General features: G+C 53.9%; 3 protein-coding genes across 7 annotated transcripts in view; all 3 read left to right on the plus strand.

Annotated features, from left to right (window-relative positions):
• The first annotated feature begins 6,604 nt into the window (after positions 1 to 6,604).
• MLN (motilin) lies at positions 6,605 to 15,735 on the plus strand. 3 transcript variants are annotated; one of them, XM_041770071.1, is made up of 6 exons: positions 6,650 to 6,680; positions 8,248 to 8,336; positions 9,255 to 9,378; positions 11,216 to 11,332; positions 14,697 to 14,805; positions 15,557 to 15,735. In XM_041770071.1, exons 3-6 carry the CDS (start codon positions 9,262 to 9,264, stop codon positions 15,565 to 15,567), a joined length of 354 nt encoding a protein of 117 aa, XP_041626005.1. In that variant the 5' UTR covers positions 6,650 to 6,680; positions 8,248 to 8,336; positions 9,255 to 9,261; the 3' UTR covers positions 15,568 to 15,735. The 3 variants fall into 3 exon arrangements, with proteins under 3 accessions (XP_041625999.1, XP_041626012.1, XP_041626005.1); XM_041770065.1 differs by lacking the exon at positions 8,248 to 8,336 and having other exon boundaries at positions 6,605 to 6,680; XM_041770078.1 differs by lacking the exon at positions 8,248 to 8,336 and having other exon boundaries at positions 6,605 to 6,680; positions 15,560 to 15,735.
• Positions 15,736 to 21,131: 5,396 nt separating this feature from the next.
• Positions 21,132 to 38,774, plus strand: LEMD2 (LEM domain nuclear envelope protein 2). 2 transcript variants are annotated; one of them, XM_041765025.1, is made up of 9 exons: positions 21,132 to 21,914; positions 23,514 to 23,554; positions 26,604 to 26,679; positions 29,933 to 30,009; positions 30,955 to 31,034; positions 32,631 to 32,794; positions 33,955 to 34,056; positions 34,139 to 34,241; positions 37,224 to 38,774. In XM_041765025.1, exons 1-9 carry the CDS (start codon positions 21,173 to 21,175, stop codon positions 37,372 to 37,374), a joined length of 1,536 nt encoding a protein of 511 aa, XP_041620959.1. In that variant the 5' UTR covers positions 21,132 to 21,172; the 3' UTR covers positions 37,375 to 38,774. The 2 variants fall into 2 exon arrangements, with proteins under 2 accessions (XP_041620959.1, XP_041620968.1); XM_041765034.1 differs by having other exon boundaries at positions 32,649 to 32,794.
• Positions 38,775 to 55,944: 17,170 nt separating this feature from the next.
• Positions 55,945 to 68,980, plus strand: part of IP6K3 (inositol hexakisphosphate kinase 3) — a 24,794-nt gene continuing 11,758 nt past the window's right edge. Inside the window, exons 1-2 of one of the 2 annotated variants that reach the window (XM_041735810.1) lie at positions 55,945 to 56,217; positions 65,490 to 65,822. In XM_041735810.1, the coding sequence (XP_041591744.1) occupies positions 65,740 to 65,822 (83 nt within the window). In that variant the 5' untranslated portion in view covers positions 55,945 to 56,217; positions 65,490 to 65,739. The remainder of the gene's footprint in view (positions 56,218 to 65,489; positions 65,823 to 68,980) is intronic. The other variant, XM_041735716.1, reaches the window with a different exon arrangement.

Consider the following 68,980-nt stretch of genomic DNA (forward strand, 5'->3'; position numbering starts at 1 on the left):
CCTGGGACCTGGGGGCATTCTCTCAAAGTCCCGCAGTGTTGTTTGGCTGCAGTTTCTCAGTAACTTGGTTGTTTTTCCAAGAGAAATATTATTCTAGGAAGCAGAAAATGAAAAAAGGAGGACCAGGTGCTGCCAAGGGGGTGAGGATGAGCTCTATCATCCCTGTCTTCAGAGCTGCCCAGGGATGTTATTGTGTAGGACCCTGGTCAGAGTAGCCAAGACTTGCCACTGTCTACATCACTCTCTCCAAGCCCATGTTGCCCTGGCTCCCATGGTGCCTCTGGCTCGCCCTACCAACCCATTCGAGAATGTAGGACCTGGTCATTTGGCCCATACCTCACTTAGAGGTGCCGCACAAGAGATCACAAGGGTTCAGGACCTCGGCAGCATGCTCACTGTGGTGACAGATCAGGTCTCTGCTCAGCCAGATATCTACGAAGGTGGCTGGAGCTGGGAATGGCTCCTGAGCACCAGACCTGAGCATCAAACAATTTCTGGGTAAACTCGCCCTCCTCTACTGTCTTCCACACTTACCCAGACCCTCCCTGGCCACCCGGCCCCAGCCATGGACCACAGAGGAAACAGAATCTTGTCTTTGCCCTGCCACTTGCCTCCAGAGTGGGCTGGTGGGAAGGAGGTCTGTGTGACTGCCACAGTTGTCAATGGCAGAAGCTGCGTGTGGCCCACTGTTCCCATTAGCAGCCACTGACAGCTTCCCAGTTCCAAAACCTGTCAGCCCAGTGGGCATGGGAAAGTCAACAGAGGCGGTTCATTGATGCAATGGAAGAGAAAAAGTTTGGACAGCTAGCTCCTTTTACCTGAATCTACCCTGGATTGGGCTGACATTCGAAATGATTTTGGCTTCCCATCCACATGGTGTAAAACCTCCACCAAGACTTCTTTCCTCCTTAAACATGAAAGCACAAACTTTTCCCAACCACAGACTCCCTTAATCATTTATGAAAATGTGTCAGCTGTCTCTGCCTCCTTGTTCTAATACCTCATGCCCTCGGATCAGGGCGCTGGGAGCCGCCAGCCCTGAAGCTGTTGAGGAGAAAGGAGAGGCTTTGGCTTTCCTCATAATTAATTCGTCACTTCCAAAGCCATCTGCTTTCTCTTCACACACATCCATCATCTCTATAAAACTATAAATACATATATTTAAAATTCAACTAAAAGGAGACTTGGTGTCACCAGCTCAATTAACAGTAAGAATAGAAAAAAACAGATCCCACCAGAGAGTCCAGCCCATAGTTTCAGCTCTTAGCACCTGCATCCTTGTCCCTGGAAAAAAAGTTATGTGACCTCTTTTTGAAGTTTTATAACAGCAGCTTTTGTGATAAACCCCCATAAATAGAAAGGGAACCCAGAAGCAAGTTAGTGACTGGGACATTTCTAGGAGTATATTAACCACCCAGGGAGGTATTGACTGGGAAGTCAGCAGGAATGCTATTGTAAAACTCAACCGAGTCCCCAAATTCTGTGCACACTGTCAATAGTCCACGACGCTGAGCTGAACAGGAAAGCATTTTATTGGATTGTTTGGGGTCCAGGGTTGTCAGTGCACATTGAATGGACTCAACAGGAAGTCAGAGATGTGGGAGCGTTAATTCGAGTATCAGATGCAACACACAGGAAGCTCAACAAATTGGAAATTAATTCTGGACAGACTCTCTCAGAGTTCGTGTTTTCCTTTCCACTCACACTATTTCCATACCAGGGGGCTCTTGGTGTATGGCATCTGCTGTGTATCATTTCTCCACAAATCATTTGTGGCTTCTGAAAAAAACCCTGAGCCATTGAAGGATAAGAATAAAAATACCCCACAGGTCACCAAAGCATGTGTCCCATGGTCCGGGGCATGTTGTTGCCTAAAATACATCTCTCAGTGCTTTGCTTGCTCTAGTTTTAAACGCCATCACCATCAACTAGTATTTCTGCTGGTAAGGGGTGGGGTCACGCACCTCTAGGTCCAGGAAGGCCGCCTGGAGGAGGAGCCACGGCTACCCCGCCCCTCTCCCGCTGCTACTCCTGGACTTGACACTGGGGGGGGCGGCGGGGCGGTGTTCTTTGCTTCTCCTTGGCCTCTGCTCAACATTAGCAATCGCACATTTAAACCTTACCAGCATTCTGGACAAGCCGGTCTTTTGAAACCTTTCATTTTTCATTTTTATTCCTCAAGTTTTGGCATTCCCAGCAACCTTGGGGCAATGTTGACTCATCTGAGCTCTGCCTTCGTCTAGCCACCGTCTTTGAGGGAACCATCTGGTAAACAGGGTGATGTGTGCACCACCATGTCCCCCATCCCACCCCAGGTCACCCCAGTTGCCGCTCTCCTTCTTTGCTGGCCTCTCCCCACGACCCACATCCTCATCTCGTGTCCTCGGGGCCTGGATGACATATGCCCAGCAGTTCATCTGGACTTTTCCAGCTTGTAGTTCTAACCTTCCGACGTCTTCTTGTATTAGGGCTCTGTCCTCCCTGATGTTTGCTACATCTCCCAATTTAGTATCATCTGCAAATTTAATTAACATGCCGTTGCCTCCCTGTTCTAGGCCATTAATGAAGATGTTATGGCAGTGCCCAGCAAACAATATTTTCAAGGTCATGAAGAGAGGAGAGCTAAACTGCTAATACTTCTGCCCAACATGGGGGAGAGAGGCAATCAAGTGGCCACATGTGGTTTGAGTCATTTCCTCTGAGTTTTGTGAACTTCCTTTCTCAGACTTGGGTTAGGTTTTTTGCCTCCCCTCTGCTTAAGCCATTGCACATCCATAGCGGTTCCCTTTTGGAGAATGGAGAACATCAGATTATGCCTTCCTTTTATTTTTGGCCAATTATTTATTCCTCGCAGGAGAAATAGCCACTAATTGAGCATTTGTAGGGCGAGACAGTGTACATGGTAAAGGCAAAGTAGCCGTTATTAGGCTTGTTATGCACCCATCTCTCCTTTTCTGAAGCACTATCTGTGACAGGAGAAAATGTACCTCGAGGATCAAGGCACCTGACAGAGAGGAGACAGGATATTCTTCTGGTGAGATGTTTCCTAAAGGGCTGGGCCTCAAGATCCACAGCCAAGAGGGGCACAAGGGAGAGGCCCCTTCATCCTTGCAGCTCGTGACTCCAGAGCAGAGGCCACAGCAGAGCACCCCTCTGCTCCACGTTTTCCTCTGAGTTACAAGGAGCAGCTCACTGTGAACCTGATTTGCCTTCCTTCTGGACCAAACTGCAGATATCAGACTGAAATATGGCACATTGCTTGGATCAAAAGTACTGAATCACAGGAAAGCTCCAGGATAATGCTATTCTTGCCCAGAAAATTGATCCTGGATTATTTACTGTTCCCAGCACCTCCCTTCTTCCCATCTCTCATCACAGGCCTGTCTCGGGTACCGAGGTTCTTATCATTTCTCAGACACAGTGTCTCTGGACGAGAGCCTGGACTGGCCCAACAGACAGGGTACTGGTCTCAGAACCTGGGATAGAGGGGTGACAGGGAGAGGATTCGACTTTCCCTTTGTGCTTGGCAGGCGGCCTGGTCCACCATCAGCAGTCCTCCTCTGAGAACAAGAACAACCTGTGTTGTCATCCAGTCGGTCAGCTCGAATGGGTCATGCTCAGATGCCTTGTGGGGGGCTGGCTTATGAGAAAGTGGCAGATTTGCAGAATTTCCATGGGGTACTATTAAAAGGGCCTTCCCCTGCCATAGACATCCATGTAGTCATGCAACAAACACCAAGTGGCAAAAAAAGCACAGGGGACTCTGAATCTGGATTCTTTGAATCCTGGCCCTGTCATTTTAATCACTGTGACCTTGGCTCATTGTTTCACCTCAGTCTTCCCACCTGTAGAATAGGATGATATCACACCAGCCTCAGTGGTGTTGTGAGATTTTAAAAAGCTGATCCGTAGGATGTCTGGCTGTTATTTTTTACATAACAAGCAACTTCCACAGTCCAGATACTGTTGAGGCCAGGGGTAAGCAAATTTTCTCTAGAAGACCCAAATAAGGGGTCTGTGGGTGGTTCAGCAGTTGAGCATCTGCCTTTGGCTCAGGCTGGGATCCCAAGTCTTGGGATCAAGTCCTATATCCGGCTCCCGCAGGGAGCCTACTTCTCTCTCTGCCTGTGTCTCTGCCTCTCTCATAAATGAATGAATGAATGAAAGAATGAATGAATGAATGAATAAATAAATAAATAAATAAATAAATAAATATGTATTTTTTTTAAGTCCCAAATAATAAGTATTTTCAGTTTTGTGGGTCTTAATGTTTTGGTCCAACTATTCAACTCCCTTGCTTGTAGCCCAGAAGCAGCTGCAGATAACAAACAAATGAATGAGAGTGGCCATATTCCAATGAACTTTGTTTATGGCCACAAGAATTTGAATGTCTTCTAAATTCACATGTCACCAAATATTCTTCTCTTTCTAATTTTTTAAATTATTAAAAAATGTATAAACAACTCTTAGCTCACAAGCTGGATTTGGTCCCTGGTCTATGTGTTAGAGGTACAGATATCGACCCTTTTCCCTCCCACGCCTGCCCCTAGAAATCCGTGGTGCAGATGGAGCCTCCTGGAGCCTGGGAAGGCAGTGGGCTCCTTCACAGCCCTCACACCACCTTGTCCCCACCGAGGTCTGTGACCACATCTTAAAAGCCACTCTTGCAACCTGGGGCGGAGTGGGGATGGCATCTCAGTTCCAAGTCCCGGCATTTCAGGCTCTAATTCCTCTGAGATAAATCTCAAAGACTGCAGAGACCCAGGGCACATGTCCAACAACAGTTGGCGGTCCAGCGTGCTGGGGGAGCTTTGACCTGGTGTTGGAGTGGAATGCAGAGACCCTGCTGGCAAGAAGCCTTGATGAGCAGGGTATTTAGAGGTTATGTGGGTTGGGTTTGAAGCACTGCAAACATTTGTTTTTTTCTGAGAGAAAAGCCACAGCCGACTGAAGGACTGACAGGGGAGGGGTTCCTGGACCAGAAGCAGTCCCCACCTGGATGTCTGGGGCAGCCTCTGTGAAAGGTGCTAACGGCCAGCAAGGTTCACCTAGGGAAATAGCCTCTGCTAGCCCAGACCCTCTGGACCTCGCAGTCTGTCTGAGACACCTCCCAGCCTCTACTCACCTTGCCCCCGTGACTGTACCCTAGTACAGTCACTGTGTGACCTTCCAGCATGACAACAGCCCCTTCCAGGCACCATGAGGGCCCCAATTTCTCCCCTCATTAAACCCCCCACATTCAGACCCTGGAACGACCCTCTCCCAACCCACACAGGGGACTTCCAGGGATGGCCCCACCCTGTGCCATCCTTTGCACATCTGTATGTGCCCTGCATCCCAGAAGCCCCCACTCCCACCCACTGCCACATTTGGCCATATCCAGCCTTGACTCTTGTGTAAAGAGACCTTGGGGGTGCCTGGTTGGCTCAGTTGGTAGAGCATGCAACTCTCAGGGTAGTGAATTTGAGACCCACATAGTGGTTGGAACTTACTTTAAAAAAAAAGAGAAAGAGTGATCTTGCAGTTGAGTCATAGAGGAGCTATCTAATTGTGCCTCAGTTTCCTTATCTGTAAAATGGGAGATACAGGAGCACCAGTGTCATGGCACTGTTGAGGCTTAATTAGAACATGCATGTCAAGCATTCCCTGAGTGGTGCCAGAGACGCAACCATGTTCCAGAAATGGCACTGGCCGGCTGCAGCTGCAAGCCCTGCCTGACTCCTGATTACATTCACCCCTTCCCTCTTTATTTTTTTTTTAATATTTTACTTATTTATTCATGAGAGACACGGAAAGAGAGGCAGAGACATAGGCAGAGGGAGAAGCAGGCTCCATGCAGGGAACCCAATGCAGGACTTGATCCCAGGACCTTGGGATTTCGACCTGAGCCAAAGGCAGATGCTCAACCACTGAGCCACCCAGGTGTCCCACCCCTTCCCTCTTTAAATTTTTCAATTGGTCATTTGAATTACGCAATACCATGAGATGTTCCCAGATTGGCAACTCCTCTTCCCCATTGGGCTACAAACCCATAAACCTTCTGTCTCACACACCTTACACTGTTCCTTGGCTCCCACAGAGCCTCTGGTGCTCCACAGCCTTGAGTCTGGGCTGCATTTTCTTTTCAGTAGTTGATTGAAACTGCCACACACCCCTCAGCCCTTTCTTTCTTTTGTGAGGGGCTTCGGGGTGGGGGGGAGGGTGAAGACAAGCTATCTTTCTAATGCAGCACTCTCCCTGACATGCTAACTGAGAATCTGATCACTAAAGAGCTGGTCCAGAGCCGCTCAACAACATCATATATTTAAGTAACAAAAAAGAAAGGGCTTTTGTTAAAATGACCCTCTGAGTGGCAGCTGAGTTCTAAGTGGCCCACAAAGTGCCATCTGGGTGGGAGTTGGCCTCCACCAAACCTGGACTGTTGTCCGAGGCAGAGGCCTTCCAGGAAAGCCCCAGAAGTCCACGGTGTGGCAGGTCCTGCCCCTTGTTTCCATGAGCTTCAAGAATCCAGGCTCTCCACCCAAAGCCCCCAAGGGGTGGCCAAAGGTTAACGGGCTCTTAAGGGAGGGCCCGAGGGCCCATCAGACCAGTCAGACACCAGATATAAAGACCGGTCAGATCTGCCAGAGAGCAGAGGACAGCAGAGACCGACTCCGCCAGCCCTGCTCCAACGTGCTGCTGTGAGTAGCCACAGAAGGGGGTGAGGGGGCGGTTAGCATAAGAACCAGGACAGAACAGTAATGTGACCAGAGCCAGCCCAGCCCAGTCCAGAGATCACATCTATGCCCCTCAGCCACCTTCAAATACTTAGCTAGGCTAAGGCTGAAAGTGCTGAGCTGATTTCCAGAGGAGCAGGTTAAAGCCACACAGAGTGTGAGCAAAAGCAGGACTTCCCTGGGCACAGAAGCTGGATGGAGGAGCGGTGGGTACAATTCTGGCAAAGGAGAGGCTGTCTGGGGTGCATGGTGTCATTGACTACAGGCCAGGAACCCAAGCCAGAGCCCAGCACGGACACAGGACCCTATTCGGCACAGAGGCTTCTCTCTGGAAAGTTAGCAGTTAAGCTGGTGCCTAGGGAGCCTGTGCTACTGTGGGAGAGGAGGGAGGGGGTAGGTGCCCCCCATCCAGAGCTGATGGTTTGAAGGCTGGAGCCCCATCCCTGGAGATAGAAAAGGAAGTCAGTATCTCATCGTACAGTGAAAAGCTCTCCCACTCCAAGCTCCCAGGCACACAAATGAATGTAGGTGACATGCCAACTGCCAGTTGGATCAAGAAAATGAGCAGCAATTGGATTTTGCCTTTTTTTTTATTTAAAGTTTTTATTGATTCTTATGAAGTGAATTAAATCTGAACATCAGAATGAAAAGGGCTCTATTGCATCTCCATGAAGGAAATGGGATGCCATAAATGTGACACATCCATCTCCACTGGGAGGGAAATCGGGGCCCCACAGACTCCACAAGGGAAGGACAGGAACAGGAGGGGGAGTCATGATCGGGAGCCCTCCACTCCGCTCATCCTCTGTTCTGTTCCAGATCCTCCTGGGCTCCTGGACAGGGTCTTAGCTTCCCAAGAGGTGGTCTTCAGAGGGAGGGCAGTCTTCTGACCTTACTAGGAAATCTTATGTAGCTGGCATGAGAAGCTTTGGCTGTCATGCTCTCATATGCTTTCTCATGGAGTATTAGCCAGATGGAGAGAAAAAGTAGGATGGGGACGGAAGGATCGAAAGAAGGCAAAGGGAGGTGACTTAGGGAGGTGCTTAGTAGAGGTGGCTTCAGATGACCCAGGAGAAGGGTCTCAGAGGAGAGGCTGATTGCAAGCCCACAGCCTTGGAAGATTCTCTCCACAGGGGTAACTGGGGTTGGACCTATGAGAAGCTTGGATGCTAGTCCAGGGCAGGAACCTCTCCTATTAACAGAATCCAGGCTGCCCCATGGCTGTGGGAGCCCCGAGCTGACTCCTCCAAAGCTCTTCCTCTGCAACCTTTTAGTCACCCCACTCCTGCCACGGGAGGGCTGCCCCTGGCCTCCCCTCCTTGCTCGGGTGCCTGGCCCTGTGCTCAGCAGCCCACTCGCCACAGGAATGTGGGTGCTCCAATAGTATTCAACAGGCTACCCCCGCCATGCCCTTCCCCACCTTCTGCGTGCAGAGGTAATGCAGAGTGGGGTGCAGGGCCGCGCAGCAGGCCTCAGAAGGCCAGACTTCCAGCCCCTACCACCTCTGAATGAGTCCCCTTCGACTGTCTAGGTCTCCTCCCCTCCCCAGATTGCACCTGCTCCCAGGTGAGGGCAAGGATGGTGTGGGACAGGGCTTGGAAGAGGACTCCGTGCACCAGGGTAAGGAATCAACTGAGACAGGCACCCAGTGGGCAGTACCCTCCTCCCCCAACCCCCGCCACAGGACCATCCTGACCGGCCCAAATTCGGCCCAACTGAGCCTATTTTTTAAGCTTTTGTACTCCTGGGGTCACCACCCCCTTCTGTTCCCCGGCAGGGGTCCATCCACAGCCCACCTTTCTATCCACATTCCAGACATTCCCACTTCCTGGGACACAGGAGGCCCCATGCATGCACACAGGCACCCCCAGCACTGGTGGCATTCTCAGCTGTGCAGGGAGTGGGCTCAGGGAAAGGATGCACTCCCTGTTTCTAGACCAATATGCAGCTAGCTGGAGCTCAGGAGAATCTTGTTCCAGACCCAGGGCTGGCCCCCATAGGGGTAGAGACCCTGCTTCCAGCTCTTGGGTGCTGTTTCCTCCTGGAACTTTCCATTTGACTCTGCCTCCATCTGGGGAGAAGTTTCCAGCCCCTTTCTCTCCAGACCCAGAGTCTTTATCTGGTGCTCTCGGGGACAGCCAGGGTCATCTGAGCCTGGGTCCATCTCTTTTGTCATCCCAATCAGCCCAGGGAGCAGAAGGGCTCAACTGGGGCACAATTCTGTGGATAATCTAGTCTTTCTTCTGAAACATGGAGTCCTTCCCACCTCAGGAGCCCTGCTGGCCTTGGAAGACCTGACCTATAACAAAGAGGGGCCCAACATGTAGAACACTTCTCACCCAGCCTGTGGCAGGGCCAGGCCGCCTCTCCCGGGTGCTCCCTCACCTCCCCTGGCTCTGGCACAGAAGGGGCTCTGAGCTCCAGTAAAGCCCCGCAGCCTATCCATATCAGGAGAGGCTCGGCGGCTCGCTCCAGGTCACAGCTGTAGGCAGGGTGTGCACCCTGAACCCAATGACAGAGCTTCTTGTCACTGTCCAGCCCTAGGATGGTGTCCCGAAAGGCCGTGGCTGCTCTGCTGGTGGTGCACGTGGCTGCCATGCTGGCCTCCCAGACAGAAGCCTTCGTTCCCATCTTCACCCACAGTGAGCTCCAGAAGATTCGGGTAGGAAATCCCCCAGGCTGCCTGGTTCCCCCGTGTAGCCCAGGTGACTCAGAACCTTATTTAGCACTGAGGTGGCCTCAGTCTAAGGGACAAGTGTCCCTTTGATAAGCCCACATTTAATCAGCTATGCCAGCCATGTAGAGGACAGCATGGAAGACCTGGACCCAAGCTCACCCCAAACTCCAGCTGCCGCTCTTCTACCTTCACTCCTCCCTAACACCACTCAAAAGTGACAGAGGCTCCCACAAGCGACACCTTTTCCCACCCCTGTCTGGCCTTCGGGAGAGATTTTCAATTAACAAGCCAATAAACATTTGCTGAGCATCTCTGCAGTACAAAGGGCCACCCTGGGTGAGAGGCCAGGCATACAAGGAGATCTGAGGAATCTCCGTCTTCAAGGAGCAGGCTTAGGAGCCAAGGTACAAACATTGAAAAATTCACTAACGATAGAAAACAAGGGAGATGGCACGAGACAGGACATGATTAATTGCCCAGCAAGCGCCGCTGATGGTGAGTGCTGAGCTCCACGGGGGGCGAGGTCTTCACGGGCTGGCACGGGTCAGAAGCCTACAGGGGAAGGGTGAGCCGAGCTGGGGGTCTTCAGAGAGAAGGAGGGGATGCTGTGGGAGCAAATGCCCAGAGTGGGAAAGAAGATGCTGCTCGTGGAAGGCTCACCCTAGCCGCTGCCACTTAAGAACCCAGAAGAAAACAGGGCAGGCTTAACAGAACCCAGGCGGTGGGGCCTCCGGAAAAGTGGGCCGCCAGACTTGGCTCCTCGTGCCCTTTACTTTAGATGTCAAGGGGTTCTGAGTATCTTGTGCAGTCATTCGTTTCTCTCTAACCCAAGGAGATGATGAAATGGGTCTTCCACATCTCTCCAGTCTGAGATCAAGGCTCTAACAGGGACAGAGACATGAATCGGTTCTCTGGTTGGTCACGTGGCCTCTGGACCCACAGGCTCTGTCTGGGGCAGGCTGCCACAGGCCCAGTGGCCCGGGTCCTTTGCAGAGCCAAGGCTGGCCCCAGCCCCCCTTCTTCAGGGGTACCCATGGAAATCCAGAAAAGATGCGGCAGGCTCCCTAAACACACTTTCTCCACCACTGGCTTCCTCCCCAGAAGAGACAGCTGATTGCTCTAGAATCACCATGTCTCAGGCAAGGCCTGGAGCTGAATCCCAAGGGTACCATTAAAGCAACCAAAGGACTGAGGTGCCTCTGATTTCAGTGCCTGGGACCTGGCAAGCAGGACGCCACATAAGATTTGGGCCTGGGCAGAAACAGTCAAACTCGATAGAACATAAACTAGCAAAATGGCAACCAAAGGACACTTTGCATTAATCCGCTCTCTGGTTTTGCGCCTCATAATTGCCAGGCACCAGGATTTTTATGAAGAAGCTGCAAACTCCTTCCACCATAATTCATCTCCCTGTCTCGCCTCTTATAAATCACCTCCCAGGGACTTCGGTTTCTGGGCCACCCCATGGTGCCCTCGCAGGCTAGGCTGTCTTGCCACTGCTTTTATAGGCTCTCTGCTAAGAAAAACATATTTCCACACTTAATATGTATGAAGGGCGACCATTATTTTCAACATTTTAACTTAATTAACAGTAACAATCTGGGTGCAGTGTTTGAGCGACAAAGGAATGGAATCTTCTGCGTGTTGATCTGTTGGTGGATGGTTCTGTGAGCCTTTGTTGGGCTTGGGGGACCCCTTGTGTAGAGGCACCTGGGGAGGAGGGATTCTTTTGGCCTGTGGGAAGCCAGGCTGCTTGGCACCCTGGGCACAGACAGGCAGTGGAGAGACCTTGGTTTTGTACGACTTTGTGCTCTGCCCTTAGGAAAAGGAGCGCAACAAAGGGCAAAAGAAGTCCTTGATTTTACAAAAGAAGTCTGAGGAATTGGGGCCTCTGGACCCTGTGGAGCCCACAGAAGAAGAAGAAAACCAAGTTATCAAGGTGAGCAGGTAGGGGGGTGATGCAGAGAAACCTCGCTGGGGAATGGCTCCCCCGGCCAGCCACAGATTATGCTAGGATTCTGGCAACAAGCTCCATCTTAGAAGAAAGGGAGACAGACACCAACAATGAGACAAGGAACCATTTCAGGCACCACATAAGGAGGTAGGATAGAGCATGATGGGGTGGGGCTCGGGGCCATTCCTTCAGCTGGGGGAGGGGTTGGGGAAGGCCTCTCAGAAGAGAGGATCCTCTCATACAAAGAGCTAAAGAGCTAGAGCAAGAACATTCCAGAAGGAAGGAAAGGTGAGTGCAAAGGCCCTGCTCAGGAAGCACACTGAAGGTGCAAGGTCCTCGAGGCCAGGGCGCACGGGGAGAGAACAAGAGGTTGGCAGGGCCTGGTGTCCAGGCTAGATGTCTGGAAGGTCACCTGGGGTTCAAAGCAGGGAAGTCACCTGATCTGACTTTGAAAGATCCGGGACAGCACAAGAGGAGGCAGGAGACCAGTCAGGAGGCAGCTATCATCCTCAGGGGACAGATGACGAGGGTGCCAGTTCCTCCCCCTAGCAAGGAACCTAGGAGACAACTACAGGGTCAGCCTCCAGCCCCCGGGTCAGTGCTGAGTGCGGATAGCACAGATTGCAGCGGTCAGAGTGAGCCTTGAGTTTGTCCAGGGCACCTCTTTAATTTCACAAACTCACTTATTCAGGCGACAAATAGTTCCCAAGCTCTAAGTGCAAAGCATGGTTCTGGGCCCTGGGAATAAAGTGGTGAACAAAACAGGTAAATCTTCCAAGCTCATGGAGCTCACACTCGAGTGGGGGACCGGAAATGAGATACCAGAAGGACCGGCAACAGACTACACACAGGATAAATAAGCAACCTTCACAGTGTGGCCAGTAGTGCCATGGAAGAGAGTAAAGCAGAGAATGGAGATGGATGAGTTGTGATTTAAATAGGGTGGTCAGAGCAGGCTTCATGAGTGCATGGCATTAGCACAGAGGCCTGGAGACAGTGAGGCACTGAACCAGAAAAATATCTGGGGGAAGAGCATTCCAGGCAGCAGGAACAGCCGGTGCAAAGGCCCTGAGGCAGGGGTAGACCTGGTGCATCCCAGGAACAGTGAGGAAGGAACAGTGAGGAGGTTGGAGTGGCTGGAGCAGAGGGAGTCAGAGAAAGTGGGAGGTGAGACCAGACAGTGGACTCTGTAGGCTATTGTTTGGACTTTGCGTTCATTCTGCTGACGTGGGAGCCATTGCAGGCTTTGGAGCAGAGAAGGGACATGATCAGATTTATATTTTAAAAGAGTTTCCCCAGGAGCATCTGATCTGGGTGGCTCAGTCGGTTAAGCATCTGACTCTTGATCTCAGCTCAGGTCTTGATCTCAGGGTGGTGAGTTCAAGCCCCACATTGGGCTCCATGCTGGTCATGGAGCCTACTTTACGGAGAAAAAAAAAGGTCTCGCTAGCTTCTGTGTTGAGAACAGCCTGAAAGGGCAAAGGCAGGATTAGGGGGACCCCTAAGGAGCTGCTGCAGCATCCAACAGCCCAGGGTGGTCATGGTGGAGGCAGAGCAGAGTGGTCAGGTTCCGGAAATATTTTAGAGTTAGAGGCCCTAAGGGTTTGCTATGAATTTAGGCTATAAAGAAAAAGAAAAGAAACATGGACTTCAAGGTTCTGGGCCAGAAGACCTAGAAGGATGGATTTGCCACTCATGGAGACGGTTAACCCTACGATTGGCCACAGGAGGGCGGGAGGAAGGTCGAGTGGGACAGATCTGTGAACTGTAAGATGCCTCCAGGTGGAGGCATGGGACGGGCAGGTGGATATAGGAGAGCTTAGGGCTGGACACATCCACGTGGGAGGCATCAGCAATTTGCTGGAATTTCAAGCCAGGACCGGGTGAGATCCTAGAAGGGGTGAGTGTGGATGGAGAAGGAAGGCGCTGCTGGACCTGAGGGGGGGACACTCCCAGCGGCCTGGGAGGTGGGGAGACTGATAAGTAGAGTGAGTGAGGGCCTTGCCAAGGTCACACAGTAGTCAGGGTGAAACTGAGCTGCACTCCAGGTCTTCCGCCTCCCGCCAGCCACCGGCCACGGATCCTTCCACCCTGGCAGGTTGTCACAGCCTGTGACCACAAACAGGGAGGCCAATCACGGCCCAGAGAGGGACCTCGGGGCTGTCACCACACCGGGTGATGGGGTTAGGGCAGTGTGCCTTCCTCTCCCACATGCTCCTTGGGCTCTCAGGAGGAACTGCCACTCAGGTGGCAAAGGGGAGCTCACTCGGAGCTGCCCAATGCCGGCACCCTGGGCAGTGTAAGGCACGAGTTACATCCTGTGGGACATCTTGGGGAGGCTGTTCCCAGCTGCCTAGACCAGGACACATGGGTCAGAAGGTCCTTTCTGGATCATTCTGTCCAGCCTCCTGACTTTAAGGACACTGATGTCGGAGAGAAAAGTGTAGCACGGAAGGGGATGGCGTGGGTCGGGCTGGAGCCGGACCCACAGTGACCTTCCCTCCGTGTGGCCCTTCGGGAGGCCCCAGCCTGTTTTCCATCGCCAGGGAGCCCCTGGGAAATCCTGCGTACAGCTCTCCAGACAGGCAGGGAGTCTCCGGTCTTCTGCCCGTCTGCCGGCTGGCGTGGGAACCAAGATCGCTGAGCCAGGAAGCTCTGGGGTGACAGCAAGATTGGTCAGCACACATCCCCTTCCCCCCACCCCCGCTGGGCCACACCCACCTCTCTTGGTGGGGAGCCTCTCCTGACGCTTCTCTGGGGTCTCTATTGAGTCCCCATAGGGCTAGAGAAAGTCTCACCTGCTGGCTAGAATCATTCCCCCTGGGAATGACACCTTTTCCCTCTGCCACTTAGCACCTGTGTGGCTTTGAGCAAGTTACTCTACCTCTTTTTCCTCAGCTTCCTCATCTGTGAAACGGAGACCCTAATCGTCCCTACCTCATAGGGTTACTAAGAGGCTTCTTATACATTAAGCTTCTGGAAGGACTCCCAGCTCTAAGGCTCCAGGCGTTGGCTGTCATTATTCAGGAGGAGGGGGAGGGAGAGTTTCCTCCCACCTGAAAAGCCAAGGCATTTCCTGCCCACTGCTCCCCTCCATCCCAGCTTCCCCAGTAGGGAAGTTTGTGGATCCTCCTCCCAGCCAAGTCTTGTGCGACTTCCAGGATCCAGCCCCCGACCTCGAGTGCAGGGGAGGAGGTGCCACAATTCCCTGGCCGGCCTGGAAGTCCAAGGAGGATCAGGAACAGCGGGGCCAAGGCTGAGCAGTCCCTCCCGCCACCTGTAAGGCACCCAGGGGTTAATGGCGCTCTCCGCGTCTCTTCCTCCTTGTTAACTCTACCTTATTTCACAGTTGACTGCTCCTGTGGAAATTGGAATGAAGATGAACTCCAGGCAGCTGGAAAAGTACTGGGCCGCCCTGGAAGAGCTGCTGAGTGAGGTGCTGCTGACCCCCCAGAACGGTACGGGAAGGCAGGGCCCTGCACCTGGGACCTGGCCTCAGCCATCCTGTGTCAATATTCTGGGAGCGCACCTGAGCACGGTGTGCGGATGACGATTTGTTTTTGTGCCTTGCACTTGAGAATATGAAGCTGTCTTCTGGGGAAAGGGCACCCGTCTCTGAGGAGAGCTAATCATTGAGCAATTCCCCAGCCAGGGGCATTTCAAGGTCCTGCCCTGAAGGCTCAGCCCCCTTTCCCAAATGCCCTCTGGCAGAGCAGACCACAACACACCCAACCCTTCCTCTGCTCCAGAAATGTTCACTCCTTCCCAAAACACTACCAAGGCTGGGCCGTTCCTCTAAAGGAACCTCTGGAACTGGCCAACCACAAAGGTCTGCATTTTCTTGATCTGTTTTACAGATGCAAGTCCTGAGCTCCACTTGGCCCTCGCCCAGTTCAAGGTCTGCCCAAGTAACTTGGGTCAAGCTAGGACTTGTCTCATAAACAGCCACTGATTACTTCTAGTCTCCAGGAGGGGAGGAGAGAGGTGGGGAGAAAGTGTTCAAGGTGGAAGAACAGAGTTTAAATGACTTGCCCCAGGCTACAGAGAAACCTAGCTGCAGAGCTTCCAGATGCCTGACCAATCCCCCCACTCCCCCCACCCCTCCCACCTCGGGCCCCTTCTCCCTTTGGTCAGCAGGCAGGTTTAGAAGTCAGTTTCATAAGTGGAACTGCTGTCACTGAGCTGCAAACCTCCTCTCCTTTTCCCCAGCAGACAAGTGACAACCTGCTCCTCCGGCGGGCGGCGGAAAGGGTGGATGACACCAAGAGCCCGCTTCCCAACCGAGGCAGGCCCCAAAATCTGCATGCCCGACAGCCAGGCTCCGAAGGAAAATACTCTCTCCCAAGCAAGCCCCCCCTCCAGCAAATAAAGCAGGAAATATACAGAAATGACTCTTTTTATTTAATATTTTAATTTTTAAAGGTCAGCTTTAAGTCACTCCATAAAGGGGGGGGGGGGTTAAGCTCAGAGGGAGTTGGCCATAAATGGCGGTACATACAGTAGCAAAACATCTGCCTTCGATCAATTCTATGTTCAAATATTAAGTCAGACCCACAGAACTGGAAGATTCGTGCCAATGAGGAAAGATAGCATTTTCTGCCCACACACCAGTCAGTGGCAGAGCAAGGACTGGAATCCAGGTCTCCTGAATCCTGGTCTACTTTCTGTTTATTGGCAAGCTCGAGGTCTAATGGGCTAGACCTTGTCAGTCTTCTGCACTCAACCCCTTGCCAAGTAACTTCCAGCTAGCCCTTTAACCTCAATGAGCCTTTGCAAAAGCAAGGTGGAAATGCATGCCCTGAGATTGGGGCGGGGGGGGGGGGGGGGGGCGGGGGACAGGCACCAGCAAATCACTATCATTATTATCATCATCTTGTGACTAGACGCTCCAGCATCCGCAGCAAAATTCCACAGCCAACCCACTTATTTCTGCCTTCTAAACAAAACTGGATGAGAAATTTCATTCTAATTTAATTTTACATTAATGAATGTTCATTTATTTATAAACTGGGGCCTTAGAGGAACCACAGCTCCCTCTATCCATAGGTTACCAGCAACTAGACATGCTGCCCCTTTCACATTTCTACCCACCCCAGCCATTTTGAGAGCTTAGCCATAGATCATAGTTATCAGGACAAGATAACTCTGACCCTTAGAAAGGATGCTCCTTTGGGGTGCTCTGAATGCTCCTGAGGGACACCCAAACCTTACATGGGACCCAGACCCTTCATGCTGCACAGTCACATGATTTCCTGTGTACGTACTGATCAGCTCAAGGGCAGGGGCAGGTTCCTGGGAAATGCTGCCAAGGCACCCTGTAATAAACGGAGAGAGGGCTGCACAGGGCAGGGGAGGAGCAAGGAGGAAGAAATGCAGGAGAATCTACAAAGTACAAGGTTGGGAAGAACTGATCCAGGACTCCTTGCCCTTCAGAGTTCCACCATGCATGCTATTCACACCATTATCTGGAACCCACTCCAAAACGCAGGCCAACAAAATGCTCCCGGTCTCTGTCTAGGTGGAAAACACAGCTTTTGTGTCTTTACCTCACTCTGCTGGGGTCTGTCCCTACACTGAGACTACCTTCCCCCACCACCAGAGGAGGGGTGCTCCTCTCTCCCTCCACCCCTGCCTCTCCGCTTGCTCGGATTCCCGCCCCCCCATACCCCTCACCCCGCTGGGAGGTTTTCCTTAAGATCCTGGGGTTGGATAGCAGCATTGAAATAGGTGCCAAGGAGGAAATGAGGCCCCTAGGTGGTTGTACCCCAGGCAGTCTGCATTTCTGAAAATGGGAATTGGTTCCGCAGCCACAGTACCCAGGTGGCAGGAGGGTGCTGTTCGTCCTGCAGAACAGCCCTGTTCAAAGCTCAGTGCTTGTAGCCGGGTTGTCCGTGACCCTCACCCAGTGGCCTCTGATGTGCTGCTCAGTAATGAGCTGCAACAGGGACCCAGCTGCCACCTGCATCTGTATGCACAGTGCCCCAGCTGCCCGGTTAGATGTGTCGGCTCCTTTCTTCTCTCCTTTTCCTCCTCCTGCCGTTGTTCAATTTCTCACAATCGGCTCAAATAATTCTTTTTCTCTGACGAGTTCCTCCAGTTTCCAGGACAGCAGACTCGATTGCTTACAGGATGGGCACAGCGCTGGAAGAAATTAAAACTGGAGGAGGCTGGGAGGATACTGTGAGCTGAGCCAAGACCAAAATGACCATGTTTTAAAAAAAACAGAAGTAAAGAGAGATCCACTCTTGGCTAAAGCTATCCAAGGCCAGGACCAGGACCCAGCCAGGAGGGGAGAGGGGGCAAGTGCCCAGAGGAACCAGTCAGGTGAAGACACCCACCTTCCTCACATCTTACTGAGGTCTATCCAGCAAAATCTGCAAGAATCTCTCCAGAAAACTGGGCCATTACAGAGAGTTACAGATTACCCCCTCTTCATCTGGGATGTACTTTACACTTAACAGGACTATGGGTAATTAGAGGGCAACCTGAACCCAGCTTCACAAGATGGAGATGATGAGGTATTTTCTCAGTAACTGCATCGGTATGATTTTATAATTACCAAGCTATGAGGATTTGCCATGAAATTGAATAGTTAAAAGCAAAGAGTAATTGCCTGATATCTGTACTCTGTAATTTAGTATAATCTAATCATGGACAAAGCCCAAAAGAAAATGTTCTGAAAGCATTACATTTTTCTTCATACACAATTCGTTATTGACATCAGGGAATGTATTCTAGGCTTCTGAAAGAACTCTTACCCACAGATATCAAAGTGTGGCCAAAAGAATGAGAGTTTTGTTATATTTTCAGCCGATTATGAAAAGCAGCCAACATAACTGCCCATTATACCTGTTCTGGCATTTCTCTGTGACTCTATTTGCCCCTTCGTCTACCTGGAGAGATGAAAGGTGGCTCTCCTCTTCACCAGAGCACTGAGATGGGGCAGCCAGAAGTTGGGCAGTGCTGGGAACATTCCCAGTCAAAACCTGAGCCTAGAGGGCACCTGCTTTGTCCCCTACTTTTCAACCACACTCTCCCAGTGCCCCCACCACCGCACAGCATGACGCCACTCACGATATGGTTCCAAGGAAGCCCAGAGGGATTCTTGAGGCTGGTGAGAGGGTAGATCAAGGATGAGTCCATGGTCCCCCTGCATCTTTAAGGACCTGATAAATGTGTGCAGGGCTTTTTGCAGGAGAAGAAGGAGAATGGAACTCACTAAAAGATTTATGGCTGTTGTTATTATAAGGCTCTTCTGAGACAGAGGGAGGTCAGCTGGACGGCAGGCAGCGTGGCAGCCCTCTGGGAATCCAGAGCCTCCTCCTCCTGGAGGCCCCTCACTTCTGCTAAATGCGTGGATGTGGTTACTAAGTATATTTGGACATTGCAGCTTGTTTTTCCACTTCTGCCTTTAATAAGTCAGGAAGACTGCCCACAGCCCGGCTGCTCACCTTTAAAAAACCCGCAAGAAAGTGAGGAGAGGGGGGGCCTGCAGGGCAGCCACTGACTTTGCAATGGTGCCTTTTTCTTTAAAATATGCGTTCCCCTGCTCAACACAGAAAGCAAAGGAGGCACGTGCCAGGAAGAGCCTCCTGGGCAGCTCCCAAAACGACACAGGGGTACTAAAGAAGCACCACGGCTCAGCCGGGGCCTGGAAAACATGAGGGTCAGTGAAGAAAGCATGTGGTGGTCATGCAGGGGGAACATGAGCAGCAACAAGGAGGTAAAGTAGTCTTGGCACAGAATGTTGATGGCGGGCCTCAGAGGGACTGTCAATCCATGGAGGAACAGGACTCGGACAGGACGCTCAGGAGGAAAACAGAGATGCCCCAGACTTGAGAAGGACGACTGACTTGTGAGGGGTTTTCTGATTGACTTTTCTCAATCAGATGGTGAGGCTTCTGCCTGGGGGCGGGCATGGCAGGGACGCGGGCTACGGTGGTGGCACTACCCCAAAGGCTCCTTCGACCCAGAGAGACAAATTGAGCATCTGGTAGGAGTCCCATGGAGACAGAGGGTAGACCACATGGGGGCAGAAAGCCACGGCTGCCAACATGATGGGTTCCAGGCTGGAGGGAAGACAGCAGGCTGGACGGGTGGGCGGTCATTTGGCCCTAGGTATGTGTAGCAGCAGCAGCGTCCCCAAACACGTCCCCAAACACGAGGCAGGCTGACAAAGCCCACACTGGGGACCACTGCAGGGGGCGGCTCCAGTTCAGTACATATTTTTAAATCATCCTGGGATCCATTGTGATGAAACAGACCGTAACTCTGCGAAATGTCAGAATGTTCACTTTGTTGAAGCGTCAGATTCAAACCCTCTTAGAATACACAGGGCCGGTATTGATGCTGAAAGGCTCATTCCTTATATATTGAACTGCACAGCTGCAAGGAGTTGCACAAATGTTACCAACTCATTTGTCATGCAAACAGTGCTTCAGAAAGAAATAAAATACTATTATGTGGTATATGTGTTAGGCAATCACTATATCAAATTCATGGCATTCCGTGCAAACACAGGCAGAGAAGAGGAAAACACTTGGTGAGAAAAATTGCACCACATGGGAACAGCTACGTTGGGGGATACGGGGAGGCTAACAATGGAAGCCTGACCGAGCAGGGGCTATAATTTTCCAGCAACCGTGGCCAGTGTAGGAATACATCCCTGTGGTGGTACAGCGAGTGGCAGGGATGCAAACCACCGGCAGAGGGGCCTTGCCCATGACCCAGGGAAGGAAGAGGGGAAAGCAGGGTGGGGGGTGGGCGATGGGCAGGCAAGGGGAGAACCGAATTAGAGGAGCCGCAGTGGACCGGAACCCAAGACGCCAAGGGTGGCCATAAACGTTTGGGATGGGGGGGGGGGGGATGAAGAAGGCCGTGGAAGGCTTACAAACAGGGGAGGGAGGTGGAAGGACAGAGCCCAGCTCTGCTCGCACTTGCCTCGCCGCCCAGGCTTCCCTGGGGGCCTCAGCTAAGAGCCGCCCAGTAGTCAGGTGCCGCCCGCACGGCCCACGCCCACGAGAGGGGCTAAGTATAAACACGTGGGAGCACTACCAGGCCGCGTCGAAGCCCTGCTCTAATTCTCGTTACCGACTTTACTGGCCAGGAGGCCAGAAACGTTCACTGGATGTGATCACACACCCAACAGTGGCGCCCCGGGCGTTTGAGAGGCCCCGCCGACTGCCTCGGGAGCTCGGGAGCTCGGGGGACCCAGCTCTCGGGGGACCCAGCTCTCGGGGGACCCCACCACAGGGCCTCCTCCCGAAGCGGGTGCCGCCCACTCGAGCCCAGGGCATTGGCTCTGGGGCAGGGGCCTGGGGCGGGGCCCACGGTCCCGGAGCTGCGCCCAGCGCCTGGGCACAGGCCCGCCGCCCCCCACCTGGGGTCCAGGGCCGGGCCTAGTCCATGACCCACAGCCCTCCCCAAGCACAGAAAGAGGCAAAGGGTCCGCAGGGGCTCGTCCTTCACCACTAGGCAATTTATCCACTAAATCAACACTTTACTAGGTGTCTACCGCGTGCCCGGGACCGCGCATGCGGAGGAGTATTCGTAAAGAAACACCGACCGGTCTTACAGACAAGGACTGAGCAAGGAGGGGAAGGAAAGAAAAAAGGAAGAAGAAAAACATTTTTTGAATTCTCGGACCTCCCCAACAGGGCGGCATCAAGGGCCGAGTGTGACCTCCCCAACATGGCCGCCAGCCGGGAGGGCGCGGACAGACCTTCCCATCATGGCGCGGGCCCCGCCCGCTCCGCCGCGGCCGCCGGCGGGAGCAGTTCCGGGTGCGGTGCGCGCCGGGGGCGGGCGGGGGGCGGCGTCCTGGCCATGGCCGGCCTGTCGGACCTGGAGCTGCGGCGGGAGCTACAGGCCCTGGGCTTCCAGCCAGGACCCATCACCGACACCACCCGGGACGTGTACCGCAACAAGCTGCGCCGCCTGCGGGGCGAGGCCCGGCTGCGCGGCGAGGAGCGGCTGCGGGAGGAGGCCCGGCTGCGGGGCGAGGAGCGGCTGCGCGGGGAGGCCCGGCTGCGCGAGGAGGCGCCGCTGCGAGCCCGGCCCGCCGCGGCCTCCCTGCGAGCGGAGCCCTGGCTCTCCCCGCCGGCCTCGGGCTCGGCCTACGCGACCTCCGGGGCCTACGGCGACGGCGGGGCCTCCGCGGCGTCCTGGGCCGGGAGCCGCGGCCTCGCCTACCCCGCCCGCCCCGCGCCGCTCCGGCGCCGCGCCTCGGCCCGGGGCAGCTCCGAGGAGGACGAGGACGCCCGGCCGCTCGACAGGGCCGCGCCGGGCCACGGAGTCCGTCGCTGGTGGGCCGCGACCCCGGCCCCGGCCCCGGCCCCGGCCCGGCCGCCCTCCGCCCTCCTCGGCGCCGACCCGCGCCCGGGCCTGCGGGCCACGCGAACTGGCCCTGCGGGTGCGGCGCGGGCCCGGCCCGAGGCGGGGCGGCGGCTGGAGCGCTGCCTGTCCCGGCTCCTGTTCTGGGCCAGCCTGGGGCTGCTGCTCGTCTTCCTGGGCATCCTCTGGGTGAAGATGGGCAAGCCCTCGGCGCCGCAGGAGGCGGAGGACAACAGTACGTCCCGGGCCGGCGCAGGGGAGGGCCCCGGGCGCGCGAGTGCCCACCTGCCGCCACCGGTTCCTCTCGGCGCCAGGCTGCCGCGGCCCGGGCCTTGCCAGCTGCTTCTGGCTGTCTTCTCCCCTCCAGACCTTGCCTCTCCTCCCTGCCGCCGGGAGAAGAGGCCTGGAGTTCCTGCAGCCATCTCTGTCCTCACTCTCTCCTGTTCCTGTTCTCCATTTCTGCCCTAGCCCTCCCTACCAGTCTCCCTTTCAACCACGTGCTGGAAGCAGTCTTCATTCCTAGGCATTTCCACCCCAACCTCTGGTTTTCCCTCTCCAGAGAAAACCACACCCCTCTCCAACAGGCAGGTCCACCCCCATTCCTTTTTAGTTCTTTCTTAACTTGGATCTCTGGCTCATTCACACATTAGTGCCCATTTGAAGACACCCCAGGTTTGACTGCCCACAGATCGGATCTGGTTGGGTTCCCAGCTTTGCATCACCAAAAGCGTTTAAACTGATATACATGGAGGTGTTTATCCTTGCTTGCATTATCCTCCTGGAGTGTGCTAAGAGAGAGTTCTGTGAGTCAAGGACATTGCCCGCCATGCTTCTGTCCACATTTTAGTTAGTGATTGGACATGGCAATAAGAGGTCTGCAGGATACAGTAGGTATCCTGACTAGTTGAGGATTGGTATGTTTCTTAAAAGGGGAATCTGCTTCTTGGGTAACTGGGCTTTAGTCTCAACGTGAAAATCATTTCTTTATAAATGTAAAGGGTAAAGTGTATAAATCTAAAGTGTAAAGTGAGTTCACCAGCTTTTGATATTCTTTGCAAAGCATTGTGATGAATACTGTTCCCAGCCTCAAGCCAAGGCCACATCTTTCTTTCCATGCCTAGCAGGAACAGCCAAAATGCAGGGAGAGGCTAAATTGTACCTTAGCTGTTGCAGCAGATGGGTGTTTGGGTATATGAACAAGTCTGTGGGCATGGGGATTCCAGACTCACACACCCAAATAACTCCTTGGCTATGAGAGCAGTCTATCCACTTGCTAAAGAAATTAAGCAGACCTGGGAGGGTCTATATGGGACTATATGATACCACAGCAGTCAAACAGTACACTTTTCATAGTCCCTGCTGAGATACTTTAAGACAACAGCTCTTGGGTATATCTTGGGATTTAGCTGGAGCTCCCCTCCCATGGTGGTACTAATCCCTATTCAACATATCACTTGGCAGTTTACAAAACAATCATGTATATTGACTTGTTTGAGGTTTACTCCTTGAGTTAAGCAGCGGAAGCTTTATTGATCCCATTCTACAAATGAGGAGATGGAGGTTCAGAGTGGTTGAGTTGCCAAGAGCCCATGGCTAATCATTTCCAGCTACGGCTTGGACCAGTGGTCCTAGTCCTGATTCCTCATCCGGGCTTGGGAAACCCTTACATGTTACTATCTACATTTTACAAGTGCCATATTTAGAGGACATCTTTCTGGTCCCCACCCTTATGGGAATGTTTTACTTCCTCTGAATTTTGGGAATGGTTCTCTTTTGAAATCTTTTCCTGAACCCACACTTTTAATTTCCTCTGTGTTTCTTTTCTTGGTCTCAGTGAAATTATTGCCAGTGGACTGTGACAGCAAAACAGATAAGGTGAGTCTGAGTTTCTCTAGCTTTTGTTATTCCTCCCAAGGATGTTAGCCTCCATCAGGAGGTAAACTTCCCCAGAAAAGGATCATAATAGGATCATTTTCAGGAGTGCTTCCTATAATGTACCAGAATCACATCGTGTTCTGTGATGTTTGTGTCAGACTCAATTGTGGCAGGCGACAGAGTACTTGAAATAGAAAGAATAGAACTCCCAAGATCCAACCCTGGCTTGTTATGGTAGCTCTCCCATCACTCACAGCGCGGGAGACTTTGATCTGCCTAAGTCAATCTAGGCGGATGCAGTAGGTTGTGCTAAAGGACCTCTCAAGCTCCCTGGCTTCCAGAGGAAGGGCTGGCAGTTTTTAAGCTTCTGGAGGCCGAGTTCTCAGGTCCACGTTCCCTCTGCTCCGGTGTCTGTGGCTGACAATGCTGTTCGGATTTGAAACATCAGGGAGCGGGTGGGGTTGTTTTAAATATATCTGAAGTGGAATTAGGCCTCTTGCCTATAGATTTGTTTTATGAGGCTTTAATGTTCCCTACAAATAATATTTGGGGAAGGTGAGCAGCCCCATCCATTTATGAGTCATGCACGCGGCATTAGCTAGGAGCTGGGATGCTGGCACAGGTGATAGTCTGGGGAAGATAGGAGGCAGTAAATTTTCAGGTCATAAATCCTACCAGGAGGAGCCTTTTCCTGCTAGAGGGCATGACTTAGTAGTCTAATTATTAAGTGTGCAATGCCAGGCCTCTCCCAAGGCCTCAGTCTCCATGTCTGGCAGCCCCCGGGCCTAGGAAAGTGCACACAGTCAAGAGTTCACTCTCTTACCCATGTTAACAGAAGGGGTGGCCTGGTGTAGATAATAGCCTTTATTTCTTCTCTGGCTTCCGCTATGTCATCTTTGGGGTTGTTTTATTACATTCACTTATCGCATTCATCCACCAAGTATCTTTGCCTCTCAGTTGTTTTGTGAAAACAGATTCATATTAAGTTGAAAGTGCCTTCTGTCATGGAAACCACAGTTGATGATTACAGGAAGTGGCCCAGAAAAATAGGTAGTGGCGAGAGGGAAAACTAGAATTTTGAACCCGAAAGCAAGGAACTTTTCTGTAAGATTTCTCTGTTCTCTGGTTTCTTTTCTTCTTCTTCTTCTTTTTTTTTTTTTTTGGTTTCTCTGGTTTCTATCTCTTGGTTCATCTCCCCAGCTGAGTGAGCCCCAACGGGCCCATCCCGGGATCTTGCTAAAGATGTGCTCGGTGAGCAGCGTAGGTACTCGTAACATCAGGGCATCAAAAGGCAGAGTCTGGGCCTCATCACAGGCCCCACTGAGCTGAGATCTCATGGGGTGTTCTTGGCCGTCATGAAGAGTGGACAGAGGAATAGGCAGTTTGGGAGATGTTTCTTGGCTTTGGTGAGGCTCTTGCTGAAAAGTCTTATTCTTTGTGTGGCTCAGGCTCCCCCAGAATCCAGATGGGCATTGGAGTTTGAGAGATATGTGTTCTTTCCCTTCTCAGCCAACTATGACACTTAGCATTTTTCTCTCTGCCTTTGTGCTACTGAAAACGCGTGGATAAGCTGGGAGTGGGTGTGCTGTCTCAGGCCGTCTCGTGGTCTAGTGCCTTCCGTCCTTCTGTTCCCTTTAGGTGGGATCAGCCCCGCTTTGCCTAAACGTCGGTGAGTTTGAAATGGAGTTAATTGTGACCACCTCTCTTTTTTTCCTGGTTGTGACAGTAATAGATGTTTAGTGTAAAAAAAAATGTGCCAAAATCAGCCATGATTCTGCCACCAAGAAATAATTTTGGTGACATTTAGGGGCATTTCCTTCCCTTCTCATTTGTTTGTGTATGTATGTTTATAGAATTGGGATCTCCATGTATATTCAGTTATATTTCTTATTATCAACATTTTCCATCACATTCATCTTTAAAAGGTAGTTTGAGTATCTGATTCTACTTACAGATTTGTGCGTTGTTTCTGAACGTTAACAGTCATGTGTGTAAATCTTGGTAACCCCATTTTGTACTTGGAAAGGCTTTTGGGTCTTTAGGCAACACAAGGGAATATATCTTGGCCTCTGAGACTTTCAGAAACCAAGTCCCTCAACGTTGCAGATGAGGGCATCAAGCAAGCCCAAGAAGGAAAGTGACTGTGGTTCTTTCCACAGTTGTCAAGCCAGGCCCGGAGCCCAGGACACCCCAGTGACACCCCAGAGGAGGTCTGAAGGGGGCGGTAGGCTTGGAGTTGACCATCATCAGCACTTGTTAGCTGTGGGATCTTGGTGGCCTAGCTATGGACTCTAAACCTCGGACTCCTCATCTGAGAAATTGGGGTGTGGTAAGGATTGTGGTGAGGATTCAGTGCAGACTCATGACAGCCCGTCATTCACTCTCAAGGAAGAGCAGTTTTTCTTTTAAATATTCTAAATCTAGCAAGTCTAGGAAAATGGTTTCAATTCTGTTATAAGTGGAGGAGATCTAGGTGTATTCGTGTTCCTGTTTTCTCATACAGATGACTTTTGTCCTCTATAGTTTTAAGATTTCTAGAAATTTCCCACTTCTAGTCAGGAATCCAGTCTAAGATGAAGCAGTTGCTGCAGCTAATCCACCGGGCAGACAATTTATAGGCAGAATGTAGGCACCTGACTCTCCAAAAACAGGAGTGGCCCAAGGGAAGACAAGGCTGCAGTAGTAGCATTTGCCTGGCCCACCAGGGAACCTGGGCTGCTGCATCTCCCCACAGCCTAGTCACCTCTGCTCCACCGCCCAGCTTAATGGCCTTTATTCCCGTGGGAACTGCAGGACAGGCTGGGAGCCTTCAGGATGGCAATTCCTTAGTTACTATGTCTGCTTTTAGTTCTGCCTCTGTTTTTATGGTGCTCAGTTAACCCGGTATTTATCGACCCCTGTCCCTGGGCCCACCACTTTACAGAATTTGGGTTAGGAGTTGTGCCTTGCTGCTTAGCACTTGGCAGTGCAGCCAAGGAGGTAAAACCAGCTGGACGGAGCCCCCTGCCCCCACCACTGCTTGCTGACTGCTTGTCCTGTGCCCTTCCAGTTTTGCCAGGCCAAGCAGAAGGCGGCCTTGCTGGAGCTGCTGCATGAACTCTACAACTTCCTGGCCGTCCAAGCCGGTGAGTGGATATCTCTGGGCCTGAGATTCCTCGTGGGGGCTGTGGGCTCTTCCCCTCATCAGCCTGGCTGGGGCTGGCTGGCAGGAGGCCGAGATGCTTGCTGGGGATCTCCCAGAAGACACACTCAGAAACCAAGTCTTGCCCCAATTCTCCACTTAGACACAGCTTTCTTAAGCCGACAGTTGGTTTTCATGTCCCCTTTAAGGGTCTCAGGGGTCCTGGCCCCTGCACAAGCCTGTTTTCTCTGGATGCCCACCACTTGATACTTTCATGTTGCACTTGCAGGAGCCAGGCCCCAGGTCTCCTCAGAGTCTGGATCTTCTGACCTGGAGAGCCTCCTGTACCAGATGGTCGGCCAGGCCAGGAGGAGAGGCCTATGCAAGTGGCAGGGGCCTGCCCGGTGGGCTGGTCACACTCAGGTCCACCCAGCTTGCCAGGGCCCCCGTGTCACATTTGGTCCTGATCTCCCCATCTAGCTGCAGGACCTCGGATAAGTCCCTTAACCTCTCAGAAACTGTCTCCCTCTCTAGCCAAGTGGTCCTTGGTCATTTTTTTTTTTTAAACAAATGAAAATTGTTTTACTCTAGAGGAGGACATTTTCAGTACCCCCATGAAGTACCTCTAAAAAGTAATCCATCCAGAAGGCTTCCCTACTATTTTATTTAGAAAATTATTCTTTGAGGCCAGATATATCACCTCCCCACACCTCTCAGAATCACTTGCTTAGGGCATAGTGTGACCTGAGCTTGTGCCCCAAGCTTGGTGCACCAGAACCAGACAGAGCTATTCAGTCTTATGGAATGTTCAAGAGGCGCCTCTTACCTGTGGGGCCAACCCTTGTCTAAAGTCATTGCTAGGGAATCCAGGCTGGATGGGCTTGTACTGGGCCCTCAGCCCTTGGGGCAGGTCTTATGGGCCATTGCTCTGCCACCACATCCCCCCTGACTGGCAGGAGACTAGTGGCGGTCAGGAAGGCATCTGTGAGCTTGGAGGAGGAGCAGTAGGCATGGAAGCTCACAGCATCACAGGCCCCAGGGGCCTTTCTGCATTGCCTGGGTCCTTGGACTATGAATTCTGGCCCTTTATTTTTTTCAAGATTTTATTTATTTATTCATGAGAGACACACACACACAGAGAGAGAGAGAGAGAGGCAGAGACACAAGGCAGAGTGAGAAGCAGGCTTCGTGTAGGGAGCCCGATGTGGGCCTCAATCCCAGGATCGCATCCTGGGCTGAAGGCAGGCGCTAAACCGCCGAGCCACCCGGGCTGCCCAAATTCTGGCCCTTTAAGAGAGTGTTCCAGACCTTAGTAACTCAGTTGTGGTCCAGGGACAAGCAGCATTAGGATCACCCTGGAACCTATTGGAAATCCAGAATCTGAGGACCCATCCCAAACCTATGAATCAAAGTCTGCATTTTTGAAAAGCCCTAGGGTATAAAGTAGGGAAGCTCTGTCTTAAACCAGAGATGCTGGTAGACATTTCTCCTCCATCCTGCCCTCCATTTGTGGTCCTGGCTTATGCCATCAGGGGGCCTAGTGCCTCCTGTCCTCTGACAAGCCTGGCCAACGGCGAGTCTGAAAGTCTCACTGCAGGGGAATGAGGGCTCTGCTAAGCCATACTCTGCCCAACCCCAACCCCACCTGGGAGGTCACCTATGGGCGGGGCATTGTGCTTCCCTTGCAGCCCACAGGGTGCTTATGATCTAGTAGAAGGGATAGGCCACCTACCTCCCTGACCAATGGCTGTTACAAGGTGTGATTAGATGAGAACCGAGAGGCCAGAAGTTCCAGTAGGCATGTTACCTTTCAGTTGGAGCAGTCAGGAAAGCATCACAGGGGAGGCGGTGTCTGTGCCAGACCCTGAAGCCCAAGGAGGATTGATTCTGTATATGTAGGGGGCAGGGTAGAGCCAAGAGGCAGGAAATGACAGAGTCAGGGATGGAAGCTCTTGGCTTCATAGGGGAAGGAGAAACAGAAGGAATGGAGTTTGGAAAGGTTGGTTGGGCCCCACCATGGATGGCCATAGATGTCAAGCCACCAGGGCTTTGATCACTGCAGGCGGTGAATGCCAACGAGGCTTTTGAGCAGCAGAGTGATATGTTGAGAGCCAGGAGCTAGGAAGGCAAGGGTGACGGCAGCTTGAGTGTAGTAGTGCGATTTAAGCAGAATCATTTTAAACTTTTGTTGATCAAACGTGGATGAGAAAGGAGAGAGGACGAAACTAATCAGGAGACCATGGCTGTGGTCCAGGCCAGCTTAAGTGGGGCAGGGCATTCTGGGGCCTGTCGGGAAAAGCCAGCTTGATCTCAGGGGTCCCATAAGGGCAAGCTCAACTTGGCATAGAAGGGATAAACTTTAGTTCGGTCTCAAGATTTTTAAAGTTCATTCTCAGCCACTCCCTCCACAGACCCCAGGCTGTGCCAGGTTAAGAGCAGTGAGGCTCTGTGTGGGTTAAGGATCTTGTACATGCCCCCAGCCTGTGCTGTGCCTGCTCTCAAGGCATCTAGTGACCCACAGGAAGCAGAACATGGTGGGTGGACCATAGTGGGCTGTTGAGAGCCACTGGCTGTGGCAGGTCCCCAAGTCCAGAGTGATTTGGTCCGACAAGATTTCCCCATGGGCCGGGGAGTTTTCAGAGGAGGTGGCCCTGGGTGGGCCTAAGGGGAGGCTCCCAGCTTCATCCTAGGTGGGACCTGATCAGAAGGGGGTGGCCCCTTGGGGCACCACACTGAGACCCCACTGCCCAGCACAGGGATGCCCTCTTTCTCTGTGGGGCATTTTGGCCTTCCTTCCCCAGAACCCCTCAAAACAGTGGGCCTGGAGGTCCTAGCCCCCTGCCTGTGTCATGGCCAGAATTCCTGCAGTGCCTGCAGCCGCCCTGCCTTTCTTTTTTTTTCCAGGTCGCGTTTATTTATAGTGCCATTCTGGTACCTTCCAAAGCTACCTGTCTGATCCTTTTAGGGATCAATTGAGAACAGACCTTAGGATTGGGTAGCTTTTTAGTCATTTAATGCAAATCACTGCACTCCTTTGCAGGTCAGGTTTTAATGATCTGGAATCGATCCAAGCTAAGTGGCTTTTGATCTTGCTGCAGACTGAGGATGCCTCACCAGAGTCATGGGGCCACATGCTCCCCATCAAAGCTGATGGCTTGATTCTTGCTGCATTTTTTTTTTTTTTTTTTTTTGGCCATTTCAGAGTATTTTTTTCCCCACCTCTTCTTTTTGTTTGAATATGTGTTTTTTCCTCCTAGGTAATTTTGAATGTGGAAATCCAGAGAAGCTAAAAAGCAAATGCATCCCTGTAGTGGAAGCCCAGGAATACCTAGCAGTAAGTAGGCTGCAGCGCTCACCCACTCCCAGGAGGTCCTGGTGCTTTTGTTCTGATCTTTCAGACCCTGTCTTTTTTTTCTCTTTCCATTTTGTGTTTGCTTTTTGGCTTTTCTTGTTTTCCCTTTTTTGTTGTTTCTTTCTTTTCTTTTCTTTTCTTTTCTTTTCTTTTCTTTTCTTTTCTTTCTTTTCTTTCTTTTCTTTTCTTTCCTTTTTTTTTTTTAACTTAGTTGAGTGTTAGGCTACTTTCAGTTTAGGCAGCAGGAGAGGTGACTGGTCCCAGCTGAGCTGTGAGCCGGAGCCCTGCCTGCCACAGGTGGGCGGGGGTCTCCTGAGCAGCTGGTGTGGCCACTGCAGGCCGCCTCTTTTTGAAGCAGCCCCATTACTTACCCCCCGCTTTTCTCCCCTTCCCAGCAGCTTTACAGACCTACATTTCACCTGTCCATTCTCTCCTTTATGTTCACTGTGTAGATTGCTCGGGGTCTGTGTGGCTGTTGGCCTGGCTCCAGTATGACAGAATTCTGGAACCTTGGAGCCAGCAGAAACCTAGGGGTCCCCTAGCCTATTTTCATTTCCCAGATGAGGAGACTGAGGCCCAGAAAGGGGCAGGGACTGGCCCCTGGGGCCCCCAGCCCCACACGTGTTTTTATTTTCCCCAAGTTGAGCTGCTAGCCCTTGACGCTTTGGTACTTGAGAAAATTCTGTTTTTGGCTACCTCAGACCTGCATCACTTTCTTGTGTGCTCCCACCTCGACTTCTCCCAGTAGAGCCCCTTCTTGGCTCTCATCAACCCACATTTCCATCTGCCACTTTGTCGTGCATTTAGCGGAATGGGGCTCTGGGGCCCGCTGGAGGACACAGGAGAGGTCTTCCCTAATCCAGCAGGAGAACAACGTTCTAGCTGGTCCGCCCAGCCACAGCACTAATCTCCCGCCCCCTCCCACAGAATGTGACCGGCAATTCCCCTGCCAAGTTTGAAGCTGCGCTGACCTGGATACTGAGCAGTAACAAGGACGTGGGCATCTGGTGAGTGTGGGCGAAGCATCACAGGGTGGCGGCACTACCACGGGCACCTGCGGCCACAGTCAGCTCACAGAGGTGTCTGAAGGTAGAGCCAGGTCTCTGCCAAGTCCTTGTGAGCTAAGCCTACAGCCAGGCAACGGAAGGAAAAGGTGGTTGGGGTGCAGCGGAAGGAGTCACTTCACGATAAGACACAAAATCCAGGTTAGCCTAGTTTTCTACCTATGCTTTGAGTTTCAGGTAACTCACTCTGTGCCCTTTGAACTCGCTGGTCCCACATAGAGAAGTCATTCTGTATTGCCTTTTGTCTGGTGCTGGTCTTCATTCCTAGCTGAAATGTTTCTGTCGGTTTCGCTCAGGACAGAAATTGAAAAAGGACATACTGGATTTTATTCTGACTGGGCATTTGACCTCATTTCTACCCCCGGGGAGCACTGTTAGCCAGGATGGCGAGCCCTCTCAGCCTTCTGAAAAGCCCCATCTGGCTGCTCAGCCTGTGGGGGAGGGGCACACCAGTATGCCCCCTCACCCCCACCCCCACCCCTTGCCACCACCAAGGTTCTTCATGCTGGGACTCCCTCCCATTTCCCAGGGTTTGTTAGGGTCTCTGTTCAGGCCACAGCTCCTGATACTCAAGTACACTCTGGGGTTTTGTTCCCTCCGTCTCTAATCCACCCAGACTACTAATTCCATCAGCAGTGCCTCCACCAGAAGCCCCTCAGACTGTTCAGCCTAAAGCTTGATAACTGGATGCAGGACACGATTAAAATGCGTTGGCTTAAAAAAAATAAATAAAGCTTCCCTGAGTGGCTGAGCGATTTTCCTGTTGTGTGTTAGGATAGGCGGAAGAGAATATGGATTTTATCCTCAGCAGTGCTCACCAAAGCTGCTAGCACAGAAGAATGATGGCACTTGCCTTTTCACACTATGGGAAGGCAGTCGGAGGGTGGCCCAGCCCAGCTCAGATGACCAGTGTTCAAAGTGGGTCTCGAGAAATCGGAACACTTCAGACACTGGGCATTCCCATACATGAGACTGTCACCTAGCCAGAAGAAGGTGCAGGCGTGGGCATCCCCATGTGTCCTGACACCTCTCAGAGGCCAGAGTGGAGGCGCTGTGGCTGGGAGCCTGGCCTCAGAGAGCCCAGTGGTTATCCTTTCCCGAGCCTCACGACACCCCAATCTTTATACTTAAACAGTTTATGTGCCTCCTTGTCACCGTCAACAAGGAAAAGCACACCCCAGACTCTTTCAGTTCTTGCTATGCAGTGCAAAGCCAGTGATTCAGTAAACATTTCCATTTCTATATGCTGGGAGGTGGGAATCCAATTTACAGTTTAATCTTCCACATGCTGAGAGGAGTTGTCAGAAGACTCGACAGAGGGAGACATCACTTTAGCAGTAGGGGTTCGAGCCTGCTGCCATCTTTAAAGCTTTATTCTTTCTAAGTAGCCAATGTGGGAAATTTCTGGAAAGTATGCGACCAGGATACCAAGTCTATTTTATAAGCAAGTAGAGGCCTCAAAGCCCCTCCTTTCATCTCCCTTTGCTTCAAATTGGGACTGATCCTATGGTTCCTGGGAGCTCATGAATGCATTTGCAGCCCTGTGTCCTGTTTCAGGTTGAAAGGGGAAGACCCATCGGAATTGGTGACAACTGTGGACAAAGTGGTCTGCTTGGAATCCGCCCGCCCCCGCATGGGGGTGGGCTGCCGCCTGAGCCGTGCCCTGTTCACTGCGATCACCAACCTGCTCATCTTCTTTTGGTGTAAGTCCTTGGCTGCCCTTCTCCCCTCACCTCCCCCCCCCCCCCCCACCCCCCACCCCCCCACCCCCCCACCCCCCCCCACCCCCCACCCCCCCCCCCCCCCCCCCCCCCCCCCCCCCCCCCCCCCCGTGACCAGCCCCTCCCCGCCCTTGCCATAGGGACTGCTCACACAGCACCTTCCGGGAGCCCAGCTCAGTGACACTCCTAGGCATGAGTAATGAGCTATAGAAACCCAGGCCCAGAGAGTTCATTTCTGTCTAGTGAACCTGAGGTCTGCCTAATAAAACAGAGGAGATGAACAAGTCAGCCTCTGCCCTGGGTCATCTTACCTTTAGAGATTGGTGGCAGGAGCATGACGATAACTGGAAAATATCCTTGATCGGGGTCAGAGACTATCATTGTCCCCGAGGGGGGAGCTGGGCCTTGGCTGGAGCCCAGCATCGTCACCCCCAGAGCTCCAGGGCACAGGCCTCTCGGAGGAGGAGGAGGTGCAGCAGGAGCTTGGCTTAATTTTACTCCCTGAACGATGTAAACACCTCCTCGGAGCTCTGGGTACCCAAGGAAAGCAGGAAGGACCCAGGGGGCTGAGCTGCAAAGCAGAGCTTAGCATCTTATGGCGTGGCATCAGGGGCTGCCTTTGAACAGAGACCTCAGGGTGTTTTGGAAGGTGAAAGGCCAAGTCACAGAAACTGCCAGCTCTGCAGACGTGGCAGAGAGGCAAATCACCAGCCATCTGGGCGTGCACACAGCTCCCTCACCCACGCCATCAGGCAGAGACGTCATTATCGGCAGCAGCATCTTGGAATACAAAGGGCCCTGCGTGTGTATATGTATGAAACCCCGTGGTCTGGTTCGCAAGGGAGGAGATGAAAGCCCAGAATGGGGTTGGGAGGAGCCTCAATCTGGACAGCTGGGGATGCCTCCGTGGTGACAGCCGGCAGAGGAAGATGATCACTTTGTAGCCCGTCTCCCCTCCGCCATCTCCCCATCCTGTGTAAGCTGCGTGCCAGCCCCGGCCTGACACATAGCAGGTTCTCAGGACACCTAACGCAGCTCACTGACAGCCTCCAGCACAGCAACTGGCCTGCACTGAGACCCAGCATGCAGCTGAATGGCCACAAGTGATGAGATGGATTAACGGGGCATTTGTTCCCTCATAGGTTTGGCCTTTTTGTGGGGGCTCCTGATCCTCCTGAAATATCGGTGGCGGAAGCTGGAAGAAGAGGAACAAGCCATGTATGAGATGGTGAAGAAGATTATAGGTGCGTGGCCCCTGGGGAAAGGACCACTGGTACCCGCCAGAACGTCCTTCCCCTATATGGTGTCCTCTGTCCTACCTTGCAGATGTGGTCCAGGACCACTACGTGGACTGGGAGCAGGACATGGAGCGCTACCCATACGTGGGCATCCTGCATGTGCGAGACACCCTGATCCCTCCACAGAGCCGGTGAGTCTTGGGCTGTCCCAGCCTGGTGCCACAGGAGAGGGCCTAGAGCATCAGTTAAGGGGCTGCGGATTGGCCCTGAGGATCACAGATGAGGGGGCCAGGCACACCTCCCGCCGCTGCCCCAGCGCTCGGATCTTTGGCAGAATGCACAGCCGAAGTACGGAAGCATGACCCCACTCTGTCAGCGTCGATACCAACTGGAGAGCTGTGGGTGGCAGGTGCTCGTGCCTTCCCCCCAGTGGCTCAAGTTGAGAGGGACCTGGTGGGTTTCTATTAGTGGAAGTCCAGAGTCACTTGGGCTCCGGGCACAGAATAGTCGAGACTCTAGTGCCATTTCTCTGTGATGCTTGTGGCCCTGGCCTCCGGGATGTTGTGGGCTGGTTGGAGTTCCTCCCAGACACAAGTGGTAGCCAGCGGCAGCTGGATCATCATCTGCCTTGTCACTGCCAACTGGGGAGAGATGGGCCTCCGGTCACTCTCATGGGCAGGAGAAAACATGCCCAGAAGCTGCCAGTGACACACTTCTTGAGGCCTCGCTGGCCAGAACTGGTTACTTGTGTTCTTGAATCAGTCACTAGCAAGGATGAGATTGCCTTTCAGACATTTTTAACCATGACCCATGACACGTCCCCTAAAATATCATGGTTCGCTTCCCACAGTAGCAGGCACACCTACACATGCATGCATGTAGTTGAACGCAGGGTTTCGTGGCAATGGATGTGGTCAGGTGCACAGCTGCATGGGCAGGGGTAGCAGACCATTGTCACGCATGGTTCCAGGGGGCCTTCCACATGGGCTGCAGATGCTAGGTGGCCCCTGACAAAACCAAACGTGGGGAAGCTTTGTAGGAGGAGGGCCCTGGCATGGCGTGGGCTCAGACCGGGGGCCCTTGTCAGCAGTTTGGTGCCGGTCTCCGGCTGGATGCCATCCCCTCGGAGAGTGACAAGCACTCACGTTTGCCGAGTGCTCGCTGTGAGCTGTCCTGCTCTGGGCCTTCCCCAGCACAGTCCCACTTGGTTGACCCTCACTGTGGCCCTGGGAGGTGAGAACAATGAGTATCCCATCTTACAGATGAGGGAACTGAGGCATGTGGAGGCTAAGGAATTTGCTCAAAGCCCACCACTGGTGGCATTTCTGTGCAACCCAAGAGGAAGTGGAAGAGTAAAACTGCTTTTAAATGTGAATTTAAGGCCGCTTTTAAATGTGAAGATGCTCAAGAACTTTCCCTACTCCTTGGGAAGGTGCAGGCAGGAAGCTTAGGGAGAGCTGGGATCACGGCCTTGGCTTGTGCTTGCTGTTGTTGCCCAGCATGAGGCGGGCGTGTGGCCCCCCTGCTCCCAGGGGGAGACTACTTGGTGCATCCAGACTCCCACCAAATTCCTGGCCTGGCCAGGAGTCTCATGTGGCCTTGGGGAACAGCCTCCTTGAGCCAGTTTCCTCATCCAAGACACAGAGACAATACCACCACCTTGCAGAGGGTTGCTTTGAAGCCCTCCTTTATTCAGCAGATGTTTAGTGAGCACTTGCTACGGGCCATACACTCCTGAGTCACAGGGGTGGGGTGTGTTGGGGTATGGGGAAAAAAACCAAATCCCCACCCTGCTGGAGTGTTGCTTCTCAGGAGGAAGAGAGGTAACAAATGCATAAGGAAACTGTGCTGTTAGGTATTAACAAGGCCTCAGGAAAAGGGGAGTGGGGGTGTCGGAGGTGGCCTCACAGCTCATCCCAGGGCAGCCCTTATTGCTCCAGCTCGGGTTATGTGCAACCCACACATGTACTGAAGTAAGTGCAAAAGTCCATCTCGGCTTGTCTCGGGACGGAGCCCTAGCAGTGAAACCCGGGAGACTCACACTATTGGCTCTCAGCCTCTTGATTCCTACCCCTCATCTGTGCAGCCAAGCCCTCCAGTTGTGAGGACACATCTGCTGCCATGGGCCCCCTCAGGTCTGCCTTGCAGATGAGGGTCTGCCTGTGAGACTGAGGGAGGGCTGAAGAGCCTGGCTGGTGAGGAAAGCAGGGGGGCTAAAAGCAGCTGGCTTATTCACCTATTAATGGGCAGCCAGGGAGGGAGGGCTGGGTGACACCAGGCAAGTGGGGACTGCCAAACAGGCTGAGGGGTCGCTGGTGACAGGACCCGAACTCCGAGGAAGAAAGCCCCAGCACCCCCATTCTTACTCCCAACCCAGAGGCCACCTCAGGAACTTCCCTCATTTGTTGTCCTGGGCCCTGGTGGAGCCTTTCCTGCTCACACATGCCCATGTCCACAGTCACTCTCCCCATGTGAGGGGTCATGGGGAGGCAGGCTGCAGAACTGCCAAAAGACAGGAACTCTTCAAAGAGAAGACGTCAGAGCAACCTGACTGCCCTGGAATCTTCCTGTCTAGTCTGGAGGGGGAGGAGGTTATAGGGGCGGTCCAAGGGGATGCCAGGCCCCGGGGACCCAGCAGAGCAGAAGAGGGGAGCAGCTCCGGCTTCTTGGCCTCCCCCGTCAGATGCTGAGCTCATTCTCATGCTCCAAAGCACTGTCAGGTTTGGATTCCACAGCCCAGTGGCCACTCTTTAATTGGCCCACATGGGGCATTAAAATGCAGCCAGTGCTGGTGATGGGGCCGCCTGGCTGGGTCTGCTGCAGTAACAGGTCCTGGCAAGAGCTGGCCAAGGTCAGCACGGCCCAGTCCCACTCAGACACACCAGGGGGTCCTCCGGCACCTCTGGTCCCCTTCGGCTCCCTTTAATTGAGCGCTTTTAGAGCAGAGAAGGTTGAGGGATAATTTTTTTCTGTGGCTCAAGAAATTTCTCTCTGCAGGAGTTCTGCTAGTACTTGATGCAGTTTCCTCCCACAGATAAATTCTGCGTGGGCTCCTGGGGTCTTGTCCCCAGGGCTTGCACAGGCCAGCTCGCTTCTCTGGGCAGTACCAGACAGAGCTTGCGGGGGGCGGGGGGCTGCTGCCTTGCTGCTGAACCTGGTCCCTCTCATTGCAGGAGGCGCATGAAGCGTGTCTGGGACCGGGCTGTGGAATTCCTAGCATCCAATGAATCCCGGATCCAGACAGAGTCCCACCGCGTGGCTGGGGAGGATATGCTGGTGTGGAGATGGACTAAGCCCTCCTCCTTCTCCGACTCAGAGCGATAAATCCTGGGTGGGGACCTGTTCCCAGTCAGCCTGTCCCAGGCCAGTCCCCTCCAGGGACGTGGGAAGGCCACCAGACCTGCCAGTGCTGAATTCACGCTTGCCTTGACTTTCACCCTCCTCCCCACTCTGGTTCCAAAGGTCTCTCTGTAAGACTCTTGAGAGATTAGCTTGTAGGAAAGCTTGGGCTTCCTTGAAGGGCAGCGGTTGGGTGGGGGTGGGTGGCAAAGCCAGAGGCCAGGTGGGTAGCTCGTCCTCTGCATTGGTCCAATCCTCTCTGCCTGGTGGCTGGCAGGAAGGGGGAGAAGGGTTTGTTTCTGATGCTTAGAGAAGATGAAAGAGCAGCAGCTGGGAGACCCTGCAGAGCAAGTATGCAGTCAGGTGGGCTGGAGCTCTTCCACCACCCGGAGCACTCAGCAGGGTGGGTGTGGAGCCTGTGGGAGGTGGGTCGGGATGGCAGGCGGGGGCAGCAGGGGTTGGGGAGCGGTTTGGTCCATGTGCCTTCAGAGGGTGTTACCGGGAGCTCAAGGGTGAGGGGAGAAAGCCTGTCCTCTAGCTTGGTTGGGCCTCTTTTATCCTGAAGGGGTAAGGTGCTAGAAAGTAGAACAAGTACTGTAGAAGATCTAGAAATGCCAGGTCCTGGCACACGGGGCCCTCCGGTCAGGAGGGGTGAGCTGCGGGGGCGGCCAGAGGGCAGGGCCGCCCCGTGCCACCCGCAGGGTCAGAGCTGGGCCTCTTCAGTGGTGCTTCTCACAGTGCGACACTGCGACACTGCCACTGCGTGGAGGAGGATGTGGATTCCGGGAGCTTGGGAGTGCCGCGTCTCCATTGTGCGACGATCACCCCTCTCCAGGGCAACCACGGGCGGCCCCCCTGCAGGGCTGCTGGGCCGTAGGGCCAGAACTTGAGGCCCGGGCTGCGGGACCCATAGGGCCAGAACTTGAGGCCGACCTGGGGGCGCGGGGTGCATGCGAGCACCACCACAGACCTTCCTCCTGCACCCCCACCCCCACCGGCCCGGCTCCGGCTCCGGAAGCGCCCTGCCAGGGGCCCTATTAACTCAATGCGAGGAGCCCCTCAAGCAGAGCCTCGTCCCCCTGCGCTCTCCAAGGCAGGCGGGAGAGGGGCGAGCCAGGGTGCCTACAACAGCGCCTCCAGAAGACATCAGCCACCCCTTGTCGGTCTTACTGGTATTTTTTGTTTCCTTAATAAAGCTCCAATCTCCCTCATTTGAGCAATACTCTCTCATTTCCTCTGATGTCTGGATGATCGCGGGGCTGGCTCCGAGTGCCCGCCCCACGGCAAAGCAATGGTCTAATCAGGCCCCAGCCGGAATTCGGAACGCGGCAACAGGCTTCACTTCAGGGTTGAAACTGTTGGATAAATAAACTATTAAAAATGGATGTGTTTCTCGTCCACGATTCTTTCCTTCCCCCCACAGAGCAACGTTGTGAGGAGCGGCAGCTTGCCAAGAGGTCAGTGGGAAGAGGAGGCCAGGGCGGGTTGGCTGGGTGTCTTCTCCCAAGGCTGCCCATGCGGCTCACCCCTCTGGGCCCCAGCCTTTCCATGAGCAAGTTTTTGGACAAGCCTCATAACTTCTCAGCCTCAGTTTCCCTATTACAACACAGCGTGGCTATCATACCCGGCAGGGTGGACTCAGAACACCTGCCTGGTCGCAGTGAGTGGTGGCAAAGGGTGAGGGTCAGTAGAACCTCTTTCTGGCCCCGTTTCTGCCTCCCCTCGGGGCCCCAGAGGCTCCCAGGGTGGGCGTGCTCAGCCCTGGGAGGGGGACGAAGAGCAGGGCAAGGTTGGATGGGGCTCCTTGGCAGCTGGTGGTGCCTTCCGAGGAGGCGGAGATCCGTGTCCCCTGCAGCCTAGTCTGCACCTGCCCCCGCCACGGCTGCAGAGGCCCAGGTGCCATCTGGGGGGGCGCAGGACAGGCAGGACTCCAGGACTCCGCAGGGTCTGGGCCTCCGGGGTCCCACCGATCTCCCACTGATCTCCACCAGGATAGCCACTACCCTGAGGGCACAGTGGGCATGGGGACCAGCGGAGACACTGGGGTTGGCTCGGAGACCCAGCCCTTCCTTCGCACTGTGGGAGATCTGGTGGAGAAATGGAGTCGAAGCACCCAGAAAACACGACCCAGACAAACTTGAGCCCACCTCTCTTGCCCTTTTCTGTTTTTCAGGGAAAGGCTGTCCCTCTGCCTTGTTTTGTCTTAAGCTGGGAAGGGAGCTAATGCAGGGCTCTATTTCTGTGAGGCTGTTTGGAGAGCGGGAGCAAGATCAAAATAAGTGAAATAACAAAAGGCCGCGCCCCACCCCCCAACCTGGGCAGCCAGCCCCGGCCTTCCTGCAGCGCACAAAGCCCCGGGGTGCATCCGCATCCTCTGCCGCAGAGCCTCAGATCCGGCCCTGCAGCCTTCCTCTGCTTTGAAGGGCCAAGTCTCTTTCAAGCAGCTCTAAGTGCACAAGGGGAAGGGCAGGATGGTGGGATCGGCCCGAGGAGGGGGTCCAAGGGCCTCTTTTTGAGTAGGAGCCATCGTTGAGAAGTTTCCTTTGCCCGGCCCAGTCCCCTCCACAGCTCCCCAGTCCACCGGCCTTTCCTCAGTGACAAACAGCCCTCTTGGGCTTGGTGGCACAGAGACAGAAGCTGGAGGCGGGTGAGGGAGGGAGAAGCTGTACCCCACAAATCTCAGCCCTGGACATCCACCCAGGAGCTCCAGGCCATCTCCCGCAGCCTCTGCTCAGGAGAAAGGTAAACACGGCCATTTGTCACTGACTTATCAGAAGAACTGCAGTAGCAGCTGTTCCCCTTAATTAATACACCATTGACTTTGAGCCACACACACACACACACACACACACACACACACACACACACAAATCCCTTCGTGGAGGCAGGTGTGTGGCTTTCAAATCCTTTATTTCCTGGGCCTCCACCAAAGGGAAGGGGCAGGGGAGCAGTCAGGCGGCAACCACCAACTGCTCCGACCAGGCCTCTCAGGCAGACAGGCCGGCTTCTCCACCCCGTCCGGAGAAAGCTCTAGAGACAAGGAGAGAATCTGGGCAGAGGGGCCCCATGGTGCAGTCAGAAAAAGAGAGCCAGAGGGGATGAGTTGGGGCGGAGCATGCCACCTGGTGCTGCACCCCAGGGAGCGAGTGGTGGTGTGGAGGCGGGGACTCAGCATCCTCAGGACCAGCTCTGTCCTTTACTGGCTGGAACCTTGGGCTGACCAATCCCTTTATCCCTGTACAGGGGACGTTATTAAGGAAGAAATGGTAAAATGAACATGATAGCATCATGGCATGCTCATAGTGAGCTGCAGCCCACTGAATGACACAACATCCCCATGCCGTAGCTGTTCTTTCCTTTATATGGGGTGGGGGAAACTGAGGCACAGGTCGTTCGGGCAAGTAGTGGAACTGCGGTTTGAACCCAGACAGACCAGCTCCAGAGCCTGTGTTCTCGGCCCTGCTCTCTTCCCTTCACCAAAGTAAGGGGAGCCACTCATGATTTGTCGAGTTGCCTTGGGTTCACCAGGACAGTAAAACCACCGCTGAGCCAGGACCTCAGAGAGGCTCTAGGAAGCTCCCCTGGCCTGCCCTCATGCTCGCCCCCACTCTGCTCAGGCCATACACCTTGCTGCCCTCACCCTGACCAGGCCCACTGCTGCCTCCAAGGCTCCACACTGGCTGTTCCACCTGTCTGCTCTTTTCCCAAGTCTCCACATGGCTCTCTCCTTCCCCTCCTGGAGGGAGGGCTCGGAGCAGATTGGCCAAGATTTCTAATGGAAGTGACAGGACGTTTCCTCCTGCCAAGAGTCGGAGCCAGTCCAGGGCTGAGGCCCCGTGACCTGAAGGACGAACCCTAACCCGGGCAGCGGGGTGCGGAGGCTGCAGGCCACTGTGGAGGGGCTGCCTCCTGCAGGTACCAGGCTGCAAGCTGGGGGGAGAGTCCGGAGCAGTGTCTCAGGAACAGAGGAACTGAACAAGCTCTGAGAAGAAAGGGAGCAGAGGTATCACTGGTGATTACAGCCCAATTTCTGAGCCGCTTCTGTTTAAAGAAGGAGACAGGGGAAAGTACAGCAATTTTCTTCAATGAAAACAGGCAACAGAATTCCCTTTGCCTCCTTCCCCTTGCAATTAAGCCCTTCTCTGCAAATGAAATGATTTGGTTTTCACAGGGACTAATTTAAGCAGACTGGAAGGGCCGTTGAACTTTTTGATTGCAAACACCAGCATGTGCAAAACAGACTCCCCAGCAGGCGGGGCTGGGCTGGGGAAGTGCGTCCTGCTGCTGCCAAGGGGGCGGGAGTGGGGGCTTCGAAGGGGTGAAATGGGCTGAGCCCTGGGTGGGAGTCCAGCACTGCCCCGGAGTCTGGAGCACTCTCTGGAGCGCTCTCTCTAGGCAGGGCTGATGCCAGTTCCTTCCATTCACTTCTCCAGCCTCCACCCACCACAGCACAGGTGAGCGACTTGGACTGGAGCCAGGGTGGCAAATCGAGAAGCCTCTGCCACAGCAGTGAGCTGAAGATGCCACACATGCTCTGCCACCCTCCCATCAGGAGGCGGCATCTACCTCTTCCCCCTTTGGATCTGGGCTGATTCTGCGACTGCTTTGACCACAGGGCAATGGTCAGAGGGATGCTGGCCAGAGCCAGCCCAGGCCTGCTCGTTTCTGCTTTGCACCCCTTGGGCTCAGAGCCACCATGTAAAGTGCCGAGCTGCCCTGCTGGAGAGACTTTGTGGGGACAGATGCCTGCCTGCCCCCAGCTGTTCCAGCAGCCCAGTTGGCACTCCAGACGCATGAGAGAAGCCACTCTTGCCAGTCCCATGTGAGCAGGGATAAGCTGTTCCCACCCACCACTGCCCAAATGGCAGTCATGAGTCACTGCACTGTTGCTGTGTTCAGCCACTAACTCCGTATTACTACTATTATAACTTTTTAATTTGAAATAGTTTAAGATCCACAAGAAGATGCAAAAATAGCCCAGAGACTTCTCATGTATCCTTCACCCAGCTCCCCCCAAGAATAATACCCCACATAACTGTGGCATAGTGTCAAAACCAGGAAATTGACCTTGATACACTAACTCAGGCCCAGACCTCATTAAGGCACTTCTTGTGTGTGTGTGTGGGTGGGTGGGTGAGTGGGTGTAGTTCTATGGAATTTTGTCACATGAAACCACTAAGTTTTGGGGTGGTCTGTTGCTCATATGGATAACAGGTCCAGATGTGGACAAAATCCCCCAGAAGTGTGTATTACACAGGCCTTTGGGGTGGAGTGGAAGACATTCCACCCTAGACTCAGAGAATGCGCACCCACACGGTGCGACAGGAACTCAGGACCACGATGGGGGACAGGAGCAGCCAGTATGCAGAGTCCATTCGCCAGAATTCCTGGCACCAAAGAGATGAGATTGCCTCTTCCCCTTTGAAATCAGGCCTAGCCACAGGACTTGCTTGGCCAGTGAAATGCTGCATGGAAGCAACAAATGGCACATGGAGACAGGGCCGCTAGGAGCTGGTACGGGATCTGTGACCTCCTCCTTCGGCCACGGGGTGATGCTGCAGCTGGGGCAGGCCCTCAGCCTGGGTCCCAGGTGATGATGGCTTAGACCAAATCCCCTGCTGACCTGCAGTGTAGTAGAAGGAGCAAGAAATCAATGCATGTTGGTAGAAGCCACTACCAAGAACCTGGGGTGGTTTGTTACCACCATCAGCTACCTGATGCAGGTAACCAGCTTTTGCCACCTTCCCTGCGGGAAGAACAAACAGCTCCCATTGCAGGAGGGGAGCGATAGGAATATGCCCAAGTCCTCTCTGTGTTCCAATATGCAGTTCCTGGAGGCTGGGGAATGGACTAGAAGATTCTGGACGGTCTGTCTAGGCCCTGAGTTCTTTTCCATTCTATTAAGATGATGTCTGGCAGGCTCTGCAGTAAAGATCTGGATCTTTCCAAGCTGGCTATCCTCGCTATGCGATTACTGCAAAGAGAAGAGCTGGGGTCCCCTGAAGAGAAGGATCAGAGAAACAGCACGCAGCAGGTGCATGGGCAAGGAGGAGTTCTCACTCCATGCAGTCGTGCTGACTCCACTGTCAAGAGCCACGACCAAAAGGAGGATGAGCTACACATCCAGGCGCTGTGCCTTGTGTGTCTAGCAGCATGGGAGGTGAGACGCAGCTGTCCAGGAGACCCAAGGCCCATGCTGGCTGGCCAGCCATGCCTCGAGCGCGGTGGAAAGGGCCAGTGGGGCATTGCCTGGTCAGAGGCTCTTTAAATAGCAGCCAATGGAGGTGAGGATGTGTGGATGTACCCAGAGCATCCCATCCTCCACAGGGACACGTACACAGCAAGTGGCTGCTGAGGGCCAAACCCTCTGTGGAACATGGATGCCCAGGGTCCCCACCAGGATCCAAGTGACTGGACAGGGCTGACAAGCCTCTGCCAAAAATGGAAGAGGAAAGCGTGTGTGTGTGTGTGTGTGTGTACACCTGTGCTCCAGCCACCCAATGCAGGGAGGAGGGGGCTTCCTCTGAGACAAACATGCTCCGTGTACTTTATCAAATTTGCAGATGCCACACAGCTGGGGGAGGGGGAGATGGTGGCAAATACACCAGATGACAGAGCTGGGATCTAAATAGAAGCTGACAGGCCGGAGCAATGGGGTGGATCTAACAAGATGAAACTTAACAGGGACGAACGTGTTTATTTCGTTTTATTTATCTATTTGTGCCCTGTCTCCACGTGCAGAGGAATGGGGGAGGAACAGTGGCTCACTGGAGGAAGGAGGTAAAACTACTGCACGCAGGGCCACAGGCCTGACTGCGCAGACCTGTGGGGCGGGGACTGAACTCCAGTGAGGGCTTGGGGGGCTCGTGATAATGGACTAGGTGAGTCCTAGTCCATTAGGATGGGACTAGGATGAGTCTGAAAGTCTTGCCCTACACTGAGATGCTTTTGGTTCAAGCCTGATAGAGATTTTCATTCATGGGAATCCTTCTGAATGCAGGCCTGCTCCCTGAGGTCTCAACAGTTAGACTGCAAAATGGAAGGAGCTTAAGGTGACAGCCAGGGATGAGGGTACCTGAGCATGACTGAGGGCATTGTGGCTACGGAAGGTGGCCGGAGGTCACTGAAGGAAGCGGGAGATCCCAGACCCCTGGTAACCAGAGTGTCCTGGGTACCCCCCCCCCCCCCACACACACACGCATGCAGTTTCTTGCCCTGCAGGGGCTGGCCTGAACCACAAAGCCTCTCTGGGCCCCCTTCCTGCTCCTTGCCCTTTGAGGGGCGATGAAGTTTGTACCCCCAGCCCTGCCCTCAAGCACTCCTGATCCCCCCACGGAAGCTGGTGTACCAGGCAGGGTGGGGCCACAGGCCTGCAGGAAGATGCCACCCCCAATGCTACAGATGCTGCCATCCTGCCAATGGTCAGCATGAGACTAGGCCAGGGCAGACCCCACAAATGCTGACTCCTGAGGTCCTGACAGGCACCAAGTAGGGGCATCAGGTCCTTGACCAAAATCTAGTCTGGAGGGGAGAGGAGCAGAAGGAACAGACCCCTCCCCCCCGCCACTGTGTCACCAAGGACTCACCCACATCATAGACGTGGGCTCCTTATGTCCTCCACTCCTCTCCTCTCACTCTGAAAAGATACTTGGGGAAGAAAGCTCTTTCCTTACCCTTTAGCTGTCCAGAAGGGCTTCCTGGAGGAGGAGTGAATCCACTGCAGATTCTGGGGGGAAGGTGGGAGCTTATGTGGGACAGCAGGGCTTGGTAGAAAAGAAAGAACAAGCCAGAGCCAAGCAGAAGCGGGGGGGCGGTGAGATGGGGACATCCCTATCTGGCAAGGGCATGGGCTCTGGATTTGAAACCCAGGTTCTGTGACTTCTTGGCTTTGAGACACACTTAGGCGACACGGTTTCCTCTGGACCTCAGGTTTCCCATCTATATAATGGGGATGACACAGGCACCAGCCTCACAGGTGTTGAAAGGGTTAAATGACATGTTGTACTGAGCCTGGCACATAGATAGTACATGATGATGATGATGATGAAAATCTACTCCAGAGGGTAATGACTGTAAGTAAACAGATGGCAGTCACCAGTATTGAGACTTCAGCGAATACAAAGAACCTTCCTAAGAAGCAGAGCACCTCCACCTGGAAGAGGCTACTGCATGCTGCACGAGGTGGTGAGCTCCCTGGCCCTGGAAGCATTCAAGCACCAGAGCTCTGTGGAGGGATGCCTGTGCGGGGAGGGGTGTGTGTGGAGATGGCCAGCAGGGGTCAGCAACGCAGCAGGTCAGAAGGGAGGTGTAACCAGTCAACCTCCCCTCCCCTTCCCCAACCCCAGCGCTGGGGACAGCAGTGACAACTGGACCAGGCTGCCTTGCTTCCAGGCAAACAGGATCCACAGGATCTGGCGCAGGCTGTGGTGTGTCCTGCAGGGTCAGGTCAGAGTCCTTACACCCAGCAGCCTGGGCTGGGGTGATGGGAAGGGGAGCTCTGAGATTTCCAACGAGGAGCCCTGAGGCTGAACGCACAGTGCAGCTGGGCAGTGTGTGTGTGTGTGGGGGGGGGGTTCTGGGCAGACTGGGGAGGGTGGGGCAGGGTGCTGGCACCCTGGGATCGAAGCCCTAGGTAAGGTCTTCAGAAGGGTCACTCGGGGCCAGAGCTGGGATTCGCTCACCAAGCTGTCTGCACCCCAGGCTCCTTAGCACTCAGTCCGAGGGACAAGGCCTTCTTCCCTCCTGATCTCCGCATTGGGGGCTGGCAAGGTCCATGGCACCCCCACACCAGGGCAGAGCCCTCCCTCGGCTCCACTGGGGGCTTCTCAGAGCCCGGACACTGAGGCTGAGGCAGGGCGGGGCAGGCCAGGGCCTCAACTATCTCCCCAGATCCTGAACTGGCTGCTACAGCCAGATCCCTAAAGAGGGCGCTTCTCGGGGTGCCTGGGAGGATCATGACCAAATTCCACGACCGAATTCTGGATTTTGGCTCAGGTCATGATCTCCAGATTGTGAGATCAAGCCCTGGCTCATGCTCAGTGGAGAGTCTGCTTGGGATTCTCTCTTCCTCTTCCTCTGCCCCTCCTCCCACCAAATCAATCAATCTTTTAATGATAATAATAAGAAAAAGACTGCGCTTGTCCCTCTTTCCCCTCCAGGACTGAAGAGCAGGGTCTGTGATAAGGCTGTCTGGGAGAAAAGGGGTAGAGTGGGGCAAGGGGCGGGCAAGAGGGGAAGAGCCTGATAGGTCCCTGCAGCTGGTGCCTAACGCCTCCCCCACCTGGGACAGAGGGAGTGTGAGGGGTTCATTCCTTCACTTGTGCTGAGGTCAGAGGAGCTAGTCCAGGTAGGAGCTGACATTGCATAATGCTGCCAGCTGGACTCAGATGTGGCTGGGGTCCTCTGCCCAGCCCCATGGTGGGGCGGGGGGTGCAGGTCACTCCTGGCTCCCAGAGGCCCCCCCACCTCTCTCTGGGGAAGGTGTGCCAGGGCAGAGCACGCTGAATGCAAGAGCAGAGAGTGCATTTGCCCTGGCTGGGGGCTCATTTTGGAACCAGAGGATGCTCTTGATCCCCACCCCCACCCCTCAAAATGCTCTGGCAAGTGATGGAGAAAGGGACTTGACCAACAGTGTCTAGGAGGGAGCCTGGGATGGCAGCGTGGCTCCAGAGACACAGGGAAGAGTCCCTGACAAAACCAAAACAAATAAAACCTCTCCTAAGAGGAAGAGGTCTGAAATTCCACCACTAAAGATTCATTCTTTTAGCTGAACACTTTGTCCTTTTTAAAAATGCAAACCTATCAGAGCCCCACCCACAAATAGCTTTGTCAAAGGAAAGAAAAGAGAGAATACATAGCATCCTCGTGAAGAAACACTGGTAGGGAGGCCAATGGAGAGTGAAGCAGTGGGGGTGGGTTTCCCAGGATTTACTCTGCCTGCTGCTCAGCCTTGGCCAAGGGCCAGCTCTAAAGACACCTCCGTCCCCTCCCAACACCTCTCCAGGGTGGTTGCTTCCCACTGCACCCCGCCAGGAGTTGCTTTCTGGTTTAGGGTCAAAGCTTGCAGCCCGAGTTTGCAGGAAGCTGCTAAAGTCCTCTGTGACATCCGAGAAGCACAGCGATTGACCCATCAGATTAACCCATTATCCAGTGTGAGTTTCTCATAGTAATCAGGTGCCTCGGACCTCCCACGACACGCCTCCTGACCTCTCCGAGTGCTCAGTGCTGTCCACCTGCACGGACCCTCCTGCACCACAGGTATTTCTTTGTGGGCTTCGGCCAGGCAAGGTGGGGGGGTCCGCTTTGGTGCACTGGGCCACTATACTGAACTCCTCTTCCTTTCCTTCTTTTTTCTAATAGTGGTAAAATACCCTCCCCTTCTTTTTAAAGTAAGTTTAAGTTTTACAAAAATAACACAGGGTCATCATTTTAAAAATCAAACAGATTTCATGGGTGGTACATAGCAGGTGTCCCATAGCTGAATGAATGAATGAATGAATGAATGAATGAATGAATGAATGCAAGAGAAAAAAAGAGGAGCCCTTCTTGATGTCTCTCCAGCTCCTTACAACAGTATCACCCAGTGAGAGTGGCAGGGAGCATTCACTTGCTTCACTGGGAAGAAAACAGGCTCAGGGCTGCAGTTAGTGTTATTAGATAAAATGCAGCATCCCAGGAACTTGCCCGAGGTCAGCTGCAGTTTGGGTCTAGGCCTAACCCCACCCCTGCTCCACTGCCGGGGAGCCGGGGGCTGCCTGTCATCCCAGCACTGCCCGACGGCCACTGTGGCTGCTCCAGCCTGGGAAGGTGAACTGGCTTCTCACGTTGCAGGCCTAATTTTATCTGCTCTTCAGAAGGGCTGGACTGGATGCCAGAGGATGCAAGGCCAGAGGCCAGAGCTTTGGGGGCTAAGCCCGTCCAGGGCTCCAACAGTTTCCTTCAGCCCCAGAACCTGGGGGCCAGGCTTCCAACCTAATCTTTCCTGGGGGAACAGGCAGTGGGTGGCCAGCTGGGCTGAAAAAGAGGTGAGAGAGAAAGCTTGCAGGACTTGTGGGATCCATATGACCTCACTGCATCTCACCTGCATCATTGCCGTCCCCCCAGGATCTCAGTGCCTCCCAGGGGCTTCTCTAGGAGAAGCGCATCTTGTGAGGAGCCAGTGCCTCAGTTCCCTCATCCGTGAAATGGGGATATTAATGGTGCTTCCATCTCAGCTTCCTGTGCATCTGCTGACATTGCCGTTCCAAACCTCAAGATTTGAGCCCCTTCTCTCACCTCCAGGCCAAAAGCCTCCCCCAGAGCTCTGAGGACCTCCCAGCCCCTCACTGTCTACGGCAGCCTGGGGCAGAGAAGGGGACTCGGGGAGAGGCCTACCGGGAAAATAAACTCCCTGACCGCCAATGCCCCCAGGCCCTGCCTGCGTGGGGACAGCTGCGGGGCGACAGGGTGAGGGCAGACCAAGGACCGATGGCCACTCCAGCCCTGCCTGCCCAACTCAGCAGAAACCAGGGCCAGCGGTAATGGGCTGGTGCCCCCCAGCTGCAACCAACTTCATTTTCTGTCACAATTAAATGATTGCTCGAGTTTGCTCATGCTCACTTATTCAATTACCTCTGCGGCCCTGAAGGACTCACAGAAAAACAGCCATAAATAACCCGCATCAGCCACCGCCCCCACAGTCTGTCATCCGGGCGCATCTCTCACTGACCCAGGCCAGACTCTCCTACAAGCGCAGGACGATCGCCACGTGTGTCCCCTGCCCCAAATCAATCTGCCCAGCTCCCACGGCCCACCTCAGAATGTCAAGCCCTCGCCTGAGAGCTGGCTGATGGGGGCCCTTCCTGGCTCTAGTTGCCCCATCGTGTATCTCTGGGGGGCCGCTTCATCCTGCAGGCCTCTGGTCCCTCCAATCTGTGAGATGACTGAACAGTCTGTGTGAGTCGTTAAGTGTTGCCCTTCTAAGAGGCTATGGGCCTGGCTTCACAGTCAGAATGTAGGCACAAAGGCAAGACAAGGTGTCCTCTCTACCTGCCTGCACCCCCACCTCCATTCCAGGCACCTCTGCTCCAGGCTTCCAGAAATACCCTGCTCTTCCAGCCTGCATGCCTTTGTGGATGCTGTTCCCCTTCCTGTTCCCTTCATTCACTTCTCAGCCTGGGGCCTCTAGCACCCCATAAGGCCCAGCTTGGACGCCAGCTCTCCTGGGAGGCCTGACATCTGCCCCCCATGGCAAGTGTATTAACGTCTCCCTCCTCAGGCTCCCACAGCACCCTGTGTGCCTCTGTGGTACATACGGGTTCTGATTTGGGAGCCAGTCCCAGGATCAAATATTCTGGGCCGCTGTCCCCATAACCATGTCAGGGCACGAATCTCAATTCAGGGTTGGGAAGGGTAGGTACCCAGTCCGCCTCCCTGACTGAGTGCTGTCTGCATGAGGACTTGCCAGCCATCTATAATTATAGCCATTCATACAATTAGCCAGGACCTTGGAGGCCTGGTGTCACACTGTGCTAAATGGTTCTCACCTGCATTATGTCATTACACCATCACAATCACCCTAAGAAAACTATCGGGCTTTACAGATGAGGAAACAGAGACTCAGTGAGTTTAGGATGCTGGCCCAAGCTCACATCCCCTGGAAATGGTGGTGCTGGGACTCAGACCTGGGTGCATCCACACCACAGGCCAGGCTCTTTGCCGGCCCCCTCCCCAGGAGGCCCACAGAACTAGCAGTCTCAGGACTCGGGTTCAGGTGTAGCTCTTCACTGGCCTCTGTGCGACCCGGGCATCTCTCTGCGGCCTCTCCTTGTCTCTCCCCTGCAGTAAAATGAAAAGATTGTAATGGGTGGCCTTGGGGGGGACCTTCCAGCCCTGATCTTCTGGGATTCTATTTCTTTCTGGAAAGCACCTGCTGCGGCCACACTGGTGAACCAACACAGCTGGGATGGTAGGCTCATCCCCTGGGGTTTGCTCTGGGGCAGGGCACTGCCAGGGCTCCTCCCGTGGGCCAGGAAGGCAGGTGGCAGCTCATCCTCTCAAGGAGGGCAGCTCCTGAGTCTAGCAATGGTGGCAAAGTGCTCTGGGCATTCTCAGGCAGGGCAGGTCCTTTCTCTGATGGCCTTTGATGGCAGCTGCTAAATGGGACCACGATTGTTCAGGGCAGAGGAACCACACCCAGCAGAACCAATTGCCTGTAGCTGGGCAATCTGTGCCACACACCAGTTGCCTCTCCCAAGAGCTGTGTGGGGAAAGAACCCTCTTTGTGCCTCAGCCAGATGTGGGCAGGGGGACACAGCCAGTAACCCCGCACTGCAGGGCACACCAGGCCTGGGCCCAGTTCCCCAGCTGTGTCCACACTCACAGACAAGCTGACACCTCCCTCCAGAGGCCTCCCCTCCCTATAGCTGGCCCATGGGCTTGACTGGGGGAGTGGAGGGATCACCTTGTGCTTCTCCCCTTGGTGTTGGGCTGTGTCCTTGCAACCAAGTGCACCTATGGGGCTGCCCGGGAAATAAAATAGTCATTAGGGGTGGGGGCTCTGGGTTCAAATCCTAGCTCCACCACTGTGTGCCACTGTTATAGCTGTGTGACCTGCGGCCTCTCTGAGGCTGCATTTCTCAGCTGGAAAACAAAAGTAATAAAAGGCCCTCCCTCATGGGGCTCTTATGAGAATCAAACGAGGTTGTGTGTGTGTGTGTGTGTGTGTGCGTGCGCACGCGTGCGTGCACATGTGTCTGTCAGAAGAGAAAAACGGGGCCACCAAATATGTGAATGTTTGCTGCCCCTGCAGAATGATAACCCTGCCTACAAAAATGAATTGAGGTGGCTGTTCTGGCTCCCTCAGAGCCTCCAACAACTCTGAGCCAGCGCCCTAACCCTCTAGCGCCTGGCTGGCATTGCCGTGGCCTGCGCCACTCTGCCCTGAGGGGTCTTAGCTCACCAGCCATTTGGGAGCCCAATACGAGTCCAAGCAGGCTCTGGGATGGGATCCCAATGCCCAGGCTAGAAGTTCGCGGGTGGGGCCAGGAGCTGGGCACTGGGTCAGGCCAGCATGTACTCCGTCTTCTGCAAGTAGCCAGACACCAGCCTTCACGACTCCTCGGACAGACTAAGGGGGGCTGCACAGTGAGGTCGCTCTGTCCTGGGCTTTCCAGGGAATGGGGTGACAGCTGATGTAGGAGGCAGCTGACCCCCACAGGGCACAGGTAACCGCCTTCCAGGGAGGCTCTGAACAGCTGGAGGGCAGGTGAGATCACTGCATCAACCATGAAGGAAGCCGAGGGGTTCCACCCCTGCAGCCTTGCTCTAGGATTCCCTTAGAGGTACCCAGGGCCTGTGTGAGGTCCCCCAGCACCCGAGTCTCTGGGCAGAATCTCATACCCCTGCCCTCCCCAGAGCACACACCCCCAAAAGCCCTCTAATGAGGACATATTTGTTCAGCCCAACGTGCTCTATCTCCTCGAGGTGCTCACACACCCACATGTGGCCTGAGCACAGCAGAGTGAGAACAGCAGTACCCGCAGAAACAGACAAGGTGACAAGAGAATGTGAGAGAAAAAGCCAGGGCAGCACAGGAAATAATCCACAGGCAGGAAAAAGAGGAAGAAAAGAGATTGTGGAGGGAACCACAAGATCAAGGTGCTTCCCCTCTCTGAGCCTCAGCATCCTGGCCTATGAAATGGGGCTCCTCGCACAGAGCAGAAGAGGAGCAGGCAGGGGAGGGCAGCGTGCCACGCTGTGGTGCAGCAGGAGAGGCCCAGCACAGGGTAGCAGGGGCTTCTGCTGGAGGCTGGGTGGGTTAGCAGCAGTCACCACAGCCACGATGTTTATGCCATGAGCAGGGGGTGATGACATGTCCTGGAACATGTTGTTGTTGTCTCTAGAGCAGGAAAACTGGGTCATGGGGGCAGTAGAGGGGGGAGAGGGAGGGTGTCACAGGCCACAGTCACCAGGCAAGGCCTCCACGCCCGAGGCCAGGAAGAGAAAAAGAACTCCCTGATACCAGCTCCTGACCCACGCACCCCCAGCTGTGAAGGCCAGGGCTCAGGAGGCCAGAATGGGAAGTCGCAGACCCAGAATGAGTTCATATGTTTGTTCATTCATTCACCAAACGGGCACCAGGAAGCCAGCACTATGCTACATGCTGGGGACACAATGTTAAGCAAAACAATCCAGGTTGCTGCCCTCATGGAAGGAAAACACACAGGGGGCAAATAATCACACAAGTAAAAGCACGACTATATCTGGGATAAGTGCTTCTAAAGCAAGGTCTTGGGTGGCAGACCATGTCAGAGAGGTCAGGGAGGGCTTCTTGGAGGAGGTGACATTTGAGTTAGCTTTTAAAGTGTGTAGAGGAGTTAACCAGGCAGAGAGGTGAGGGAAGGGCATCCTAGGTAGAAGGGACAGCAGGTGCAAAGGATCCACACATAGTGTGGCTAGACCACAGAAGGCAAGGGGGTGCCCCTGGAGATAGGGCTAGGAAGGTGGGCAGGGCTGGGCCTCAGGGAGGGCTTTGGACTTTATTCTAAGGATGGGGAGCCACTGAAGATTATTCAGCAGGTAAGCAACATAACCTGAGTTGTCTCAAAGCATCACTCTGGGGAGGATGGATTGTAGGAGCAAGGGTGTGATGAGAAGGGGGGACACTGTGAGGAGCCCTGCCACTGAAGCCATGACACCGTGATGGGCCAGGGTAGTAGCCGTAGAGATGGAGAGAAGGGAGTCCAGTTTGGGACTTGAAATTCACAGGATGTAGTGATGGATAAACTGCCAGGGAATGTGGCAAGGGGGGTGGTCCTATAAAAGGTCAGTTGGGTGGGTGGGGTGGTGAAAGGGGAGAACCCCTTTGCCTTGAGTGAGCAGGGTGGCCCCCAAATAGGTGGCTGTGTGCTTATAAGACCAGGCATCTTCTGCCTTCAAATGGCATCCATGAGCTGGCTGGGAATGCCATGTCCAGGGATGAGCCTCATGGGTCAGGACTGACTTCCTAGAGGAGAGGCAGGATCAGGCCCAGAGGGTGAGCCGGGGAGTGGTCATGGGGCAGAGCTGGTCCCAGACATGGCTGGAGGAGGCTTAGCTGCAGGTTATGTTGCAGGTAAAGCTGAGCTTTGGAAAAACAACCATGAAGAGAACTTGGCCATAGTCAGGAAACAGAAATAAAGTGGCTCATTTGATTGCATGATGGAAAGCACCAGATCACTGGCTCTGTGACCACAGGGCCCTGTGCATTTTGTTTATTGCTGTGTGTCTTGGATCACATGGTAGGGGCTCAAAAATGATGTTAAATAAAGGGAGGGATAGGAAGTCAGTGTGGAACTTTGCTCTTTGCAACAGCAACAAAACGAAACCAGAAAGCAAGTACTGGAATGTGGTCCCACCCTCCTGAGGCCCTGGGTTCAGTCCTGCAATGGCCAAATGGCTCAGGTGGGAGGTCCCTTCCTATCCACCCTTAAGAGCCTACAGCTCAACCCATGTTAATTCAGAGTTTCCCAGAACAGGGATAGGAGTCCAGCAGGTGGGAAAGGGGACATGGGGGAGGGGTGGGGGGAAAGGAGGTCACACGGTCTCTTCCAGGGCCAGGTAACCCGAGCCCAGCACATAGCTGGGCAGCTGAGCAACCAAGTACTCAGCAGGCTCGCAAGGCAGCCTGACCATCTGCCTTCCCCAGTGAAATGTGATCCACTGCCCTGGGGAGCGAGCAGGGCCATGGATGCTCAGCCCATTACACCCAGCCTCATGGTGCCCAGGAATCCCTGTCATGCCAGCAGGGCTCTGCCCTGGCTGGGTGTGGAGAGGACTGGAAAGGAGGCTGGCCACAGGAAGGGCCCAAACTTGCTGTGGCCTTCCCGTGACACTGTTCTTTGCTGCTAACACATCTGCTGGGCAGCTGGTGATATGCGATGTCCCAGAGGGGTGCAAAGCACACACACAGTGACGGAGGGACCTCTGGGACAAGGGCCAGGAGGCCTGCATTCCAGTCCTGCCTGGTCTCCCATTTCGGCCCTTATCCAAGCCTAGGGCTCATCTGTTCTGGGCTCATCTGTTCTGCGCGTGAACAGTGAGGGTGGCTAGACCGTAGGAAGGACCCCTCCGTGGACATGTGGAGACGGGGGTTGAGGGGATGGAAAAGCCATCACAGCTCAGTGCTGCAGCAACAAATCTAGGGGAGCCCTGTTAGAGCCAGGAGACAGGTGAGGGCACCCTGAGGGAAGCAAAAACCTGGGGGCTGTGACCCAGAGCCAGACAGAGGCTGGACCAGACCAAGAGGCAAGTTGGCCTGAGGGGGCCTCGGAGGAGCCTCTGGCCAGAGAGGAGGCTGAGCCCCCTGGCTGCTGCTGAGCCGCAGGGGCTGAGTGTCCACAGCCAGGGAAGCCCGGGAAGGGGCAGGCTAGCACCCCAGGCAAGTGGGGCACACAGTGCCCGAGGGAACTACAGCCAGAAGCCCAGGGTAGCTTGAGTTGCCTGAAGGGCCAACTCCAGACCTAATACTTAGCCCAGAGTCGCTGAGACCTGAAGCCTGTCCCTGACAAGTCTCTGTCCTTTTCCCACACCCCATCTCTCCCCATCTCTACATCACTAGACCTTGTCAAGCCTGCCTCCTAAACATCTCAGGAACTCACCCACTCCCTTCCACCTCACTGCCTCCTCTCCCCACCAGGCTGAACTCAGCTGGAGAACAGAACCTGGCAGCCTCATAACCTGCCTGCCCATTTTTTATCATGCCTCCCTCACCTACTCTCCTCAAAGCATCCACTCTGCTCAAAACGCCAACCTGGGCCTGGCCCTTCCTGATGTAATGCCCTTCAGTTTCTCCTGAGAAGCCAAGGTTAGAGACCTGTGAGGTTCACTTCCCCACCCCAGCCTTAACTGTCATCACTCCCCACATCCTGCATGCTCCAAAAGCCCCCACCTCCCAGATCACCCTGTTCCCCGCTGCCTCTGGGCTTTTGCATGTGCTCTTCCCTTAGCGAGCATGCTCTTCCCACCACCCTCTCCACCCCAACCTGGATGATCCTGTTTATCCAATGGTTACTTCCCCCAGGATGCCTTCCCTGCTCCCCCCAGGCTGGGCAAGGGGCCCCCCCCTAAGCTCCATGTTCACATACCAAAGACACTGGAATTGCCCTTCAACCTGCTGAACACCCTTTCCAACACCTGCTCTGTGATCTCCTGACAACAGTCCCTGGTCTGGCAGGTTCCTGGGGCAGCCCGGCAAAGGCCTCAAAAACTATTTGACTGATTGTTTTCAAGCTGATCGAGTGCTGACTGGCTTGCTGTTTTCCTGCCTGATTTCCCTCTCGCCGGAGTGACAGCTTGGGGCAAGCTGACAGTAAAGTTGTGGGGAAGAGGGTGAAGGGAGGGGAAAAAAGACTCCCTAGCCTAGCCTTACCTCAAGGAATCAAAAAACCACTGGGGACCTCATGCAATTGGCCCTGGTGCACAGGGCCTGACCTCCAACCAGGCAGCAGAGCATAAAGCTTCTCCCTCAGGCCTCTCCTCCTCTTCCTCCTCCTCATTCACATGCCCTCCTAGGCCGCAGGCCCTGCTCCCCTGCTCGGAGCAGCCATATACCGGCTGACAGCTGGACGCGTCAGCCTCTGCCAGCCCTTCCCAAGGGTCAGGTGACCTCCTGTCCCAGGCCCGCTGGGCGGACCTGGGTCTAGGCAGACCTCTCCACCAGCGCCGTAGTGGACAGTGAGCTCTCTGTGCTGGGGCGCCGGGAAGGGCCTCTGCTCAGGGCCAGCAGTCGGCAGCCACCGAAGGAGATTCCTTTCCACTGGACCTTCTCTTCCACACACTCCCTGCTGTGCTTCCAGGAAGGAGGCCCTGGTGAGTGCTGCCTCTGTGGATAGGGTGAGGACAACCCCCACCCCCAACAAGGGGTCTACCTCATGGAGGTGCCAACCTGCTTATTTATGTGCGTCTATACATCTGTGTATGTGGGAGTGCTGCTGGGTTGGCTCAGTAGCAGAAATTCTGTTGTTTGCTTGTCTCTCATCTCTGTGCCCTGGCCTTAGAGTCACTCATCCCAGCCTTCCTAGGCTGTCCAGGAGTCTTTAACCTGGGCTCCTGCATGTAGGCAGGGTGGGTTCCGCAAGCTGGGCCTGCAGAGGAAGCTGGGTGGCAGGTACAGGGGTGGGAGCCAATGATTCCCACCATTTAACCCTTCACAGAGGCAGCTGTCTGGGGAGAAGCAGGCAGCAGCCCCTGGGCTCCAGGGACAGTGTGTCCTGTCCCGGCAGCCCCACCCTCCATGGCGGGGGAGGGGTGCACGAAGCCAGGATGACCTCAGCCTGTGGGCAGTGGGCCTATGGCCTGGGTATCGGGTGCCCCTGTGGAGTGTGGGTTGACCACGGGCACTACCGAGAGCCCCTGCCTGGGGTGGTGGCACAGTTTTGGGGAGCCCCTCCCCATGGACTCTTCTTGACCTCAGTAAATCTGAGACCTGAACCTGTCTGAGCCTGTCATGGTCCTCAGGACCTCCAGGGGATCTAAAAACATCCATCCCAGGTTCCCCCTCCAGAGATTCGGATCCCCTGGGGCAGGGCCCAGGCTTCTACAGATTTTTAAAGCTACCAGTTTATAATTTAACCTTTTTACCATGAAAAACTTTAAGCCTACAGGAAGCAGCAGGGGGAATGATATATAATGAACTCTTGCATATCCTACCCCAGGATTCACATGGTTGTGTGACCTTTACCATATCTGCTTCATTGACTACCCTAAGGATAAAGTACTTGAAGCAATTTTTGGACATCAGAGCATTCCCCCTGAAGTACCTCAGGAGGTTCTTACACAACCCCGATGGCCATTATCCCACTGACAAAATGAACACCTCCCGAAGAATGTCCACGTGGAGTTCATATTCATATTTCCCCGATGGCCCCCTGGGTGTTTTTTATTGCTTTGTTTGGACCAGGATACAATCAAGGTATGTGGGTCTGTATGTCTTTTAAGTCCCCAATCTGAAAGTGTCTCTGCCAACCCCCTACCCCCGCCCCGCCTACCCATCACCACACTGACCTGCTAAATGAAAGGGCCAGTCATCCCACAGGAGTGAGAATCTGGCTGAGTCAGACACCTCTCAGTATAGAACAAGCAACTGAGGCCCAGAAAGAAAGGGACAGGGAATCTGAGGCAGGGCCAGGTCTCCTAGTCCCTTCCTGTGCTGTACTCCCCAAAGCCAGCTCCTTATCGAGGATCTGAGAAGCTCCTCCACTGCAAAGGGCCTGAGGCCCCTGGGACCCTCCCAGGGTGCTGCTGAGGACCACGTTCCTCTCAGCTGGGATATGCCCTCCAGCTCCTACCCCCTATCCCCTCTTTGGCAAGCCATATCACCGGCTTTGGGGTCCCTCACCCTCTGAATGGAGCCAGGCACCCCACTCCTCAGAACACACCTCATCAAGGGCAGGAAGCTCCCCTGCAACCAGACACCCCTAAGAAAAAGTAGGGTGAAGTGAGAGGAGACCGGAACGTGGAGGGACATCAACCTAGAAGGTAACTCCTGAGCTCTTGAAAAACTGCCCCTGGGAAAGGCAGGGGCCTCTCAGCCGCCGTTCTGGGCTCTCTGAGGACAGGCCCAGCAAGTCCAGGTCCGGAACATGTGACCTGGCAGAGGGCCAGGGCGGGTGGGCTGGCTGTGGAGTTTGGGCTGGCATGTCTGCTGCTGCCCTCTGCTGGGGAAAGGCCCGCTCGCGCTCTCCCTGAACAGGCTGGCTCGGCCGAGTGGGCCAGTTCCACCGGTGGTCTTGCAGCATCAGGACCTCTCGCTCTCACGCACACATGCACTTACACATTCGTCTGCACGCTCACACGCTTGCTCCACCCATCGTTACATTTTGACCTTAAAAGGATGTTTCTTCTTGCAGCCATAAAGTTGCCATGCTAACCACTGACAAAACCTCCTGTCTAGCTCAAAGGCCTCTTATGTAAGGCAGGTGGCTGCTGATCACAGTACTTAGAGAAAGGTGTAGAGGCCTGGGGAAGGGTGTCGGAGGTTGGGAAATGTGCCTGTCTGGGTGGTAAGCAGCCTCCAAGATCCCAGATGCAGCTTCTAGGGTGTCAGGTCCTAAGGGAATTAGGGAATGCTGCTAGAGCCATCAGTAACCATGCCCACGGTACCCGAGGGCCCATGATGCTGTCACGAGGTTAAGATACCGTAGGGGTGAGGGAGGAAGAAGCCTCCTGCCTTAGCCACCCCCGGAGTAGCCCTTCCAGTGGCACTGGGATTCTTGAGTCATCTTTGCCCCATGCGTCTCCCGCCCTGACAGCAAGCTCAGAACATTGCTGCTGCCTCTGCTAAGGACATTTGTCAGTGGCTGAAGGGCTTTTAAACTAATAATCGCTGTATTAAAATCGCATTTGGTCCTCAAACTGGAGGAACATTGGGAGATTTTAAATGTTAAAGGAAAAGGAGAGGAAAAAAACTTCTCTCAAAGGATAAAATCAGCCCTGAAACAAGTTTGTGTGACAGAGGAATATGAAGCATTTCTCTGTGGTTCTGGCTATCAGGCCTTCCCTGGGGAACAGATACTCTGCAAAGCCACATATTTCAGCCATGGATGAGAAGGTGATGTGTGAAGTCCCCCAGTGTTCGGTATTGATCCCATTGGGTAGAGGACCACACAGATGGAGGTCACGCCATCCTACAGCCCTTGAGTCATTTTTAGAGTGGATTTTAAAACATGGCTTTTTCCCCCCAGAAAATAATCTTGTGCTTTCCCAGCCTGGATGGCCCCAGATGATACACAACCCTCTGCCACATGAGAAACTCAAAATCCTCTTGCCCATTACAACCTAAGCAGTTTTAAATGGTTTTCAGGTCCTCTCTTCTCTAATAGATTAAAAAATGCTCCCTTGGGCATCACAAAGACACTGAACGGTACTTGTATCAAATCTCTGGCTCCAGCAGGCCTACGAAATGTACAGTAGAGCTTCAGAGTAGAGAGGGCAGGCCATAAACCATGCTGCTTTTGAATCTGCAGCCTGACACATCTCATACTGCAGTCTTCTTTTGATACAAGCTGTTTCTTTCTTTCTTTTTTTTTTTTAAAGATTTGTTTATTTATTCATTCAGAGAGAGCGAAGAGAGAGGCAGAGACACAGGCAGAGGGAGAAGCAGGCTCCATGCAGGGAGCCTGATGTGGGACTCGATCCCCGGTCTCCAGGATCACACCCCAGGCTGCAGGCGGCGCTAAACCGCTGCGCCACCGGGGCTGCCCCAAGCTGTTTCTTAATTATCTCTTCCCAAAACACTTCCTGCCCCGTCAGATTTATTGGAATGCAATCCTGAAGGCTTCCTCACCTCACCTTCTCAGGCAACCCCCGCCTCCTTGGCCTGAGCAGGACCAGACAGGCGCTCCCCCGGTCTGGGTGGCCAGGCCTTCTCTCCACCCCTCTAGGCCAGCAAGTAAAGCAAACCAGGGTTACTGCCACTCACAGCCCTCCCTCTGGTCTCCTGGCCAGCCCTGGCCACTTCCCTATTGCTTCCTGCGTCCCGTCTTCTCCTGAGACAGGCCCTTTTCAGCCTCCCCCAGACCCAGGCACAGCTGGCATCTCCCCCTGCTCAGACCCTATCCTGGAAGTGTGACACCATGCCTGTCACAGATGACAGCAGTACCTCTCCTAAACCTTTTCAACTAGGACTCCATTTCAACATAATTTGTTCCCTACGAGTCCTCCTGAGATACTCATTATACTTTTAGTATCCACTGATTGAGAAAATGGATGACGATAAAAACTACTAGGAACTCAAATAGTGCCTTTAAATGAATCTGTATTTTGGTAATCTCCAAAGTGTTCATATACATTTGAGAGGTTATCATGCTCCAAGAGTATAACTGTTCTGGTCTAAAGATGATGCTTGTGGAGGTGTGGCTTTGGGAGGCTCTAGATAGTCCCTCAGGCAGCAGCCCTTTGCCCCTGGCCCTGCAAATCCACAGTGCCGAGCGCCCCATCAGACCCTGTCCACCAGCAGTGCACCACCCAGCTGGGTATGAGCTCCTGGAAGGCTCTCATGTCTGATGTAGGCCACTGAGGCACACAGCATGAAGAGGGCCTCAGACAGGATCCCAGCCCTGAGGCCTTTAGAGTAGACAGTCTTGAATCCCAGCTAGCGTGCTCAGTAGCTCCTCTAACTGTACACAAGGTCTTCAACGTCTCAGACCCTCAGGTTCCCCACCTGAGAGTGATTCTCTTCAGAAATGGTGATAGTGACTATAAAGCCAGTGATCCACAGGAGATGCTTCATAGGAGAGGCTACTATTATATAGGATATATTTGGGCATGAAGTATCTGCCTGGTTCAAGTGAGGTCACTTTCCACTTCCGGGCTCCATGATAGGAATCTGGCTGTGAGCTGGTGCACTGGTCAGGAAGCATGAGGCTGTGCTGCATAACAAACCACCCCAAAATCACAGGGGCCTACTAGCACAGAGATGTATTTCTCTGTCAGGCTACATATCCAACATGTATAGTCAGTCATTCAGGGAGTGATGGTGCTTCCGAGATGGGCCAGAGAGAGAGGACATGGGCAATGACTTGCCCTTAAAGTTCCCACTGGAAATGACATCTGTCACTACCATGCACATCATGTCGGCAGAAGCAAATCACGTGGCTGCACTTACCTTCAAAGGGCAAGGGAAGCGCAATCATACCACATTCCCACAGGAAAAAAACAGACTATTTGTGAACAGCGCTGACAATGACCACAGTCAGCCAGCTTGTCTCCAGATATAAGGAGCTGACAGGCTCTCATAAGATACTGTTCATGACGAATTTCGTCTAAGTTTGAACTGGTACAAGTTTGATTTGTGGTCTTGCCTGCCATCTTCCCTACAATGGGAACGGCAGGCTTAAAAAGGGGCAGAGCTTCTGTAATTTTTAATGAACCCGGGTTTAGCATGCAGCAGAGATTATATACACAGACTCTCAGGAAATAAAATGTGCCAACTGGTAGTGATGAGCCACGAGGCACTCATTCCCCTCAGCCTGCTGGTGGCCTCTGTCCCTGTGTCTGGCATCACTGGTATTGTCATCTGTCCCCACTCTGGAAGCCAAATACAAACCCAGGCCCTGCTGTCCATGACCCTCCTTTCAGTCTAGGGAGTGTCCTGCAACCCTGTGGCAGGCTGGCTATCGCTCAGGTCCCAAGGGGCTGCAATGACGGAGGCAGCCCCACAGCGGGGCGGGGGAGAAGGGGTTCATTTAATCACCAGCTGGACAGTGGGGCCCATCACGGATTTTAGCCCTTGAGCCTCCTGGAGTGAGCCCAGAGTTTTTCATTCAGGACACAACCCAGTGACAGAAGAGGACACCGGGACCTGAGGTCATTTGTTCACTACTCCTGGGGAGGGGGCTCTCAGCTGAACTCTTCTGGCTCGGGGCATCTCCCTCCCTGCCCACTCTCCCTCCCTGTCTCCTATTTCTCCCTCCCCAAGAACACTAGGGTGGGATGCTGGGTGAGGGGCCAGCTGTGGGGCTACAGGGGGAAGTGTGGGCTGGAGAAAGGACATTTGTCTCCCTCTGACACACTGCAGGGAGCCCAGTGTACTCAGTGAGTGTGTCAGAGGGAGTGGAAGGTCCTGTCTCAAGCGGGTGCCTCACCTGCCTCCCAGCACCCAAGCTGAGTCAGTCCTGAGAATAACCCACGCAGTGACAAGCCTCGGGTGGCAGAGACACTTGGGAAGAGGACTTCACAAAGGAATTCTGTGCATTTTGTCATCTGAGTATCATGACAAGGCTATGGCAGTGGGTGGGAAATCAAGACTCAGATGAACATTAGGAGTTCATCCTAGGGGCCTCATGAGGCTAGTGGGAATGCCTGCAACAGATCTGGGCTCCTGACTCCCTGCACAGTGCTCCGAGGAAACAGAGCACTGATCAAAGGCCACGGCCCATGCATATAACAGACGTACCTGCATGTAGCAAAGGGAAGGTCTGGGTTGAGAAAGACCTGTCAGCTTGAATTATTTACTTGGGACTTCTGAGGGAGGACTGGGAAGAATGGAGGTCTTCCCTAACTCATTCCCAGAGAATGGGAGGTTGCACAACAAAGATGGTGACAGAGAACAACCTCAAGCTTCCTCGGGAATGGAAGGTCAGCATTAGTGCCAATGGGAAGCCACAGAGTGCCTCCCTGAGCAGCAGCAAACCCACCTGCCTAGCTCAGGGGCTGAGGCCACCGCCCTAATCCTCCTCTGCCCCTTCCCACCAACCTGTGTCAGAACCATACAGCTCAGGAGTAGGAGGACCCTCAGATATCACTTCACCTATACCTTCAGATGACCCGTGAAAGGAAGAGCCCCAGTTTCCCTACCTGTTGAGTCTAGATTTTTTTTTTTTACATTTTTTTAAAATAAGCTCTATGTCTAACATGAGGCTCAAACACACAATCCCAAGATCGAGTCACATGCTCTACTGACTGAGCCAGGCAGGTGCCCCAAATCTAGAGTTTTAGAAGTATAGGCTGACTACCCAACAGATACCCCATCACTATCAACTCACCCTAAGTTTGCACTGTTGTGCCATGGGTTGCTTGGATGCCCCTGGCTTGCTCTCTGCTCTCTAAGAAGGTTCAGGCAGGGCTCCTGAGAACATCTGGGAATGACAGTGCCTCTTGGGTCTTGTTGAAACCCCTAGCCAAAGAGTCCCAAAAAGGTCAACACCAAGCCCCAGCTCTGCATTGACCTGCCATGATGGTTTCTGTAGAGGTGCGGAGCCCACCCACCACTGGGACATGCACTTACTCCATCAGGTTGGAGGAGAGACAGGCCTGGGGGACAAGGAAACCCGTGTCCTGTCCCAGCAGAGCCAGTGACTTACAGGTGACTTTGGCCAAGTTCCAGTCTCCTTGGGGTCAATTTTCTGACTTTCAAAGTGGATACACAGTAGCCCTCAACCACCTTGCTGCATGGTGGGTAAGTACGCTATGGGGCACAAGTGTCTGGGTTCAAATCCCTGCTCCCTCCTTACTGGCAGGGTGCACATAGGCAAGTTATTTAACCTCTCGTTTTCCCAATCTCTGAAACAGGCTGATAATACTACCTCATGGGGTAGTTGTGAAGCTTAAAGGAGTGGATCTATACAACACACCTAGAACATTGCCTGGCACCCAGCAAGCTCTCTGACTTTATTACCATTTATTGCTATTTCCTCTCCCACACCACCACTGCAAGGTGACACTGATTCCCTCAGGGCTCCTTCGGGAGAGAGGAGTGTGGGGAGGGAGGGTGGTGGGCTGCTGGCATGGGAGCATGAGGGCTCGCCTGGGATACCACCTGGACACATCGGCACAGCTGGGCTGCCTTGGCAAGGCCAGGTCGGGTTGGTTGGTATTGGGCCACCTTGGTTCTCTCTTCTTTCTTCTTTCTTGCCTTCACCAAATTTGCAAGTAGGGCTGGGTTTGCCAAGCAATTGTGCTATCTTGTCATATATCAACTTATCCCTGAGCCAATTTCTGATTTGCGTCTGCATCGAGATGCCTCCTACTGGCTTCTCAGCTCGTGGAACAGGCTCAAGTGGGGCTCCTTCTTTACAGTCTGAGAGCAGACCCAGGGTAAGGCCTAGGCTGTGGTGTCAGCACAGCCCCTTACCATCAGGCCTCAGGCTCCCTGAACCCCTGATACCTGGCCCAGCAACCCTAACCTCCCCCATCATGCTCCAGACATACAGGCAGCTCTTAGAAGCCTCATCCTACATCCAGCAAAGCAAATGCATATACCAGGCAAAACACCTGTCCCTTCCTAAAGGGGCAGGCACTCTGTGGCCCAAAAGACAGTAGCTAATGTGAGAAAGAGAGAGAGAGAAAGAGAGAGACACCCCTAGGGGGTGAGGGGGTAATAAATGGGCCAGGCTGAGGCTTTCAGCGCCACCTGGTGCCAGAGGTACAGGTGGGTGGCAGAAAGCTCTCTGAGCTGGGGTCCTGAACAAATTGATAGGCACTCCATGCATGGAGCCAGCTGGCCATGCCGACAGTCTGGACTGAAGGTCATTCAGGGCATTAATCATGTCCAGTGCTGCCTAGCTTGGGGGCATCCTTGGCTGGGAGTCCAACAGAGGAGAGAGTATTAATAACTCGGCAGTGATGGGCACCCCTGTAGGAATGTCCTCTCAAACAGGAGGCCAGAAGAGCCTCCGCTCACACTGTCTCCTTGGCACTCTCCTGAGACAAAGTCAGGATGTCTTTCGGGGCTGCATTTCCAGCCCCAAGTTCCAGCAAGCCTGCCCTTAGGGAGGAGGGGGAGCTCTGGCAGGTAGCAGAGAATAAGGCCCAGAGACAAGCAGCCTCCACTTTCCTCCTGCCTCGCTCCTGGCCTGCACCAGGGCCTGGTCAAGGCATTTCAGACCTTGCTTCCCTCATGTGCAAAGCGGCAGTGAGAAAGACTGCCTTCCTTTCAACCCAGAGCTGTTGGGAAGATATAACTACCATGGCAATAATGCTAGAAATAACAATGATAAATTACATTTATGGAGTACTTAGCTCTGGGCCCTCAGCTAACCTTTTCACAGTCTTTACCTTAATTTTGTCCTAAGTCCATGAAGTATCCTTATTATTTCATTCTACAGATGGGGAAACAGAGGCGCAGAGGTTTGGTCACTTCTCAAAGTTACACAGCAATTCTGTCGTGAAGCCATGATGTAGATTAACGTGCACAGCTGTTCTGTACAAAAATGAAGCTTTCCTGTACCCCCTAAGCCCTTGCAAGAGGCTGAGTGCCTGGATAGCAGGGACTCTGCTCTCTTCTTGGGCCTGTGACCAATACTCCCTAAGGCAGGCAGGAAACACAACATGAGGAGTTAAGACAATCTGTGTACTCTGGATGCCTACGGTTATGTGTACTGCTTGATTTTTTAAAAAATGTTTTAATATTTAAATTCAAAGGGCACAGAACAGTATTTAGAGAAGTCTACCTCTCATCCTGGCTTCCTGGAGGCAATCATGGTTACCAGTTTCCTAGGACAGATTATTCTAGAAGTGACAGATGCCTCTTTCGAGTCTCGTTCAACTACTGGTGGGTCGTGGCTGGGAACTGTGGGTCCTTCTGTTCCTCTCAGCACACCATCTCCCTCACACCGTTTCCACCTTCCTCCTCTGCTTTCCAGGGGCCCACAGACAGAAGGACAGCTGTGCTATGACAGTGACAAAGGCCAAGAAGGAGAAAGCTGAGGACCACTGACGGCCTTGCCTCCTGTCCGGGAACTGCCTCTTCTACCCCAGACCTTCTTCCTGTGGATACATGGTTGTGCAGGACAGCACGGATGCTGGGGATGCCAGAGTGGGCGTGCGGCTAGAGCCCTTCCTACACCAGGTCGGAGGGCATCTGAGCGTGATGAAGTACGATGAGCACACGGTATGCAAGCCCCTCATCTTCCGGGAGCAGAGGTTCTACGAATCCCTGCCTCTGGCCATGAAGCGATTCACTCCACAGTACAAAGGTGAGTGTCCAGGCAGCCAGACGTGGCTCTGCGCCTGCCATACTGGGCTGGGCTCATGCGCATGCACCCACTGCTTCCCCGGGCACTGTGGCGTGTGTAAGAGTTGCCATGGAGATATGCCCCTCTCCCACAGACCAGTTGGCCTTCCCTGTCCTAGTTTCTCTGAACTCTTCAAGCCTCCAGGCCCAGAGTCTAATGCCACTTGGCATCCCTACAAATAAGCTCAAGCCACCAGGCTTTGAGGAACTGAGAATGGAATAAAATGACACCCCAACCCCACCCTGGTCTGTGCTTCGGAAGTGCCACGGCTGGGTCCTGTGACCAGGGCTGGGAAAGACATGGCAGGCTGAGGCCTCCTTCAGCTCCCTCTGGGGACCCAGGTGGGTGGCAGGAACCTCAGGCCTGGGTCAGGGCATGAAGGAGCTGGGACCTGATATGTTGAGGAAACTGGGATGGGAACATCCTCATATAGTGGCCAAGCCAGGGCCATGGGATGCCTTCCAGGTAAAATGGGGGCAATGAGGCAGAGAGCAGTGTGTGTTCTGGATCTGAGTCCAAGGTGGGTTCAGGGGAGTGAAGGCTGGGTGGGGAGGGCCACCATTTGTGGGCCTCCAGGCAGGGGCACTCTGGGCAGCTGGCCAGCGTCCATGGGGCAGGCTTTTTGTCCACACTCAGCCTTCAGGGCATGACTCTGCCAGCCACCAGCCCCTCAACAGGATGATGAGTGCCCAGAGAAAAGACCTCTTTCAAAGGTTTTTAACTGTTGTGACTACAAGCTTCTGTGCTCATCATCTAAGTATCTGCAATAAAAGTGATGATGAAATCCAAATAAGTCAGTCAAAAACTCACTTGCATTTCAATGATCAAGATAACCGGGAAGGACACGGCCTAGCCCTATGAGTGTTTCTCAGAGTATGTGCTGGGATTGACCAAGGCTGATGGGGGGGGGGGGGGGGGGGTTTAAAATGCATATTCCCAGGCTCCCTTGCAGATCTGTGCACCAGAACCCCTGGGATCAGGGCCTAGGAATCTGTATTCAGCATGTCCCAGAGTGAGATTCATTTCTATGGGGCCAAGGCCTTGAGCCCCAGGCACTGCTTCAGTCCTGGCTTGCCAAGACCTTCCGAGAGTCTGAGGCAAGATAGATGTATATGAGCACCACACACACACACACACACACACACACACAGAGCACCACACACACACAGAGGGAGGGGCAGATGGCTGGTGTGCAGTCTGTGCATACCTCCCCTGGGGCCTCTGGAGCCGCAGGCCAGTGTTGCCCATCAGCTGTGGATCACAGCCCATCTTGTCAGAGCGCCCACTGGAATGAACGTCTGTCCTTTCACAACCGAACTCAACCTAGTAAAAGGGTGGCAGGATCTTGCGTGGGGTGGCTCCTGCCCACAGCATTTCACGCTTGTTGGACACAGCTCTGGAGCTGAGACAGACCGCCAGGGCAGCCACAGGCAAAGAAGGGAAATGTAAGAGGCTGCTTAGTCTCCAGGACCCCATCCTGATGCCTTCCCTGTGTCCTGTCTACACGTGCCCATTCCTCTGCTGTGGGGGGTGTAGTGCAGCCCCACTCTCGGGCACCCTCAGGCACTGGTCTCCTGTCTAGACCCCTACTCTATACTCTGCCTCCCAATCCAGGTTGGGCTCATCTCTGGTACCTCCTGCTAATTTGATAGATTAATTGAAGCCAAGGCATCACAGCTGCACGTATCAGCGGTCACAGAACATGCTTCAACTTCTGTCCTGGGGCTTCACCTGGGGGATGGTGTTTCCACACGAGCCAGGAGGGGGCTGGGTCGGGAACCACAGGACACCCCTCAGGTGAGACCACATAGCCCTGCTGAGGGTGAGGCAGGGTCCACGGACTCGAATGACTCCCAAACATGAGGTTTCCATGGTGCAGAAACGTGGATTCACTCAGCAGCCAGAACGTGATCTGCAGGGTGCCGTTGGCCAGGCACCACGTAATGAAACACACATCTAGGGAGACAGTAGAGAAAGGCCCAGAACCAGAGCCCTCACACTCTCAGATGCCTGAAGCAGGTGGCTGAGGTCAGGTTTTAGGTGGGAAAAGGTCCCTCCAAGGGCTCTCAGGCTGCGCAGGTTCTCGTTTCACCAGATAAGAAAAGTGGGATCAGCTAACCGTCGGTGCTCACTCAGTGCAGAACACACTGAAAATGGTTTCCACTATCAACTCAATCCTCACAACAACACTCTGAGGCAGGTACTACTACGATCCCCATTTCACAGGTGAGGAGACTGAGGCCCAGAGAGGTGACAGGACTTGCCTGAGGCCATGCAGCCAGTGAGAGGCAGAGCTGGGATTCAGAGCTTCGAGGTGTGGCTCCTAAGGGTAGGCTTGTGGCCATCAAGGCCTGCTCTACCAGCCACTGTTACCCAGGAGACGGGTTCCTCAGATGCCAGGGCTCAGGGGTCATCTAGCCCAATGAAGGAGGGGATATGATTTGCCCAGAGTCACTCAACTGGTGACCTCAGGTCAGGGGGACTGCCACAGGGGGCCTCCCTTTTTCTCCCCCATGGGAAGGGCCCTAGAGAGAGGGGCAGTTTCTGTAGTGGCCACTGTATGCCATGGAGCACAGCCTCTCCCTTCTCACTGCCCTGCTCTGATGGCACCCGGGAATGTAGGGCATGGACGTCACTCCAAAGGGTAGCCTCCCCATGCCAAGAGCACGCCCGGGCCTTTTGCTGGGCTCCTCGGCACAACAGCATCTCAGGGCTGCATCCCTCTGCCTCCCAGCGTACCTGTCAGCTTTGGGCATGCAAGGACATACTTCTAAGTCTGGCTGGTGAACAGATAAGCCAGACTCATACTATAGATACCGGTGAACAGATGCTCTCACGAGCTTAAAAATAAATACAGTGGATGAAAGATCTAAATGTGACACAAGATTCCATCAAAATCCTAGAGGAGAACACAGGCAACACCCTTTTTGAACTTGGCCACAGCAACTTCTTGCAAGATACATCATGAAGGCAAGAGAAACAAAAGAAAAATGAATTACTGGGACTTCATCAAGATAAAAAGTTTCTGCACAGCAAAAGAAACAGTCAACAAAACTAAAAGACAATCTACAGAATGGGAGAAGGTATTTGCAAATGACCTCTCAGATAAAGGGCTAGTA

This window comes from Vulpes lagopus, chromosome 1 (genome assembly GCF_018345385.1).
Source record: "Vulpes lagopus strain Blue_001 chromosome 1, ASM1834538v1, whole genome shotgun sequence".
Classification (NCBI taxonomy): domain Eukaryota; kingdom Metazoa; phylum Chordata; class Mammalia; order Carnivora; family Canidae; genus Vulpes; species Vulpes lagopus.

What these genes read in the sequence shown, in the direction of transcription:
- MLN (XM_041770065.1), top strand. Translation starts at nt 9,262, where the DNA reads ATGGTGTCCCGAAAGGCCGTGGCTGCTCTGCTGGTGGTGCACGTGGCT. An exon ending in GTGAGCTCCAGAAGATTCGG is followed by an intron (nt 9,379 to 11,215) that starts GTAGGAAATCCC and finishes CTCTGCCCTTAG; the next exon opens with GAAAAGGAGCGCAACAAAGG. An exon ending in AAGAAAACCAAGTTATCAAG is followed by an intron (nt 11,333 to 14,696) that starts GTGAGCAGGTAG and finishes CTTATTTCACAG; the next exon opens with TTGACTGCTCCTGTGGAAAT.
- LEMD2 (XM_041765025.1), top strand. Translation starts at nt 21,173, where the DNA reads ATGGCCGGCCTGTCGGACCTGGAGCTGCGGCGGGAGCTACAGGCCCTG. An exon ending in GCAGGAGGCGGAGGACAACA is followed by an intron (nt 21,915 to 23,513) that starts GTACGTCCCGGG and finishes TCTTGGTCTCAG; the next exon opens with TGAAATTATTGCCAGTGGAC. An exon ending in AACAAGGACGTGGGCATCTG is followed by an intron (nt 31,035 to 32,630) that starts GTGAGTGTGGGC and finishes ATGCATTTGCAG; the next exon opens with CCCTGTGTCCTGTTTCAGGT.